Source organism: Perognathus longimembris, chromosome 18 (assembly GCF_023159225.1).
Source record: "Perognathus longimembris pacificus isolate PPM17 chromosome 18, ASM2315922v1, whole genome shotgun sequence".
NCBI lineage: Eukaryota > Metazoa > Chordata > Mammalia > Rodentia > Heteromyidae > Perognathus > Perognathus longimembris.
Genome location: NC_063178.1, coordinates 154,192 through 204,883, shown reverse-complemented (window position 1 = coordinate 204,883; position 50,692 = coordinate 154,192). Strand labels below are relative to the sequence as shown.

The window sequence follows — 50,692 nt, the reverse complement described above, 5'->3', positions numbered from 1 at the left end:
GTATCTGATGTTAAGTAAGCTTTCCAGCTGGTGGAGGGAGAATCTGATGGCAGAGGGTGAGCACTATGGGAACAATCTGAAAGCCTACGTAGGAATTGTAAAGTGATCCTCTCTTTTTAAGATCCCTTTACTTTTTCAGTAGTCAAGGCTGTGCTGCAGAGCTGCCATCCTTGGGGCAGTGGCAGAACCTACCAGAACAGTAGCCAGCTCAGGCACCAAAGGCAGATACCGGGGGGCTCACAGGTTGCAGGCACAAGAACCTAGATGACACAGTGTGACAGGTCTTCTTAACACCCACTGAGACAAGGTGGATGACCAGAAGAAACAACTGTGCTGCTACATCCAATGGCTCAGGGCTGCCCTTTTGCAAATGGTGTTACCATGTGCTGAGCATTCTATATCTTTGAACCTCAGCCTCCACACAAAAAAGGGATACTGAGGCTAGCTTTGGGTGTTGGAGAATTATAGAAATATATACTGGGAAGTGGAGGCTAAGTTAGGGACCTGACCAAGATGTCCTTCCCTGAGGAATGAGCCACAGACCCTTGAGTGGAGTGGTGCTTCCCATCTGTGACTTGTGCTGATCATGGAAGACCTGCCAATGTTGCTGAAAGGACTGAGGGTATGAATACCCTACCCTGTCTTTAGGCCAGAACATGGAGCCCCTCTTGTTGCTTCACTCTTCTTGTCTCAAAGATGGGAGACCTCCAAGACAGCATCTCTTCCTCTTCTAAGGTTAAAAGTTTAGGGTGCTACATGGGACCTTTTTTCTTTTTTTGATTTTTGATTTTTTGACACTGAGTCTCACTATGCAACATAAGTTGTCCTTGAACTCTCTCATCTTCCTGCTTCCATTCCTAACATTTTGGGATTGTAGGCATTCCTGGCTGGTCCTGCTTCTCCACGTTATGGATCTATAATCACAGGGGGGACATTCAGTGTTTTGTTCCTGGTGTCTCCCAGTAGCCACTCAGAGAATAGTTAGGGCCTCTCCTCTCCTGGGAGGGATTTGGATGAGCCAGGAACAACACAGTACTTTTTTTTCTGTCATGCCTGGGAGTGTGGCCAGCCAGAGATGATGTGAGCTTCAAATCCCCAGACAGGCCGTGGCTGCTGCTCACTGCCAGCTCATGGTCCTGATGGAGAAGAGGCGGGGCATTGTCTTTCCTGGGGTAGAGCCCTGCACTTGGGAATAGATGCTGAGATGACCAGAACCTGCTTGCCCATCGAGGCACAATCAGGACCCCAAATGCCACTCCAAGGCCTGGAAAGCTAGGCCCACATCAGCCAGTACCACCACCCATACGGGCCTCATGGACTGAGGACTCCTGGAAGTACTTGACCTCTCCTTCAACATGCTGCCTGGCCCAAGAAGGAAGCAGGGGGCATTGACAAACAGCCTGTTTTGTTCTTAAATAACTTTATTTAGTTATTAAGGTGGTGTACAGAGGAGTTAGCATGTGATAACCAGGTCTGTTCTGGTTTTGCTCCTCTCCTTTTCCAGCGATCATATCTCAAAACACACACTTGGGACTGAGAGTAGCTGCAGTGGCACCTCCCAGGGCTTGGGAGACACAAGAGACTCCAGACTCACCCAGGATCCCTGTGCTTGGCTGCCACTCTGCTTGCCCTCCCTTCCCTGGCATTCTTCTCTAGGATCTATGGAGAAGCTGTGGCCTGGATGCACCTCTCCATGCCTCTGAACGTGGTCCAGCACAGTGCTGGGGCCTGATCCCCAACTGTTCCGACCCTCTTCCTTTGATGGGCACATGGGAGCATGCCCTGGACAGCATGCTGGTTTGCCCGGTCCTGCCTGGAGGGCTGGGCCAATCTCCTTTCTGCCGGTCTCTGTCCTACATCTTCTTACTCTCAGGGGCTTCTTCAGAGTAGAGACAAGGTGTCCCTTGTCATGTGGTTCTGGGAGCTCACATTGCTCTTAATGCCAGAGCCAGGGACATGGTGGGTGGGGTGTCTTTGCTCATCATGACCTAGGCCAGAGGGCTGCCCTGGGGAGCTGCAGAAATTCCCAGTTCTCAGGTTTGAAGAACAAGGCTGGAGGCAGATCATGGATATCATCAAGTTTCTGTTACTATTGTATCAAGGAAACTGTTAGTGCCCACTTCTCACCCCTGTGTCCCACAGGCCTGGGGTGGGGCTGCAAAGAAAGCAATGGGCGATGACAGTGAGTGAGGCTGACTGACTTGGTCAGACTTCCACCATGGTCAGCTAAAGACAGGTTTTAACTTCCCCCCAAAGTGCCCACTTAAGTTCTAGGTATAGGCACCCCTTCCCTCCCTGCTTGCTGCTGTCTGGTCCTAACTGGATGAGAGCACAGGGCTGGACTGGCAGTGGGCTCCCAGGTCTGTGTGGAAGGACAGGTGGGGCCCAGGACAGCTGGGCCCATGCCGGCCATTCCCCTCCAGCATGCTCATGCTCTCAATATAGGCGCTGCTGGCCCACGCAGCCCTGCTACTTCAGGGCAAGACAAGGGGACAGCCAGGACAGGCATCAGCTTTCTCCCTGTCCTTGCATGGCCAGGCTCATGGCCTGCCTTCTGATTTGCGTGTATTATTAGGTCCCAGGGATTCCACAGCCTGGGGAGCAGAGATGGGGGCCCAGTGTGGGCAGAGCACTGACCCTGAGCCCAAACATGCTCAGGGTCCTCTAGCCCAGCCTGAAGGCCAGGCCTCATACTTTCTCCAGATCAGACTCAAGTGGGTACTTCTGGTGGCTTTCCTTGTTGCTCCTGTATCCCAACCTGGACCCATGTCCTTCAGCTGCCCTCCCCAACACCTGGTGGCATTCCTTCCTGTAAATTAACCTGGCAACCCTGGCAAGGGCCTGCTTGCTTTTTCCCTTGGCAACATTCCAGTGTGTTTACCAGGAGTCTTAACTTTGGGAACTGGGAGACACTGCTCCTGTAGATCTATGCCCACACAGAGCACAGCCCACCCTACCCCACACCAGGCCTGGGGCTGACTTGGGCCAAGGGCTTCGTGCTTTCCCTGTACCTAGCTAAAGGTGACTGGGGTGGGGTGGCACATCATGGGCATCTTGGCAAGCAGACCCAACCCCCAAGGGAGGCCCAGCTCTGGTGCAAGGCTGCAGAGACAGCTGACTTACCAGGCTCTCCAGGGAGCTGATGCTGAGGGTCTTGATCCTCCACTGGCTCTTAGTGGTAGGCAGCGCTCAGGGCCCCAGGGCCAGGCACAAATCTGGTTTGGGTGAATATTGCTTAGTGAGGACATGCAGACCTCAGTGGGACTGTGGTTCCCTTCTTTCAAAGTGAGCTGTCCCAGAGCCCAGCTGTTAGCTAGCCTGGCTGGTTTCTCCTTTGCCTGGATGCTGCCTTGCCTGCTCATGCCCTGAGCCATCTTGTCTGTACAGCACATTCCCATGATTGCCTGAAGTGACACCAACAATCCAGCACTTTGCACAGTCCTTTCCCTAAGTGTCAGTCCTGCCCAGGGTAGCTTCCAGGAGCACATGGAAGCAGACCTCAGCCTCAGGACACTTTCATGTACTACAAAAGGAAACTTATGTAGAAATGTTGCTCATAGACCAGAACACGAAAGTGACACCTATAAGCAAGCACAGTAATTTGGAGTACTCTCAGCCCTTTTGTAACCACAGGTTGGTTATCATTTCCCCAGGGTGGGGGCTGGTTAACAAGATGGTATAGATGCTTGCGCCTGCTGTCCTAGCACTGTCATGGCAGAGATGGCTGTGGTGTAGTCATAGGCTCTGTGTGTGTGTGTGTGTGTGTGTGTGTGTGTGTGTGTGTGTGTGTTTGTGTGTGTGTGTGTGTGTGTGTGTGTGTATACAGGGGCTTGAACTCAGGTCCTGGGCACTGTCCCTGAGCTTTTTTGCTCAAGGATGGTGTTTTACCACTTGAGCCACAGATCCACTTCCAGCTTTTTGGTGGTTAATTGGAGATAAGTCTCATGGACTTTCCAGCCTAGGCTGGCTTCAAATCAGGATCCTCAGATACTAGCCTCCTGAGTAGCTAGGATTACAGGTGAGACTCCCTGGCACCCAGCTGGCCTGGTATTTCTAATTGCTGGGTGCTTCCCTACTTTCTGTCAATCTACACTCTGGGTCTGTGCTGTGGGGCCATGCGGATGTTCTGTGATTGGAATCTGCCCTTTCTCCAGGAAGCTCAATTACAGTGTTAAAGGATGAGAGGTGGAGACCCTGGCTGCTTCAGGGTGTCAGCTCTAGATCCCTCTGCAGACAGCGCTGGAGTCCAGAGTGCAAACTTGCTGTCTGTGGCCCTCTTCCCATCTGCCTTTGTTAGGCTCATGCTCTGGCCCCTGATTGATCTGATAATGAATACATTCTGTAATTCAAAGGATTGGCTAGGGTCAGTGAGCACAGAATCTCTCAAAGGCAGTACTATCCTGGAAATACCTCCATTCCCCAGGTAAGGGACAAGGTACTGGGCTTCTGCCTGTGCAGAATGTGGATCTGAGCCTGTCTCATTTCTGTAGTAGGAGGCTGTGGGACCACACTCACCTAAATTGCCCAGTGAAGACACCTATTATGACATCCTCCCAGCTGTCCAGAAAAAAATGACACTCCTTGCACCATAGAAAGCAGCCCCCTCCTCCCACAGCTATCCCATGGCAGAGAGGAGGAGCCATCAGCCAGAGTACCTCCTCCACACCCTCTGGTCGCAGATCATGGCAGCATCCCTACCTGGGGTGTCTTTGCTCTGGAACTGCTGGGTGCCAGGTGGGCTGCCACAATGGGCTCCTGTCCTGGTGAGGAGTGTCCACCATGGGCTGCTCTCCTGGTGGAGAGTGTCCACTATGGGCTCCTGTCCTGGTGAGGAGTGTCCACCATGGGCTGCTGTCTCGGTGAGGAGTGTCCACCATGGGCTGCTGTCCTGATGAAGAATGTCCATCATGGGCTACTCTCCTGGTGAGGAGTGTCCACCATGGGCTCCTGTCCTGATGAGGAGTGTCCACCCTGGGCTCTTGTCCTGGTGAGGAGTGTCCACCCTGGGTTCCTGTCCTGGTGAGGAGTGTCCACCCTGGGTTCCTGTCCTGGTGAGGAGTGTCCATCATGGGTTCCTGTCCTGGTGAGGAGTGTCCACCATGGGTTCCTGTCCTGATGAGGAGTGTCCACCCTGGGCTCCTCTCCTGGTGAGGAGTGTCCACCCTGGGTTCCTGTCCTGGTGAGGAGTGTCCACCCTGGGCTCCTGTCCTGGTGAGGTGTGTCCATCATGGGTTCCTGTCCTGGTGAGGAGTGTCCACCATGGGTTCCTGTCCTGGTGAGGAGTGTCCATCATGGGTTCCTGTCCTGGTGAGGAGTGTCCACCATGGGCTCCTGTCCTGGTGAGGAGTGTCCACCATGGGCTCCTGTCCTGGTGAGGAGTGTCCACCATGGGCTCCTGTCCTGGTGAGGAGTGTCCATCATGGGTTCCTGTCCTGGTGAGGAGTGTCCACCATGGGCTCCTGTCCTGGTGAGGAGTGTCCACCATGGGTTCCTGTCCTGGTGAGGAGTGTCCATCATGGGTTCCTGTCCTGGTGAGGAGTGTCCATCATGGGCTGCTGTCTCGGTGAGGAGTGTCCACCATGGGCTCCTGTCCTGGTGAGGAGTGTCCATCATGGGCTACTCTCCTGGTGAAGAGTGTCCACCCTGGGCTCCTGTCCTGGTGAGGAGTGTCCACCATGGGCTCCTGTCCTGGTGAGGAGTGTCCACCATGGGTTCCTGTCCTGGTGAGGAGTGTCCATCATGGGTTCCTGTCCTGGTGAGGAGTGTCCATCATGGGCTCCTCTCCTGGTGAGGAGTGTCCACCATGGGCTGCTGTCTCGGTGAGGAGTGTCCATCATGGGCTACTCTCCTGGTGAAGAGTGTCCACCATGGGCTCCTGTCCTGATGAGGAGTGTCCACCCCGGGCTCCTCTCCTGGTGAGGAGTGTCCACCATGGGTTCCTGTCCTGGTGAGGAGTGTCCACCATGGGCTCCTGTCCTGGTGAGGAGTGTCCACCATGGGTTCCTGTCCTGGTGAGGAGTGTCCATCATGGGTTCCTGTCCTAGTGAGGAGTGTCCACCCTGGGTTCCTGTCCTGGTGAGGAGTGTCCACCATGGGTTCCTGTCCTGGTGAGGAGTGTCCATCATGGGCTGCTGTCTCGGTGAGGAGTGTCCACCATGGGCTGCTGTCCTGATGAAGAATGTCCATCATGGGCTACTCTCCTGGTGAAGAGTGTCCACCATGGGTTCCTGTCCTGGTGAGGAGTGTCCACCCTGGGCTCCTGTCCTGGTGAGGTGTGTCCATCATGGGTTCCTGTCCTGGTGAGGAGTGTCCACCCTGGGCTCCTGTCCTGGTGAGGAGTGTCCACCATGGGCTCCTGTCCTGGTGAAGAGTGTCCACCATGGGCTCCTGTCCTGGTGAGGAGTGTCCACCATGGGTTCCTGTCCTGGTGAGGAGTGTCCACCATGGGTTCCTGTCCTGGTGAGGAGTGTCCACCATGGGTTCCTGTCCTGGTGAGGAGTGTCCATCATGGGCTCCTGTCCTGGTGAGGAGTGTCCACCATGGGCTCCTGTCCTGGTGAGGAGTGTCCATCATGGGTTCCTGTCCTGGTGAGGAGTGTCCACCATGGGCTCCTGTCCTGGTGAGGAGTGTCCACCTTCCCACCTTTACTACTTCAGCACAGGACATGGACATTCTGGTACCTGCCACACAGCCTCCAGGGATATGGGCTTCCAGATCTCCTGGTCTGGATGGGCTTTCGCTCTTCTTCTACTTCTGGGGCAGATGGCAATGACCTACTCCTACCCACTGCGGCCTGCTTGTCTAGTGTCCAGCTCCCTGTAGCCTCCATTCCCTACAGGATCAGAGACCTTGGATTTCATTCATGTCAGGACACATATGAGGCACACACCAGACTCATAGATCTCAGTGCTTCTGGGTTAGAGGCAAAGGAACCTTGGAAAGCAGCTGGGTTTGTGTGTGAGAAACATCAAGGACCTTAAGAGCTGAGACTTGCAAAGCAGAGAAAGGTGAGATTTCTTACTATACCAGCCTTCTACACTGGCAATCCTAGCTACTCAGGAGGCTAAGATCTGAGGATCAAGGTTTAAAGCAATCCTGGCAGGCAGTAAAGTCCATAAGACTCTTATCTCCAATTAACCACCAGAAAACTAGGGGTGGTGCTGTGGCTTAAAGTCATCAAGTTCAAGCCCCATGACCAATAAAAAATAAACCTCTTTTAAAGGTGAGGCAATGCTGAGGGCCCACCAAACAATGTTTAATATGTATTCCATCTTGGTATTTAAATCAGAGACACATGAGCCAGAGGAACAAGCACTTACTGGGCACACACTGTGTTCCTGGCATGTACTGGTGACTGGGGACACAACAAAGGAGCATTGTACCTGCCCTGTAGTACTCCGTGCCTTCTGCAGAAGGCTGGAAGCTCCAGCGACTCTGTATATGGGGGCCTCACCCTGCCCTCGGGGTTCCCTGGCCTCTGACTTGCTGACTGACCAAGCAGAGGTGTTGCAGATCTAGGGTTAGGATGAGGAGACAGCATCTGGGGGTCAGTAGCCAACTGTAAGCTTGGCCTGTAGCTACTCCCCTCCCCACCCATGACTTAGAGTATCCACTTAGTTCTCCAAGCCTTCATTACTTTGTCTAGAAAAGGAGAATGTTCTCAGGAATGCTCTGAATCGATCACTCTCACCAGTCTCTGTAGTCTTATAATTGTTATTTAAGCAGCAGGCCAAGGCCACTATCAGTGGCATCTACCAGGCAGGTAATCTCTGCTGGAGGACTGTCTGCCTTTGGGGGCAGCGTTCAGCTCCTGTGAACATACAATGCTATCTGTGCCCTTTTGCTCTTGTCCAGGGTTAGTTCTTCAGCTATTCCTTAGAAGTGGACAGGGGAACTGTAATATGATGGGCAGATAATAATGGCTCCCAAAGGAGACCACACCCTAGTCTCTGAACCTATGAATATGTTACCTTACATGTCCAAAAAGGACTGGGATGTGACTAAGGCAGGAACCTCTGTGAATCAAAGATGGTCTCAGGGGCTGGGAATATGGCCTAGTGACAAGAGTGCTTGCCTCCTACACATGAAGCTCTCGGTTCGATTCCCCAGCACCACATATATGGAAAACGGCCATGGGCTGGGGATATGGCCTAGTGGCAAGAGTGCTTGTCTCATATACATGAGGCCCTGGGTTCAATTCCCCGGCACCACATATATAGAAAATGGCCAGAAGTGGTGCTGTGGCTCAAGTGGCAGAGTGCTAGCCTTGAGCAAAAAAATAGAAGCCAGGGACAGTGCTCAGACCCTGAGTCCAAGGCCCAGGACTGGCCAAAAAAAAAAAAAGATGGTCTCAGAGGCAAATGGGCATGTCAGCCTCTCAGGAGGGCAATGGTGGAGGTAGGGGTTGGAGGGACGAGTGGGCATTAGGGGCCATAGGCCAGGCAGTTTAGGCCTCTGAGGAAGCAGCTTTTTCTCTAGAGCCTTCAGAGTAGTGGAGCTTGCCTAACAACTTGGTGGGACACGATTTCAGATGATTGAACTCTGGGAGCATGAGATGGTGTTTGACCATTGAGCTCATCATGGCTGGAAACAGGGTAGAGGCCCTCTGTGGTAAACTGCATTTCTGGGTATAGACCAAATCTTCTACAGGACAGCGTGGACCTGTAGGGGTGCGGTCTTCCCTGGGGTCTGCATTACATGCAACCCTCCTCCCCATGGTCGGTCCCTCCTCACCTCCTCACCTCCAGATAAAAAATAACTAACTAACTAACTAACTAACTAACTAAATAAATAAATAAGATTACTGGGCTCAGGCTCCCTGAGGGAGTCAGGTCGCCGTTCTTCCACAGCAGTGCTGGCCCACTCTGTGGAAGGCAGCATGCATCTGCCTTGGCATCTGGAGAGGTTCCATTTCTTGCATTGGAGAGGCTGGCTGCATCTGCTGGCAGATCAGCCATGGTGTGAAGAGGGTTTTCGCAAGCTGTTTTTCCTTCCTGGATAACAGTGTCTCTTGAGCTGGCTGCAGTCTGGTGGTCCTTGCGTGTGCACATGCCTGTAGTGAGTGGTCCTTGTGTGTGCACACATTTGTATTCGTGTGTACATGTCTGCAGTATGCGTTCCTCACATGTGCACACATCTATAGCATGTAGACTCAATGTATCTTAAACCTTTCCATAAATACATGGGCTGAGCTCTCCGTGGGATTGAGGAAGCCTTAAGAAACAAAACCCTGCTGTTGTTTGTGCACTGTGTCTGGCTTAAGACTTTGGGGGGAAGTAGTCCCTGGATATTTGTTTTTCTGCCTGCAGAGCCTCCAGAGAGGGAGTCCCTGCTGTCTGTGATGTCTGCACGCAGATGGCCATTCTAGGACCACAGGTCAAGGTTCCGGGCTGCTGGAATGGCGCCTCTGAGTTGACCAGAGAGCCCCTACACCAACCACTGTAAACCTGCTGTGCAGAAGTCACTGTTTCTAGTTCACACATATGGCATTTTGTTCTCTGGATTGCTTGAGACATGGCAAGACATGGCTAGGCTCCTGCTATGCCATAGTATTTGGGAGTCAAGCTGTCTGGATTTTTGTTTTTGTTTTTGTGCTGATTCTAGGGCCTGAACTCAAGGCCTGGGCTCCGGCCCCCTGAGCTTTTTTGCTCAAGGCTGGTGCTCTGCCACTTGAGCCACTGTTCTACTTCTGTCCTTTTGCTGGTTAATTGGAGATGAGGCTCATTGGTTAGCTTTGAACTGTAATCCTCAGATCTCAGCCTCCTAGGGAGCTAGGACTACATGAGCAGTTCTAAGCTGTCTGGGTTTGATCCTGGCTCCCTCTGCCTCTTACCATTCACAGCATTCCCAGCTCTGACACAGCACCTCTCAGTGCCTCATGCAGCTCCTGCCTCTCTTACCACTTTTTTTTTTTTTTGCCAGTTCTGGGGCTTGGACTCAGGGCCTGAGCACTGTCCCTGCTCAAGGCTAGCACTCTGCCACTTGAGCCACAGCGCCACTTCTGGCCACTTTCTATATATGTGGTGCTAGGGAATCGAACCCAGGGCTTCAAGTATGGGAGGCAAGCACTGTTGCCACTAGGCCATATTCCCAGCCCCTCTTACCTCTTGTGAGCAGGAATCTTGACTGTTTCCACAAGGAGATGAGGCAGGCCCAGCAGGCTTCAGATGGGACAAAGTGAGTGATCTTGGGGCTCTCAGCCCCTGGGTGGCCTCCCTTGTCTGAGTGATTAGAGAGGGATAGTGGTCTGATACATATGCCTTGCGGGAATGGCATGCGGGTGAGTTGGTTTGCAAAGGAAGATAGTGTTAACTGTTTCTAGAAACTGGCCAACCGGGTTCCCAAGATTCTAGATGTCAGAGCTCCAGTACGCAGAAAGTACAAGTCACCACAGGGTCTCAAGCACAAGTCATCACCTCAGAACACATGACATTTTCTTCCTTTTCTGGTTTTGTTTATTTCCTTTACTTGCATACAAATGGCAAGGACCAGGTCTATCTTTGGTGTACCCTGTGTTTAGCTAGTATATGGAATTCACAGATACCAATGAATGGTGAGTTAATGCATAAAGAAATGAAATTATTTGTTTTGGCATGAAATTGTTCTTCTGTTTCAAGATCTGTTCTATCAAAGCCTCATCTTGAATATATATGCACACAAACGTATATGTGGTCGTGTATGTGTGTGATTTAAAAAAATGTCAGATGTACTATGCACCAGTGCTAGGGACCCACAATTCCAATCAGAGTATATCCTGTTCATTCTCTGCCTGGCTGGGAGCCACCAGACCTCCCAAATATCCTGACAAGTCTCCACCGACAGTGAAGTACTTCTGGGTCTGTGTCCCACAGCTGATTTTGCCACCATATCTGGCCCTTATAATATTAAAAAAAAAAAAAACAACCCTTTAAAACCATGCTGTTTGTACTTGAGTGCCCCATTGAGACCCTAAAGGTATAACCAGTTGGTGTTGAGTGTGATTGTAGTTAGGGGCAGATAAAGTAGCAGGTGGACCTTTGGTGTGATGCAGAAAGCTCTGTTTTGGCTACCTCACTTTCCTGAGTTAGCCATTCCGTGGTCACTGAGGGCTAGAACCTTCCCTGCAGAAAAGCAGTTCTCAGAACAATGGGCAGCACTTGGTGTATGAGTGAATGGAGGCTCTGGGCCCCTTTGCATTGTTTTCTACACCTTCCCCTTCCTTAATTCCTGCAACCTGTCCTGCTCCACACACTGGTACTTGGGGCATTCATAATGTAATCTGGCTGATGAGGAACTCCTAGAGGCCTCACCTGCCCTAGAGGGCTGACCTAATGTTCTCACCACAGACAAAGGAGGCTACAGGTAGCAGCTCCTGCTGAGACCTCAGTGGTTAGTGATTGACTCCACAGGGCAAGGAATATCAGTGGTTCTGAGAGAAGTGGAGGGTCAGCATCTTGAATGTCCTGTACTTGATATAAATGATGTAACATGTTTTAAACCTTAAAAACAGTATCTGAATACCTTCTGCCTGGGCTCAGGTGGGATGCAGGCAGGTAAGGCTGCCATCTTCAGAATCCATTCTGCTGGCCCCATGTGAGATAAGCCCTCTTCTGTGTCTCAGGAGAAGCTGGGCCACGGCCAGGTCCACAGTCTGGGGAGGTTCAATGTCCAACCTCTCAGGGGTCAGAGCACCTAGGGAAGATCAGGCTGGTGAGGGCCCACTTGGGAAGCTGCACAATACTTTTCCTCTTCTCAATAAGTTGTGTCTTTAGAAATGAAGTTTTTTATGTTGTGTTAGCAGCCTCTTCTCAGTCCTCCTACCCTCTGCCTCCCCCCATTTTTCCCTAGTCTCTAAGAGTTTTCTGACCAGAGGCTTGTCTGAATTTAGTGGTCATAAACTCCAGATCTAAGTGCCAAAAGAAGTTAATCTTAGGGCTGGGAATATGGCTTAGAGTGTTTGCCTATTAGAGTGCTTGCCTAGCATGCATGAAGCCCTGGATTTGATTCCTGAGCACCACACAAACAGAAAAAGCTGGAAGTGCTGCTGTGGTTCAAGTGGTAGAGTGTTAGCTTTCAGCAAAAAGAAGGCTCAGGCCCTGAGTTCAAGCCCCAGGACTGTCAAAAAAGAAGAAAGGGAGAAAGAGAGAAAGAAAGGAAAAAAGAGAGAACGAAGGAAAGAGGGAAAGGAGAAAGAAAGAGAAAAGGAAAGAAGGAAGGAAGAAGTTAGTCTTAGAACTAGGTTCTATAACAGTCTTGACTTGAAGCAAACCAACTACTAGAAATAAATTCGGAAATGCTCCTGTTCCTCATCTTGGAGGTGCCCTTTATTCTCAGGAACATCCTGAACCACAGCAAGAATGTAGTTTATTTATAAACCTGACCCTGGTGCCAGCCTTGGAGAGGGCACTACCCAGAGCTAGAGGTCTGGAAAGAGGAAACTGGCTATAATGTTCCTTTCCCTTTCCTTTAATCCACCAGGGCTACTGCCCGGGGATACCTCACCGAAGGCTCAGTCCCTGAGGCCCCCAACTGGTAGGTTTGGAGATGTCCGGGCCTCTAACACATCCTAGGCTTGGAGAGGGAGGAGCCCGTGTGTGGGCCTCTGTCTAGTGCTTAGAGAAGTTTTACTTGTTTTAATGGACACCAGTTTCTTGGAGCTCCACTGTCCTGTTCTCCTTCCAGTGACAGCAAAACTTAGGACAGAGCAAGACATTATAGCTGAGCTGCAGTGCTGACTCGGTGATGTCAAGCACAGCCCTCTTAAGATACTTCATGCTGACAGGTAGCATTTACAACTCTTTAAAGTGATTTTTTAAGGCATCACACAGAGCTGTAGAAGGACCACAAAGAGATTTCAGGTAGAAAAGTCTTTATTTCCTGAAAAGGAAAATTAGTAGATTCTAAGAAGCTATCAGTGTTTGATGTTGCTTCCCCTAAACTCCTGGGCTTGATGTGGGAGTACCAGGACAGGAAGCAGAGATTGCTCCTCCAAAAGATGAGGCTAGGCCACACTTGAGCCACTCACCAACCACAGTAGACAGTGGCACTCAGCTAAGCCTCATAGGAATCCAATAGAGGATTTTAGAATTTCATAAGACATTTGCCATAAGATCCTATGTATAAAATAGAGCAATATGCAGTGGGTGGTATCAAGACAGGGTAGGCAGGGCTTGGGATATGGCCTAGTGGCAAGAGTGCCTGCCTCGTATACATGAAGCCCTGGGTTCAATTCCTAAGCACCACATATACAGAAAATGGCCAGAAGTGGCGCTGTGGCTCAAGTGGCAGAGTACTAACCTTGAGCAAAAGGAAGCCAGGGACAGTGCTCAGGCCCTGAGTTCACGGCCTAGGACTGGCCAGAAAAAAAAAAAAAGAAAAAAAAAGACAGGGTAGGCAAAGATCAACTGGTTCAACAACTGCATTTTAAAGGCTGGATTGCCATAGTAGTGGAAAATGGAACACTCTGGTCTGGCTCAATCTTTGGAAACAGAAAATTTGCTCTTCAAATCTGTAGATAGTGTAAGTCTGGGAGGGGAGTTTGCATGTAACGACCAGACGCAGCTCATAAGCTTGATTGACAATCCTGGAATAGTTGAGGCAGATCAAGTGAAATATCAGGCATGACACACCTCATTCAATTTTTAACAATGGAGGAACATCTTGGCCATTTATGTGAAAGAGAAGTGGAGAGTTGAGCAGACCCATTGTGACATGGTGATTTAAAGTTGCCCACAGTCCACTTTGCTCCTGAGCACTGCAGTGACCAAGTCTGGTTCCCTGAAGGAGAAGATTGGTCAATGCTGTCCCCAGATTAGAAGGTAGAAGGTACAGCTGGCCTCAGATGGTGGGTAACAGGTAAACCAAGCAACCACTATGTTCCATTTCCACTTGTTAAGTGCTGAGCACCCTGCTTATGGGGCAAACAAAGGGCTACCCTGCCCATTCTGTTTACCTGACTTTCTAGAGGAATGCCCCAACCTTTTCTGTGGCAGAACACCCATCACAGCTCTGGTCCTTCTTAATTTGTTAAAAAGTTCTTTATCCCAAGGCAAAACTCACCATGTAGTCAGTAGTGAATATTTTACAGATGGAACTATCTCTGTCTTCCTCCTGTGGGCTCACTCTATTATGTATGCCTCCTTCCATTTTAAGAAGACAAATGACCTATACAGGATGAGGAAAAGGCTAATGGGCTGTCTTCAGTGAGGACACACACTCAGCAATGGTCATTGTAGAATAATATGTGAGGGGAGGTGTTGGCCCTTGGTCCCAGGGCCTCTGCCTCCCCTCATGATGTGCTCCTGTCATAACAAAGGCTAATCTGAAGATTTAGTGATTACCTCCATTCCCAGGGTGAGGGCAAGCCAGACTTTCCTCTGGGCATGTTAAGATCTTTACTGCCTTTTGATAATAGGTTTCTTTTAGAGAAGCTTGCAAAGGCCAGTGTTTCTACTATTTACTACAGTGTTTCTATTATATACTTGAGGAGGTAAGGAGGAAAGTAGTTAATTTCAATCTTAGTAGTATGTGCTTTTTTTGTGCTGGTCCTGGGGCTTAAATTCAGGGTCTGGGAGCTCTCCCTGAGGTTTTTCTCTCAAAGCTAGTGTTCTGTCACTTTGAGCCACAGTTCCACTCTGGCTTTTTCTTGGTTATTTGGAGATTTTCCTGCCCAGACTGACTAATTGTTGAGGGTTGGAGGGATATCACCCTCCTCACGTGGAGCTGGAGTTTGGCTGTTTTCTGAGCTCTGTTGTAGTTGTTGATTCCAGTGTGAGGCATGGAACCACATTAGCACTCTAGAAAGCTGCAGGTGAATTATTTCTTTTACTCTGTTCCTTCATAGACTCATCTTTCTTCCTGGGCTCAGAGCATTTGTGTCTGACTTCCAAGGTCATGCCTGGTGCCTGTGCACAGGGTCCTGGTATCCATGCTTTTCTCTCTCCTCACGTTTATCTCTTTCCACAAATACAGGCAGGGTACTTCAATTATTTGCGGGGGGGGGGGGGTAAGATACTAGGGCCTAGGGCCTTGAACATTCTAAGTAAGTGCTCTAGCACTGAGGCACACTTCTGACCAGTCAAACTTGAACCAGCTTGAACTCAGGGCCTGGGTGCTGTCCCTGAGACTTTTTGTGCTCAGGGCTAGCCCTCTACCACTTGAGCCATAGTGCCACTTCCAGTCTTTTCTGAGATAAGAATCTCAAAGACTGTCCTGTTCAGGATGGCTTTGAACCCCAGTCCTCAGATCTCAGCCTCCTGAGTAACCACGACTACAGGTATGAGCCACTGGTGCCTGGCTTGACAAACATTTTGTTTGAACCAACGAAGTTCCAATTTTCTGTGAGACTCTTCATGTATCTGAATAAGCCCGTGTCAACTGTGAGTTTAACTCATAATGAGGGATCAGTAAATGGAAAGGACTGCTCATGGAATGATAGGAGGTATATGAGAACATATGTCTCTCGACTCCTGTCAGGGGTTCCTCCCTACAGTGTCTTATGGTTCTGGGATCTGAATTGGGGCCTCTTGCTTACTGGGCACCTGGGTCCTTCACACTTCTTCCCTCAGCAGGATGGGGTACGTAGCAGGCTCACTGGGCTGTGCATGGACTTGAACCCCACTGGAATGGAGTCATGCCAGAGTCACAGACAGTGGAGTCCCTGACACTACCCTCCACAAAGAATGCCTAGGATGCTGGCCGGTAGCAACACAGGTGGAGGAGCAACTGTGCACACATCAAGTCTTTCACTGCTTCTTTGCCTTCATTTGAGTATTTGAAATAATAGCAGCTGATGAATATAGAAACACAATAATTTATTTTTGTTTTCCCCAATTTCTTGTAGTTTGGATATACTTCTCAATCCCAAAAGACTTAAGTATATGTACCAATTTTCAATGAAGATATTTAATACATCTTGATCAATGTAAAATATCTTTAATATATTCATGAAATCTGTCCAGCTTTATATTACATACTCCTGCTGAATTTCAAGCAATTATTACCTTTTACATTAATTCTGGAGAGGCTGAGGCAGAAGGAATCTCATACTCAAGGCCCTGGACAAACCCTGAGACAACCCATAGTACTTTCCCAGCTCTGTGGCAAGAGCTTGCTTGGCTGTTTCTTGGAGAGCTTTGCTGAAGTCAAGCTCAACTTAGCAGAAGCTCCTGAGGCATGCTGCAGTCTAATGGCCAGGCGACAGTGCAAGGGAAATCCACAGTGTGGAAAGCCCCCACAGTGAAGCAAATTCTATCCATCAGGCCATCCTCCACGAAAATGATTTTCTTGCTCCCAGTAGAGTTGGAGGCTTGATCCTCTGGGGAATGGCTAGGGTCATTTAGATAGTCTATGCTGCTTAACCAAATGGAGAGTAAAATGGCCACCCTTTCATGGAAAGTATAAAGCCCCATAGAAAGGTTGACATCCTGATCTGCATGGTGGCAGGTCGATGGAGCATTTTCCTCAGAAATGCACACAAACAGGACCTGGAACCAGGCTCGTCTTTGGCTCACGCTCACAGCATCAATCCACGTTGCAGAGGAGTCTGCAAACGTGGATCTGGGCTTGTTGTCAAAGCAGGTGTTTCCAACATATCCAAAGGAGGGGACTCAGAGAATTCTGTGTTCTGACAAATTGCCATGGTAATCACGCTGTTCTTCAGGGGATAATAGCTTATTATCTATCAGTCAAGGTAATTGGAAAGAATTTTGTTTGTTAGATAGTTCCAAGAGTGGGAACATCAGGGAAGGGGGATTGTTTTGGAAGGAGGCAGAGGCACCCTGCCAAAAAAAGGCTTAGGAAGGAGGGAGAGAAGGAGGAAAGAAGGGGGTTGAGAAAGTGGGCCTGGAGGGGGAAGCAGGCAGAGGGAAGGAGGAGAAAAAAGGAAATGGAACAGAAGGGAAGCAGGAGGGAGGGAAGGGAGAAAGCATTGTGGAAATGGCAGTGTCTCAGGCAGATGCTGGTAGGAAAAGGCTACAGGGGTGGGGAGAGGACCAAGTCCCAAGGCCCTCCTGGGAGGGAGGGAGTCCTTCCCTGGCAGAGCCTCTGTGGGAGGAGCTCTGCTGGAGTTCAGTCGGGGGTCTTTCCCACAGAACATCCTGGCATTCCTTTAACAAGGAAAGGTCACAGGCAGTTCTCCCCATGGCGGGAGCTTTAGCGACTGGAGTCCACATGGAGATAGACTGGATGGTGAAAGCCTAGGTATCGGCCATCCCAGAGGACCATGCGGAGATAATCACAGGCGGGAGAAGAAGGTTCATAAGGAGGTTTATTAGTGGGGCCATAGTTCCCACGGGAGAGGGAGCTACATGACGTCTGCACCTTATCCAGGTGGCAGCTTCTCTCTGGGGGTAAAGGGGAAGTAGTTAGGTAGCGAGTAGGAGGGGCTCATGAGGTATGGGTGGATCTGGGGTCTAGTGGGAGGAGCGGAGGACCTGAGGCTAGGGAAATGCTAACAGATGGTATGTTCTGCTCTGTGGCCTTCCCGTCAAAGGGAGTACAGGCTATCACTGGGCAGCCCCCTCACCCCCTAGGAAGTCTAGCTAAACACTTCCATGCACAGTGTTCATTTGTCTTGTGGCTGTTATGTAAAGTTGGGCAAGCGGAAATCTGGCCTCCCTGGGAGCAGCAGAACACACATTAGCAGGGCTAATGACGCCAGGACCGGCGAGTGTAGGTTCTCAGGACAGCCGACTGCCCACTTGGGGCCAGTACCCACCTCAGGATCTGTTCGCTAGGGCAAGGTCCCCACAGGACACCACACAACTCCTTTCCAATCTGTGTAGAGCTGCGGCACCAGCCCTCCTTCGGATAAAAAGAGATTTTGCAACTGTAACACTAACAGGGTAACACTGTCCATTTCTGCACAATGCAACATGGCTGTGGATATTTTATACCGACTGCTTCCCTGAGCGGCTGCACGGTTTTAGTCAGTGTTTTAACCGAGGTGGGGGTTGAAGGTTAGAGTAACAAACAGGCCGTGAACAGAAAGGAAGTCTGGGGACTGGAGTGTGATCGGTGTCCTGTGTACTGTGTACCGGAGGGCTGATGGCTCCCAGGGTAGGGGGTCTCTCCGGTCTCTCGCGGACGGATGCCAGCCACGCCAGCTGGGCTTTGGTTGCCCTGGCGGCTCAGACCCGTGGGCCCGGGCCTAGACGACGCCAGCATCCGGGTGAGGGGCCCGGCGGGCGCGCGGGGCGGCGTCTGCTCGGGGCGGGAGCGGTGCCTTCGTGGGCTGGGCCGGGGCCGGCGGGGCAGCCCGGGAGGGCGCGACTGCGCGTCAGCTGGTGACGGCGCGAAGGCCGGGCCTTCGGGTCCGCGCGCCGTGCCCGGGGTCCGCCTCGGAAGCCGCGGGCCCAACTCCAGAGCCCCGTGCCGGCTCAGCCCCAGTCCCCGGAAGCCTCGGCCTTCCGCCGGAGAAGCCGCATCCGGCCGGCGTTTCCGCAGCTCGGGTCGCCGCCCGCCCTACCTGGAGCCGGAGGCCGCGACGCACTTCCGCCCGCCGGCTCAGCCCGGGCCCCGCCCCGCCGCCCCCCGCGGCCCGCCCCGCCGTCCCCCGCGGCCCGCCCCCGCCCCGCCCCCCCGGTCCGGGCGGGGCTCCGGGTTTGAACGGCGCGGCGGGCCGGGCCTCTGTGTCGTGTGGGAGCCGCGGGCGGCGGTGCGGAGGGCCCCTCGGCGTCGCCATGTCCCCGGGCAGCGGGGTGAAGAGCGAGTACATGAAGCGCTACCGCGAGCCGCGCTGGGACGAGTTCGCGGCCTGCTACCGCGAGCTGCGGCGCTACCGCCTGGGGCGCCGGCTGCTGGAGCAGGCGCACGCGCCCTGGCTCTGGGACGCCTGGGGCCCGGACGGCGCCTCGGACAGCTCGGCCTCGTCCAGCCCCGCGCCCCGGTGCGCGTCCGCCGAGCCCGCCGAGCCCGCCGAGCCCGCCGAGCCCGCGGAGCCCGCGGAGCCCTCGGCACGGGAGGAGCCCGAGCGGCTGGACGCGGAGGCCGGAGACTCCAAAGCCACGGACGAGCCGGACGCGGCGCTGGCAGGTGCTGGCAGGAGGGCGCGGAGGGCGCGGAGGACTGTGCGGGGGCTACGCGGAGAGAGGCGGGGGTCTGCGCGGGGACTGCGGGGGCGCGGGGTCTGCACGGGGGCTCGGGGGCGCGGGGTCTGCTGGGGTGGGGGACTGTGCGGGGACTGTGCGGGGGCGCGGGGTCTGCTGGGGTGGGGGACTGTGCGGGGACTGTGCGGGGGCTCGGGGTCTGCTGGGGTGGGGGGTCTGCGCGGGGACTGTGCGGGGGCGCGGGGACTGTGCGGGGGCGCGGGGTCTGCGCGGGGACTGTGCGGGGGCGCGGGGTCTGCTGGGGTGGGGGACTGTGCGGGGACTGTGCGGGGGCGCGGGGTCTGCTGGGGTGGGGGACTGTGCGGGGACTGTGCGGGGGCGCGGGGTCTGCGCGGGGACTGTACGGGGGCGCGGGGTCTGCGCCGGGCTGTAGGGGGGCGCGGGGTCTGCGCGGGGACTGTACGGGGGCGCGGGGTCTGCGCGGGGGCTCGGGGGCGCGGGGTCTGCGCGGGGACTGTGCGGGGGCGCGGGGTCTGCTGGGGTGGGGGACTGTGCGGGGACTGTGCGGGGGCGCGGGGTCTGCTGGGGTGGGGGACTGTGCGGGGACTGTGCGGGGGCGCGGGGTCTGCGCGGGGACTGTACGGGGGCGCGGGGTCTGCGCCGGGCTGTAGGGGGGCGCGGGGTCTGCGCGGGGACTGTACGGGGGCGCGGGGTCTGCGCGGGGACTGTGCGGGGGCGCGGGGTCGGCTGGGGTGGGGGACTGTGCGGGGACTGTGCGGGGGCGCGGGGTCTGCTGGGGTGGGGGACTGTACGGGGGCGCGGGGTCTGCGCCGGGCTGTAGGGGGGCGCGGGGTCTGCGCGGGGACTGTACGGGGGCGCGGGGTCTGCGCGGGGGCTCGGGGGCGCGGGGTCTGCGCGGGGACTGTACGGGGGCGCGGGGTCTGCGCGGGCACTGTACGGGGGCGCGGGGTCTGCGCGGGGACTGTACGGGGGCGCGGGGTCTGCGCGGGGACTGTACGGGGGCGCGGGGTCTGCTGGGGTGGGGGTTCTGCGCGGGGACTGTACGGGGGCGCGGGGTCTGCGCGGGAACTGCTGGGTGGGGGGATGGCGCGGGTCGCTGGTGGCGTGGGTGCGGTGGGTGGCGCTCCTGATATTTTGTTTTGTTCGTCGGTGGGCGAACCACCACCCGGGCGGCGAGGCCCCGCCCTCCCCGCGTTTCTTAGCTTGCGGCCCGGGAGAGGCCGCCAGCCCCGGCCTCGCAGTGCCCTGGGCCCGGGTCTCGCCTCTCTCCTCGAGGCCGCCCGGCCTGGCGCCCCCCGCCCCCTAACTCTGTGCACTTTTTGGTGAGAGCTTTCCAGCCTAAAAGTGACCTTCCTGGGCTAAGAACCACCGAGCTGGCTCTGCCGTGATGACGCCATGGCTTCCCGCGTGGGCCCATTCTCAGAATGGTTTGCACGAGCTGGAGTCGAGCCTGCCCACCCTGGTGCGTGCGCTCCTGGTCCTGACCACTCACCTGCGAGACGCCCCGTGCCCCACTCCACTTGCAGGCCACCACAGGGAGGTCTGTGGGTGGTGCACAGAATCTAGTGACAAGGAGCAATTTGTTGAGAGCCTGCGAGAAATACTCAGCCACTGATCTAAGAATGTGTATTTTTTTCTCCTAACGTTGGCGACAGTCATAAGGTGTGGGGCCATAAATTGATCTCCAGTTTACAAGTGAAGAGATGGCAGCTCAGGATAAATCATCAGATTCTAGGAGATATTTCAGGCGTGAGCCGGTCACCTACGATTCCCCACTGCTTTCTGATGCTTAATGACGATGCTAGAAATTCGAGTAACAGAAGGCGGAGAGGGCAGGAAACAGGCCTCTCCGAGCTGATTATGAGATAGTATATAATAATACATCAGACAAAATAGGCTTTTCTCCTCTCCTCCATTGTTTGTCAATGATATAAAAAGAATATGTTATCACACTGTAGCGTGGATGGTGCATCTCTGCCTATTCAGTATGCCCTAGCTCATGATTCTTTTGGTTTCCATGGAGATGCTGGATCCTTTGAGCAGATTCAGAATTTCTCTGCTAGAATTTCTGCTTCAAGGATGAGGAAAAACAATCTTTTTTGCATGACTCCTGTGTGCCAGAATCCTTGTTTCCAATCCTGGGGCTTGAACTCAGGGCCTGAGCACTGTCCCTGGCTTCTTTTTGCTCAAGACTGGCACTCTACCTCTTGAGCCACAGCACCACTTCTGGCCTTTTCTGTTTATGTGGTGCTGAGGAATCAAACCCTGGGCTTCGTGCATGCTAGGCAGGCGCTCTACCCCTAAGCCACTTTCCCAGCCCGTTTTGTTTAGTTTTGCCAGCTGTGGAGCTTGGACTCAGGACCTGAGCACTGTCCCTGGCTTTGTTTTGCTCAAGGCTAGCACTCTACTACTTGAGCCACAGTGCCACTTCTGGCTTTTTCCATATGTGGTGCTGAGGAATTGAACCCAGGACTTCATGTATATGAGGCAAGCACTCTACCACTAGGGCATATTCCCAGCCCCCCCCCCATTTATCTTTTAAACACAATTATTATGGCCTTCTCCTGGCATCTTCCTGGGAGATCTAGAGCCAAACACTTAGAAAGGGAGAGGAAGAGGAGGAAAAGAAAGAACCAAGGAGCTGGTCTGTCATCATCTTCCTGGTTTTCAGCATTGTGACTGCACAGATCTTCCCTGGCCTTCTCTTTGCCTTTTAACCTTATCTCTAAGGGTCTGTCTTTTCCTCTTCCTGAGAGAATAGGAGAGGAGGAGAGGAGCGGGTGTAGACACAGCACACAGAGTGAAGCTTGAGGTCTTTTAAATGAAGTGGAACCCGGCACCTCATCTCAGCCCCATGCAGTTCCACACAGGATTTACAGAGCTGGGCACTGGATTAGACTGGATCACTATTCTTAAGATGCTTGGCAACAAGTGAGATGTTTGGAAGAGTTGAAACCAGTACGGCTAAGCCTAAAGGTTTCTTGTGGCCAGGTGCTATGCTATGGGACTGCCCACATGGAGTCCCCTCTGCCACAGAAGAGTATGGAGGAGGCAGGACCCATGGCTGAAGGTTGTAGCGTTAGAGTCTGTCCTTGCCCTGCCTGTGGCAGCACCAGGCACACCAGGTTCTGTGGTAGCTGGGGGAAGATGGTCCTGAGGGCTTCTTGGACAATGGGCAACTCAAATGGAACACTCTCCAGTGTGCGTCTAGGCAGACTCACAAATGGTTAATACAAAATGTCATGTTTTATAAACACAGTATTTTAATAACTAGTTTTAATAACAAGTGATGGATGGAAAGAATCCCAAAAGGTAACAGGAAAGTGAGAAATGTTGGAGGGTACCCTTTATTCCTGATGCCCACCTCAGGCCAGGAACCTTCCTTAACCCCATTTTCCATCTTTTCTCCAGCTTTGCAGACCAAATTTAGGCTGGATAGACCCGTATGGGCCACTGTATTCCAACATCTCTCTTGCCTTTCACGTGCCTGCACCTGGAGGAAAAACCATGGAGATGGTTCTCCTTTGTGACAGGGCTTTAGGTCAGAGTGGCCACTGGCTCCCAGATTCATGGACTATCGACTACCCTGAGATTCTGGATGTCTAACCCCAAACTAAACATTAGCAGCTGCCTCCTGTGGACAAGCTCACGTCTGCCCCAGCAGCCTGGGCTGGCAATGGCTGGACTTACCTTAGGGACAGTGTACAAAGACCCCAAGCCTGTGGGCCTTTGCAGGGTCATTGAGATGAGTCTCAGAGGATGGTAGCCATAGTTGCATTGGAATTGGCTTGGTCTAGTTTGTGTTTTGTCGTTGACTTTAAAGTGACGCCAAGTGGTTTAAAAGCAATACAAATGGATTTCTTTATGTCTGTTTCAAGTGAGGTCAGCTATAGATAAAAATGTTGCTGACTTGAGGAAGCATTTTTTTTAACCCAAATAGTTATGTGGAAACCCAATTTTAAAGTGTTTTCATCTTGTTTTATCCTTTTTTTTTTTTTAAGCATTGCCAGTGAAAGATGGAGAAGAAAAACCAGAGCCAGAACCCAGAAGGAAAGACACATCTGACATGTTACCTGCCAGTGTCAAACCTGGACAGCAACCAAGTGCCTTATTAGCTCTAGAGAATAAGAAATCAGTCAGAAGTCTCCAGAGGTCAACAAGTCAAATAAGGGGAAACAAGCACCCATTTGCTCTGTATGGCTGGGGAGAAAAACAGATGGATACGGGGAATCAGAAGACCCACAATGTCTGTGCATCTGCCTCTGTAAATGAGGTGCGTCTGCCTTGGAAGTGAGGGGCCATGGTTGCGGTAGGGGTGGGCTGGGGGTCGTGGGGTTGTGGTGGGCTGGGGGCTAAGAGAACCTCAAACTAGGCCTGGGTTCTTAGCAGGAGAGTCTAAAATCACGGTCACCTTGAGCAAGGGCTGAGGCTGGTAGTTAGCTGGTACTCAGCAGAGATGAGCCAGGGAAAGGGGTGGGTACTGCTATGGATCTCTGGTTTCTGGGGTGCAGGGCACCAAGGTGCACAGCCAGCTGCAGCTCCTGGTCTCTGGAGACATCTCAGGTCTCCTTCACTTTTGTAACTCGGTGTCCTTGATGCTTATGTTGTTGACGTGTCTGTGTGATTCCCTGATATCTATCAGAGATGTCTTTCTGCCTTTTGGATAAAAATTCAGCTGTTTCCCTGTTTGTCTACAGCAGAGACATTTTGCTTCCAGGAGCTCTGGTCCTCTGAGGCAATGCTAGTATGTTACTTTGTGGAGACTTGAGACATCTCAGATTTGATGTGTGTAACCATGTAATAGTTATATGTGTTAGCATTTGTGCCATGACTGTGGCTCTAGCCATGCATGCACAAGAAGCAGAGGTAGTGCACACTGTGAATTCCCATTAAACACCAAATGGAGAAATCCACTGAGCAAAAAAAAAACCAGAAATCTCATGGAACAGATTCTGAATCCAGCAGATGGTGTTATTTGGAGTGAAATTTGAGACAAGGAGGCTGTTGTTAACAAAGGATGCTGACAAGTCACCAGGATTGGCATAACAAGATTTATCCTGTCAAAGGATAAAGGACAGTAAACTCTCTTGACATTGCTTAGTGTGCTGTTTTATGTTTCACTGTTTGTAATGTAGAACATTGCAAGTTTTCTAGAGCCAACTCCAGAGGCAGATGCAAATGAGTTGTATATCATTTCTGTCTAAATTTTAATTTATGCTGCTCAGTTTTGCCAGAACTAGTAATAGGTGAGCTGTAACGTAAAGTGTGACCCCCTCCTAACTCCCCCATGAGACATTTTATACAGAACTGCAGATGGGGGCTGGGAATATGGCCTAGTGGCAAGAGTGCTTGCCTTGTATACATGAAGCCCTGGGTTCGATTCCTCAGCACCACATATATAGGAAACAGCCAGAAGTGGCGCTGTGGCTCAAGTGGCAGAGTGCTAGCCTTGAGCAAAAAGAAGCCAGGGACAGTGCTCAGGCCCCGAGTCCAAGGCCCAGAATGGCAAAACAAACAAACAAAAAAACATGCAGATGGAGAAGTAGGGTAGGGCTCAGGTACAAAGATACTTAAGCTGTTAAACTTGATTTTCAAACTTTCTTCAGATTCATGAATCAGCATTAAGAGCCAAGAACCGAAGACAGGTGGAGAAAAGGAAACTGGCTGCCCAGAGGCAGCGTGCTTACTCTGTGGATGTGGATAAGAGCAGGACGGTGAAGGTCTCCACTGAGAACCCGTGGATGACGGAGTACATGCGCTGTTACTCAGCAAGGGCCTAGGACCAGCTTGTTCTATAATGTGCTCATGAAAGAAGAGAAAGGAAAACAAGAAGTACTAAATGGAACTAGTTGTTTGAAGAAACCCACTGAATATGCAAGACTTTTCTTAGGGAATTTTCAGGAGGTCATTTTATTTTGGTGAATATTGGTTGCCTACCTCAGAAGTAGGGAGAGAGTTCAAAGCCATAGACATTTGGATGCTTACAAAAGCAAGTCTCTAAACCTCTGATATTCTTGTAAGAATTTTAAAGCATCTTTATCTTTTAAGATACACCAAATGCCTTTAAATGGCTACAGATGCTTCTTGACAGACATCCTCCTTTAGTGTAGCAGAGCCCATCTCATCTGGTTCTGAGCAATTCCACATTCCATTGCTGGTGGGATTAGTCCATCCTGCAGCACAGGGCTTTATTATTTTTTTTTAATACTTAACTATGTATGGTTTTCTTTGCAAAGGAATATCAAGTGAAAAGTGATTTTCATGACTATAGTTGATTCCATTTGTAATGACACTAGAATTTAGGTAGCTGCTGAAAAAAATTTTTTTTTCAGATTACATCACTTTCTGTGTAGATTGTAATATCTGGGGAGGGCCAGGGCTACTTTCTCTTTAAATTATCATCTAGGCATTTATGTAGTAGTTTAATAGTTTAAATACATCCTGGTAGTTAAGTACAGTGGGTTAGAATAGTGATGAGGTTTCTTTTCAATCAGAGTTTCAGCTTTTTAAAAATTGCAATGTTTGTTTTTAGAACAGCCAGCTACTTGTTAGTCTGGTCTTTTGCTTGCCATGCACTCCCTGTGGACACCTGCCTGTTCTTCAATAACTGGCAATGACATTAATAATTTAGAATCTGAAATTGCATTTAATGAGCTGAGGTTGTTTGGTGCATCAGGTAGAGGGCCTGAGTGACAGGCATGACCACCTGTTTTCTCTGCAGAGTGTACTGCAATCTTGATGAGGGTGGATGTTTGTACGTTAGGTTTTCTCTGTAGAGCATAATGCAATCTCAGTGATGGTGGATGTTTGCACATTAGGGTATCTACTTGACCATTTGATTCCTGGCTAGCAGGTAGGACAGATATACTTAAACACTGGCTCCTTCTACAGTACATTTGCCTTTAGGGTAGAAAAAATGGTTTTAAAGAATGGGCTTCCTAGCTGGGAATGTGGCTTAGTGGTAGAGTGCTTGCCTAGCATGCATGAAGCCCTGGGGTTCGATTCCTCAGCACCACATAAACAGAAAAAGCCAGAAGTGGCGCTGTGGCTCAAGTGGTAGAGGCTGAACATTTCCTTGATATTTTTATTCTGTGTCTTAGTGGTCAATAATCACTTTTTAGAACACAAACATGAAATTGTCACACAGTGTCATCTTGTAAATATATTAAGCTTTGAAAATGCATTTTGAGGAATCATTTTTTAAAAAAAAACTTTAAAGATATTTACATATTTTGTATAGTCTCTTTTATGTGGAGAGCTTTCCTAATCACTGAAATGCATATTTAATAAGAGGAAATTCTATATGCTGTCCAACACAACCTTGTTAATGCTTCTGTTGAATCTCAGTGTTAGCCACTTTTAATTATTGCAGGTTCTGAAGGTCCCATGAGTGTGTCCCATGAATGGGTGGGTTGGCATAGGATTGTGAGAATTATTCATGTAAAGCCAGGACTGGTAAGTCTGTTCTTCCCATTCAACTTGATGTCACATTGCATCTGACAATCTCAGAAGGCTGTGTGGGGAGGTGTGGGCTCCATGCTGGCAGCATCGGGATGCTGACTTCTCCAGACTGAACAGCCAGAAAAGGCCTCCTCTGGCTTAGAGTTAATGTGCTCACCACCGAAAACTCCAGATGGAGGTACACCAAGAAGGGAACATTGGCTATTTTTTCCCCCTTTTCAGTTAAATTGAGGACAAATGAAAAATATTTTAAAAGAAATCTCAGTGTGTATGAATAGTGAATAAATCAGTAAGAACAAGTTGTCCCTCACTTTTCCTGTCAGCCCTTAATTTCTTTCTTAGGACTTCTTTTCCTTTTTTTTTTTTTTTTTAAGGTGGAGATTATACCCTGTGAAAAACTTGAAGTTGTAACAATTTGGTTTTACTAAAAACTTTTTTCTTATTCAAGGAACTAATGTGGTTGTTACCATGTTCCTAAATGTAAAATTAGGATAAATTGTAAAACAATGAGATCGTTTAAAATTGTCTGTCATCATGGAAAAGCCTAAAACTAAGAATCCAGTGATATTTAAAATATATACTACATAAAGGTCTCTTTAATTTGGTTTTGAGTTCTTAATTAAAAACAAGTTGCCATAAAATGCTTTTTTGTTTTTGGGTAAAAATTAATAGTAGGTTATTGACCCAAGAATGCCACACACATCTGTTGGATTGAAATGAATGAGAAGAAATAAGAATTAAAAAAAAACCTGCTTGTGTTTAGGAGGTATCTGAATGATTTGGTAACCTGCAAAATTTCTGAACACATCTATGTTTTTTGTTGTTGTTGCTTGTTTGTCGGTCATGGGGCTTGAACTCAGGGCCTGGGTGCTGTCCCTGTCTCTTTTGCTCAAAGCTAGCACTCCACCACTTGAGCCACAATACCACTTCTGGTTTTCTGGTGGTTAATTGGAGATAAGAATCTCACAAACTTTCCTGCCTGGGCTGGCTTTGAACCGCAGTCCTCAGATCTCAGCCTCCTGATTAGCAGGCATTATGGGCATGGGCTGCCAGCACCTGACACATCTGTTTTCTTAAAGTCAGTGAAAGCCAGGTACTGATGCCACAGGCTTGCAATCCTAGTTACTCAAGGGGCTGAGATATAAGGATCACAGTTCAAAGCTAGTCCAGGGAGAAAAGTCCATGAGACTGCTATCTACAATTAGCCTGCAAAAAGCTGGAAGTGAAAGTGTAACTCAAGTTGTAGAGCAGTGGTCTTGAGTGAAGAAGCTAAGGGACAGCACTCAGGTTCTGAATCTAAGCCACTGGTATTGGTGATTTGTCCCTTAAGGAACAAAAGGCAAAATAAAGAGCTTTAAGTGAAGGAAAACTATGCACAGTTAAGAAGACCAACTCCACAAAAGTTGTTACAGGAATTTATTCAGATGTGAGGAAAAGGGCAGACAAAGGACTTGAGGAAATTAGGAAGAAAAGCGGAAACTGGAGCTGTCTGGGTAAATAAATGGATTATTCCCTTGAGGGTTTTGTTTGTGCATGTGTGTACACACCCACATGCCATACTAGGACCTGAACCTTAGCCCTCCAGTTCTTGCTTGGTTTTTTTTTTTACTCAAGGCTGGTGCTCTACCACTTGAGGCACAGCTCCACTTCAGGCTTTTTGCTGGTTACTTGGAGATGAGAGTCTGGGATTTGGCTGGCTGGCTGGCTTTGAATCTTTAGTCCTTAGATCGGCCTCCTGAGTAGCTAGGATTACAGATGTGATCCAGCAGTACCTGGCTTTTGAGTTCTTTGAAATATGCTGTGGTTAAAAGCAAAACAAATAACAGTGATAGTAATTTCAATGTGTCAATGTAATAATAGCTTTCACAGAAAGGGAGTGGGCAGAGCAATCTACTTGATGGCAGGGTTTCTACTTTCTAATTAAAATGATAATATATGATGGTTTAAGTATAAATGTTTCTTTCAAACATTACACAAAAATATATAGTCAATCATTATATAAAAATGTTCAACCCAGCGGCTGGAAATGTGGTTTAGTGGTAGAGTGCTTGCCTAGCATGCATGAAGCCCTGGGTTCAATTCCTCAGTACCATATACACAGGAAAAGCCAGAAGTGGTGCTGTGGCTCAAGTGGTATAGTGCTAGCCTTGAGCAAAAGAACCTCAGGGACAGTGCCCAGGCCCTGAGTTCAAGCCCCAGGACTGTCAAAAAAACAACAGGGGCTGGGAATATGGTCTAGTGGCAAGAGTGCTTGCCTTGTATACATGAAGCCCTCGGTTTGATTCCTTAGCATCACATATATAGAAAAGGCCAGAAGTGGTGCTGTGGCTCAAGTTGGCAGAGTGCTAACCTTGAGCAAAAAGAAGCTAGGGACAGTGCTCAGGCCCTGAGTTCAAGCCCCAGGACTGGCAAAAAAAAAAAAAAACCACAAAAAAACCCAACCAAACAAACTTTTACCCAGCTTGATGCCAGTGGCTCATATCCGTAATCTGAACAGTTCAGGAGGCTGAGATCTGAGGATCATTCTTCAAAGCCACCCCAGCCAGGAAAGCCCATGAGACATTTACCTCCAACAAACTATCAAAAAGCTGGAAGTGGAGCTGCGGCTCAAATGGTAGAGCCAGTACTGACCTTAAGCAAAAGAAGTTCAGGGACAGCACCCAGGCCCTGAATTCAAGCCCTAAGACCAACACAAAAAGGAAGTAAAAAAAAAATGCACACCCCAAAAGATTGCAGGTAAGGAGAGAGAGAAGCAAAATACCGAACCAAGATAAGCCAAAAGCAAATATCAACCTTATATTTAATGCTTTCTTGGTGAACTGGGATTATTGTATGTTCAAAAGTGTTAGTTCATGTCTAAGCTTGGTGGCATATGTCTATAATCCCAGCTGTTTAATAGGCAGAGACAAGAGGATTGCAAGTTTAGGGCCATCCTGGGTAAAGTTTGCAAAACCCTAACTCAAGAGAAAAAAAGTAGGGGATCAGTTCACCAAGAAGACTTCCTCAGTGAATGTGCAACTAAGATTAGTCAGTTCTGACAGCAGGACACAGATGTGGGGTCCTTCTCAGGACCTCTGGTCTCTGTAGTGTGTTTGTGTCCTGTCCACAGAGGGACACAGCGAAGCACATGTTCCTGCCAGCTACAAGTGGTCTATCAACAGGAACAGCAGCCCTAGGGGCAGGCTGATGTGGCTTCTGAAAAGAAGATGAAGACGAAAGCACAGGTAGGGAATCAAGACAAATTGTCAGGCCTGCCTACCTGGAAATGAGCTTCATGTGATCCCTGGAGTTGGCGGGTAGAGCATCGGCAGAGACACAGGACAGAGTGCCGATGGTCAGAGTCGCCAGCTGTACTGCAGTGCAAGACCCAGGCAACACCACCAAGCTGGACCATATCCTGCGGTAGAGACCTCAACAAGCACAAGCCATGGAAGTCCTGAAGACCAGGTATGGTTCTGACCATGACAGAAGTAAAACTAGAAACCCAGTAACTGATAATGTCAGCTGGGAATAAAACAACATATACATAGTTGCCAGTGAGAAAGTCTCAAAAGAAATCAGAAAATGTTCCAGAGTAAAATGAAGTTATATCATAGTACTTAATATATGTGGGCATAAACCAGTGTGGAAAAAATTTATCACACAGGATTTACTAGGAAAAGTTTCAGATCAGTAATTCTGGAAGAGGGCTGCTGTAGTAAACTCACCTCTAGCAGAATAAATGGAGAAGCCAGGAATTGGTGGCTTACACTTATAATGCCAACGACTCAGGAGGCTGAGATCAAGAGGATTGTGGTTAGAGGCCAGCCTAGGTAGAAAAGGTTGCTTGACTCTATCTCCAAAATAACCAGTAATAAACAGATAGAGGCACAGTTTAAGTGTTAAGAGTGCCAGCCTAGCAGACACATAACCCTGAGTTGAAACTATATTACTACAAAAAAAAACAACAAGAAATCACTAAGGCTGAACACAAACCCAGAAAATAAGTGCAACTCTAGCTAGTTCTTCGAAAATTTCTGTTGATGAATGTCTAGCAAGAAAAAAAACAAAACTGTTGTCAAAACCAGTAATAGAATATGTTGCATTTCATTGATGGTTGATGAAGCTAGCTTCCCTTTCATGTCTACTGATCTTTAGTCCAATCATGAATAGTCTATTTGTGCGCCTTTGCCAGTAAAATCATTTTGAAAAGAAACATAGCCAAGCATACTGCCTTCTTTTGTGAGTTCCTTTGCCTCACTGAAGTCCTGGGATCCAAGCTGATGGGGACAGCCTTCGGTGGCATCAAAGGCCACATGATGTTTTTACCCCACCCCTGAGACCCGGTAGGCATCCATGCCACTCTGCTGTGTTGGCTTATGCCTGAGCCGCCCTCTTCCCTTATTAGTTTTGAGGTGTATTTTAATATTTGGCAGGACCAATCTTTCCATGCCCACTTGTTTTTCCCTTTTCTTGGCTATTTTCTTTTTATATGCACTGTTTAAACATTCCATTTTTTGAGTTAAACTGCTTTGGATTTACTGAGTAATTGTGGAGGATTGACATCTTTATAATATTGGCTGTTTTTTTTTTTTTTTTTTTTTGGCCAGTCCTGGGCCTTGGACTCAGGGCCTGAGCACTGTCCCTGGCTTCTTCCCGCTCAAGGCTAGCACTCTGCCACCTGAGCCACAGCGCCCCTGCTGGCTGTTTTCCATATATGTGGTGCTGGGGAATCGAACCGAGAGCTTCATGCATACAAGCACTCTTGCCATTAGGCCATATTCCCAGCCCCAATATTGGCTGTTTTTAATCCCCAGCTGTAGTGTATCTCCATTGATGCTGTTTTCCCTGTATTTCTTTTTCCTTTTGGGTGGTGCCAGAGTTTTAATTTAGGGCTTGCTCAGCTGGTTTATACTCACTTGAACCATACCTCTGGCCCTGCTTTTTGCTGGTTCAGAGACAGGGTCTTGAGGACTTTTCTGCCTAGGCTGGCTTCGAACTATGATTCTTACATCTCAGCCTCTTAAGAAATTAGAATTACAGGTGTGAGCCATTGGTGCCTGGCTTCCTACATTTATTTCTGTGAGGTCTTGAAGGTTTCATCAAGAAGGTCTTGCAAGCTGAGGGCTGGTAACTCATGCTTGTAATCCTAGTTGCAGAGGAAGCTGAGGGCCAAAGATCTTGGTTCAAAGCCAGTTTGGGCAGGAAAGTATATGAGACTCTTGCTTTCAATTAATCACCCAAAGCAGGTAATGGAGCTGTGGCTCAAGTGGTACTTAGCCTTGAGCAAAAAAATCTCAGGGACAGCCCCCAAGCACTCAACTCTCTCAAACCCTACAATGTAAAATAAATGGGCAGATGATCTGAACAGACATCTTTCCAAAGAAGAAATACAAATGGCCAACAACTATATGAAATAGTATTCCACATCTTTGGCCTGCAGGGAAATGCAAATTAAAACTATGCTAATGGGGTCTGGGGATATGATCTAGTGGCAAGAGTGTTTGCCTCGTACACATGAGGCCCTGGGTTCAATTCCCCAGCATCACATATACAGAAAACGGCCAGAAGTGGCGCTGTGGCTCAAGTGGCAGAGTGCTAGCCTTGAGCAAAAAGAAGCCAGGGACAGTGCTCAGGCCCTGCGTCTAAGGCCCAGGACTGGCCAAAAAAAAAAAACAACAAAAAACAAAACAAAACAAACAAAACTATGCTAAGGTTCTACATCACCCTAGTCAGAACAGCAACCATCGAGAAAAAACAATGCTGCCAGGGACTCACATAAACTGCTGGTGGGAATGTAAATTCTTCCAGCCAGGATGGAAATCTATTGAGTTTCTTCAAAAACTAAAAATAGACCTACCATATGATAGCACTGCACCGCTCCTGGGTATATACCGAAAGGAATGAAAATCAGCTTCCTAGAGAGACCTGAACACCCGTGTTTGTGGCAGCACCATGAATAATATTCAACTAGGGAGTGGGCCCAGTAAAAGTACTCATCAATGGATGGATAAATACAATGTAGCATTTATACACCAGGGAAAATTATTCAGCCATAAAGGAGACTGAAGTCATGTCACATGCACCTAAATGAATGAAATTGGAAATCAGCGAAATGAGTCATGCTTAGCAAAATACCATGTTCTCTCTCCTGTGGAAACCAACCAGCTGCCTGCACACTCAGTACAACCGGCCACATGTGGGAAAACCCCAATATGTTATGAAAGAGGAGAACCTTGCCTTTCCAGTGGACCAGTTTGGCCTTGTGGGTTCCTGATGGTATGGGATTTCCTAAAGTTAAAATATGTCTTCTGAACTATTTTGGGGGGGAGGGGAATGACAGACACCTTGGAGGATTTCAAATTATGATGGTATGAAGAAGTGGAGTGAAGGCAGTGAGGTGGGCATGTGAGCACCAGAGGTGGCCAGGAGACACAGTGGCCACAAAGCTACTTCTATAGTCTGGGTCCTGAAAAATCTCCACAGCAAAAATTGGAGGAGTACATATCGGCTTTGTGTGTGTGTTTGTGCGGGTAGTAGAGCTTGGACTCAGTGCCTGGTTACTATCTCTGAGCTTTTTTTTTTTTCTATCAAGGCCAGTATTCTACCACTTGAGCCACAGCTCCACTTCTGGCTTTTTGGTGGTTAACTGGAGATAAAAGTCTCATGGACTTTCCTGCCTGTTCTGGCTTTGAGCCTTGATCCTTAGATCTCAGCCTGCTGAGTAGCTAGGATTACAGGCATGAGCCACCAGTGCAGGGTTGCAAAGCTATTTTAAAAGAAAACAACATGCCCTCGGTCACATTATTTCAGAAGAGAAAATAATCTTACTTCATAGAATGTGAGTCTGACAACTTGGCCACTGTTTCACTGAAAGTCTAATATTCTCAAGGAGATATTAAAACAACTCTTAAAGAAGGTAGTACAGTGAGGAGGTAACTAAGTAACAACTATGACAAGCTGGGCTTTGTATTTACCTAGAATTGGAAATAGACTCATGTCACAAAGTTATTCATAGCTCACAGGTAGCAGGGTGTGGTGGCACATGTTGGTAATCTCAGTTTCTCAGGAGGTGAAAGCAGGAGGATCATGACTTTGAAGCCAGCCTGGACAAAGTTAGTGATGCTCTCTCTCAAAAATGAAAATGCAAATAAAAAGGCTGATGATGCAGCTTAGTGCTTGGTACTAGAACAGAAATTCATAGATGGTTACGAGTTCTAATTATCTCCTCCAGAAAAAAAGGGAAAGAAGACAAAGACAACAGAAAGTGAACCATAGTCTGCCATGCCACAATACAAATCATTTAGGTTTTGAATTTTAACATCTGAATCTTTAAGCAGTTATCCATGGTCTTAATGATCCCAACAACTTTTCTACAAGCTGCAAGTTATAGAAAACCAGTATAGATCCCAGACCATGATGCTCTCCTTTTTTGTATGTGTGGGTCTAGGAAAACTATAATCTCAAGTTTGAATGATCTTTATAACCCTTTTCTAGAAAATTAGCCTTCCTAAAGAAGACATTAAGAGATTTTGAAAATGTCATGGTTTGTAGGACATGTTTATACATTTTTCACGGATTGACCAAACCAAATTAGCTCCCTCTTCTGTTTCTCTGAGGCAGAGGCATCATCAATTGCAGGCACTGAGGTCTGGTGTCCAACAACATTGGTTTATTGGTTACAGGATAAGGAGGGCACAGTGCAACACAGAGTCTGCGGTCTACTTACAGGCTGGCTTGTGAGGCAGCTCACAGAAAATTCACTTTTTGTTTTGTTTCGTATGTTTGTGAATGACTACTGATCTGGCATTTTGAGTGTGGAACACATAAATAGTGTAGAATGTGGTAAGCAGAAGGAAATAGCGCACTGATTATTGGTGCCAGAGCTCTTAATATCAGGTCATAAATATAACCTACATGATGAGAAAAACATACTTCGTACTCACCAATTTCAGTCCCTGTGATTAAAAAAAATTGAACATTTAGTGCAATTTTCTATCCTATCATATACCAGATACATGCCTTGGAATTGAGCCAACCTGTGTTTGGAACAGAGCTACAACTGAAATGTCAGGTGGAAGGGAAGATGCAGCCAGCATTCTACATATAGGTTACATACACGAACATGTCTGGAAGAATTGTGCACTGAGTTTCCACACACATGTCTGACGACACTGTCCACTGAGTCAGTTATTGCATGGCAGCGGGCCACATCCTCCAGCCGGCACCACTATTTCCTCACAAAGATCTACTGCACAGAGTAGAAAAAGATGGCAGTAAAAAACATCAGATTCTTCACGTTCCAGCAGCTATATCCCAGATATCATGGTAGAAACTGGAAAACATTAGGGACAATTAGAAACCTGCATAGTTTTAAATGCAAAATTAAGTATATATAGATCAGAATGCTTACTTAACAACTGCAAGATAATGCTAACTACAAATAAAAAGTCCATAGCAGTAAACAGAAAAGAGGAACCTTTAAAAGTTAAGTGGAAAGCTTACTGATTTTAGCAAAAAGTCTGTTCATGGAGGCCTCCCCCTGTGAAAGGAGGAAGGTTTCTGACTCAGACCCTCAGCCAGGATGCCCACCCTGCCTTCCCTTCCTGTGCCGCGTAAGTCTGTGCTCATGGCTCTCCTGACCCCTCACTGTGGCTTCTTGGGCCTCCTCTTCCTTGGTCAGGCACCCACCTTGCGTCACTGTGCCTAGCAGCCACATTCCTGTGCACTCGGGGCCTGGGTGCGCCTTGGTGACCGCAGCTGTCTCAGGGCAGCATCGCCATACTGGATGCCAGAGCCCATTCTCTCAGGGTCCAGCTCACCTAAGGACCACACAAGCATTCTTTAGCAAGAATGGTCACAGTTTTGTGGTCCACAAACAAATTAAGTGAAGAAAAGCAAATTCAGAGCATCATGCATGGAGGACAGAGGAAGAATACAAACCTGTGCTGTGTGGGAGCTAAGGGCAGTGGGTATCAGGCCCAATGAACCACCTGACTTCAAGGAGTCTGGGATGACTGGAGTGAGGAGGAGATAGCAATGGAGGGGGACTTTCAGTGCATACTTTTTTTCTGTTGGTCATGGGGCTTGGACTCAGGGCCTATGTGCTATCCCTGAGCTTTTTGTTCTTTGAGCCACAGAGCCACTTCTGGTTTTCTCATGGTTAAATGGAGATAAGAATGTCATGGACTTTTCTGACCAGGTTGGCTTCAAACTACAATTGCCAGATTTCAGCCTCTTGCGTATCTAGAATTACAAGTGTGAGCCAACAGCACCTGGCTTGCATACTCCTCATATTGTTTACACATTCACATTGTGAATTTAAACATTTAAATATTCACAATGTGAATATATTATATATACAAAAAAGTCAATGTAAAATTAAACCAAAGAGATACCACTGTTCACTTGCCAGACATACTCAACTCATTAGCACATATTGCATATGGCTCTTCGGTGGAGCCATGGATGGTGGAATGTGACAAACACTACCAGCCCCTCCCTGAGGATCACATCCCTGGTTTCAGCTTGATCCTGGGGCTTGGACTCAGGGCCTGGGCTCTTTACCTGGGCTATTCTGCTTAAGGTTAGTGCTCTACTACTTGAAACACAGCTCCACTTTTGGCTTTCTGGTGGTTAACAGGAGATAAGAGTCTCATGGGCTTTCCTGCTTGGGCTGCCTTTGAACTGTGATTCTCAGATCTCAGCCTCTGGTGCCCAGCTTGGTTTCAGCTCTTCATGCTCCTAGATAGACAGGGCTAGCCCAAGCTTTCCCTCAGTCGTACCAGGCTCCATGCACCTGCCCCCAGCGGCTGGCCCTCACAGAGCCACCAGCATGGTTACTCAGTCCCAGCTGACCACATCCCTGCCTGTTCTCAGAGGCTCCCACCCTGGGTGCATAGCAGTTGTGGCTGTGTCCAGAAACATGGACTCAGCAGCATTGACTTAGGGGCTGCCTGGGACCAGGACTGTCAAAACACCCAGTGGCTGCTGCACAGCCAGGCTAAAGAGGTGACCTAGGAGATGCCCTCCATCCCTGAGGCCTGCTGGCCACTGTTTCCCAGTGTCTCTGTGCCTGCTCACCCCTCACTTGCTGGGCTGCTCTCTTCCTCACACTCATCCACATCCTCTGAGAAGCCCAGAAAGCTGCCCTCCTCACTGCACTCTGATAGCCCGCATGCTGTCTCTTCCATGAAAGTTTCTTAAGGGCAAAGGCTGGGCAAAGGCTGTGACTTGCTCATTCTGATATCAGATGACAATGAATAGTTGTGTGTTTATTGAGAGGGTCTCCCTGTCTGGCTTAGCTGGCCTCAAACTTCTAGGCTCGAGTGATCTTGCCTCAGCCCCCTAAATTGCTGGGGCCACAGGTGTGTTCTACATCCAGAGGTGCTCAAATATGTGAGTACATTAATTTAAATGCCCACATTTAAATGTGGCAACACTTAAGTAAAAATCAAATTTAAATAAGTGACAATTATGTCGTACTTTTTCAGCTGTTCACAGACTGTTTAAAAATTCTCACTGAAGGGGCTGGGGATATAGCCTAGTGGAAAGAGCGCCTGCCTCGGTATACCCGAGGCCCTAGGTTCGATTCCCCAGCACCACATATACAGAAAACGGCCAGAAGCGGCGCTGTGGCTCAAGTGGCAGAGTGCTAGCCTTGAGCGGGAAGAAGCCAGGGACAGTGCTCAGGCTCTGAGTCCAAGGTCCAGGACTGGCCAAAAAAAAAAAAAAAGAAAAAAAATTCTCACTGAAGGGGCTGGGAATGTGGCTTAGTGGTAGAGTGCTTGCCTAGCATGTATGAAGCCCTGGGTTCCATTCCTCAGCACCACATAAACAGAAGTGGCTCTGTGGCTCAAGTGGTAGAGTGCTAGCCTTGAGCAAAAGGAAACCTGGGACAGTGCTCAGGCCCTGAGTTCTGGCAAAAAAAAATGTTTTTTAAAAAATCACTGAAGCACTGGGGGCTTGCGCCTGTAATCCTAGCTATTCAGGAAGCTGAGATCTGAATATTATGGTTCAAAGCCAGCTGAACCAGGAAATTCCTTGAGCTTCTCATCTCCAATTAACCACTAGAAAACCAAAAGTGGGGCTGTGGCTCAAAGTGGTAGAGGGTTAGCCTTGAGCAAAAGAGCTCAGGGACAGCCCCCAGGCTCTGATTTCAGGCTCCATAACTACCACCAACAAAAAATCTCACTGAAGTAACAATAAAGAAATGTCACTTGAGGCATCCTTAGCTAGCTTAACAACACAGTTACCGTCAACCACATAGCCATGGTATCCAGCCTGCAGCAACCAACACGACAGGGTGTTCTTGTCCCCCCGTTAGCCTTGCCCAGCTGACCTTGCCCTCCACAGGCAACCATTTCAACAGGATCAACACCTTGGCAGCATCTCCTGCACAGTTCCTTGGCTTCCTTCTTGACTGACCATCAAAAGACTTGGTGGTCAGGGTTATCCTGCCTCGCGTGTTACCTGCCCAGATGCTCTCTCCTTGTCAGTGATGCCTGCTTCCCTTGGTCACTGTAAAAGCTGTCCTGGAAAGTGGGCACAGGACTCTCAAACCTGTCAGTTCAGCTTCAGGCTGGCAGGTGCAGGGGCAGTATGCTTTGCCCAGCAAAGCATAAGTGCTAAAGGCCAGAAAGCCACAGAAAACCTACAGGAAAGTGTCCAGAGAAAGACTTTTACCTGATTCGATTTTGTTAAGTATTTTTCTTGCACACTGCATAAAAGCTTCTTCTACGTTCTCTCCTGTCAGTGCACTTGTTTCTAGGAACATCAGCTCTAAAGGTGACATCAAAACAAGACATGGAGCCACGTTTACAAGATTTTTAACTACAAAGATGCCTTTTATCATTCTCTTAGAATAGAATTCACGACCCCAAACCAAACCCTCTCCCCACTTTCTCGTCTGGTATGGGGGTTTGAACTCAAGGCCTCAGACTTGCTTGGCTGGCTGGTGCTCTACCTCCTAAGCCAGTTTGGCCTTTTGGTGTTTTTGTTGTTGTTGTTGTTTTGTTTTTTTGTTTTTTTTTGTGATCCTGAGATCTCAGCATCCGGAATATAGCAACTTTGTAAGCCCAAGGAAGTATAATGAAAATATACTCAATGAGGCTAAATTTATGATGGCAATTCTATATATCCTAATATAGGGTAATCTCAAAACACCAGTAGGATTCTTAAACCCAATGAAATGCATGGCACCCAAATCTGCCCTTTCAGAAGCTGTAAGAGGGAGATCACTGGGCTGGGGATATGGCCTAGTGACAAGAGTGCCTGCCTCATATACATGAGGCCCTGGGTTCGATTCCCCAGCTACACATATACAGAAAACGGCCAGAAGTGGCGCTGTGGCTCAGGTGGTAGAGTGCTAGCCTTGAGCAAAAAGAAGCCAGGGACAGTGCTCAGACCCTGAGTCCAAGGCCCAGGACTGGCCAAAAAAAAAAAAAAAATGAGGGAGATCACTTGCCATTCTCCTGTGCGAACCTGGAGGCTTCAAGGAAGGTGACTTCCCGGTCCCCATCCAGGTCCTTCTTGTTCCCACACAGGATAATCACGATGCTCTGGCTCGCCAGCATTCTGGCATCTGTTAACCAATTAGTAAGCGCATTGTAGGTTTCTCGGCTGTGTAACATAAGATTGTGGAAATAATACATGTATTTTATAAAACTAGCAACTCTTTCCAGTCATTCTCACTATGCACATTGCTTTTCAATGTTTCCTAGAAGGGCAACAATGCTTTAAGGGTAAATCAGCAACCTGAACATATATATGCCATACTGCTGGGCATGTTTGCTTTTGTTTTCAGCAAAATGTGACTGTAGGTTAGACACTCTGCTTTTGTTTGCCCAGTCAGAGTTCAAAAGAAGAAGGGGCTCATTATTCAATTTGCAGATCTCTCAGAATGTTTGAGGCCTGTGCTGGACACAACGCTAATGCTAGCCACTGTCACATAGCAAGCCCTTGGATGCACAGGCACCTTGTTCCACACAACTCCCATGGGGCTCAGTGACAGACTGTCACCCACTGCTCCCAGGAGCTGGAGTCCAGCAGACCTGACATAGCTTGCAAGACTGACTCTTGACAGGACCTGCTAAGTGGCCTCCTACATCTAAGATGGGCACAAGTGATGGCAAAGGCCTTTATACTGGAGCAAGTCTGGTCTCTTCAAGCAAGGTAGGAGGGCAGTGCCAAGAGGGGCCACTGCTTTGGAGAAGGTGGCCATATAATACTTCCTCCCTGGACAGGTCTCACCAGGAAGGACTGGACATTTCCAGGACAGTGCCACAAAGCCAAGTCAGCATTGTGGGTGAGATTTCCTCATGAGCAGGAACACCACGTTTTGTGAGAGCCAGTTCCATGCTTGCCAGCCACGTGGGGCATGGAACATTGCAACGTGGCCAGTTCAACCAAGGCTTGAAATTTAATCTAAGCTGCCACATGTTGTCAACAGCTATCAATATGAACAGTTCATATTAACCGTTAAAGAGCTGTAGTGCCTCAAGGGTTATCAGTTATAATAGTTACAATATAGTGCATTACTAGTTGTAATAAGAACATGGTTATTACAGATGATCTTACAGATGAGGAAACTAAGTCCAGCCAGCTGAGGCCCAGCCTATGGGGGTCCCAGAACCAGTGGCCAGAGCTGAGCTCTGAAGCCAAACAATGCAAATCCTGTGTCCTCAGCCTCTGGACTCATTCCTGATAACAGAGCTCTGCAGACCTCAAGGTAAGTGCCCAGCATGGAATTAATCAGTACAGCAAAGAGGGATGGCTCTGTCCACCTATAGCCTCAAAACATGTTTTTCTACCTTGCAGAACAGTGGTTAGAACTAACTAAAACCTCTGAGACACCACCAAAAAGGGTGCTAGCCACAACACACACATACACAGGACTCTTGCTAGGATGGCTGGGGCATAGACCCCAGTGGCCTCAGCAGCTGGGCTGGCCTTACCTGGTGATGTCGTAGACAAGGAGCGCCCCAGCTGCACCTCTGTAGTAGCTTCTTGTTACAGACCTGGAGGAAGAATGACATGGGCTTTGTTTTCTATCAGTCAAGACCCTCCAGTGTTCCATACCCATAAAAACTAATTTTCTTTGTGAATGACAATACAGGGACAGGCACTGAGAAATGACTCAAGATAGCAGTATTGACATGTTTTCCATAGAAGTTGTGTCCCAGTGACAATGAGGAGACATCAGTGCTAGGCTGTAGCAAGCAGGACGCTTCCTCTCAAGTGAGGGCAGCTCTGAGTGGGTACAGGGAGGCCGAGGTATGAACGGTGGCTAGGGGCTGTCCCCCATGCGGGCTGGGCACTGGGTGCTCCAGTAAGTTTCTGGCATCTCTGTGTAGGTCTCCACCTTCCTCCTGTGCCCTGTGCTGTTCCTCCACCTCACTCAGGGAAAAGGGGAGACCCAGAGGAGAGCTTCAAGGCCTCTAGCCAGGTGCCCTGCACACGTCTTCCTTTCTTCCTTGCTCTGCCTCCGCTGTCACAAAAGCACAAGGAGAGAATATCCTGTGGGATCCATATTGACCACAGAACGTGAACCAGTTGTAAATTAACAGAGCACATCCCCAGAAGAGCACCTTAAAAATTCATCTTCAGAAGGAAAATATAGGAAGTAGAGGTATGGCTCAACCTGGAGCAGAAAAAGCCAAGCCAGAGTGAAAAGGGCCTGAGTTCAAGCCTCAGTAACGGTGCGCGCGCACACAGATTAAATTAAAAAAAAAAGATACAGAAGCCTAGGCAATCACACATAGTGAGACCAGAGGAGGATACTCTTAGTGGAGGCACACAAAGGTGCAATGCCTATGTGCCTTTGATCATATAAAATAATATTTATCGGGGGAATGAGGGACGGGTAACAAACAGTACAAGAAACGTATCCAATGCCTAATGTATGAAACTGTAACCTCTCTGTAATTCAGTTTGATAATAATAAAAAATAATATTTATCTTAATGAACTCCAGGAAATGGAAACAAAAAAAAAAGAAAAACTGTAGGGAAAAAAACACATTTGCATCAGTGCTTTGCTCTGGCTTTAATCTAAAAGCAGTGTGGATCCAGCACCCCTCTGGGCGTGCCCTCGGACAGGCCCTTAGATCACTGGGGCTGAATGTAGTGCAGGGGGAAGGCAGGAGGGGCGGTGTCTCTGACATTTTACCTAGTGAGAACACATTCATTTCCCAACATTTTTATTAGCTTAAAAGAAGAGTCTACCTGAATCGTTCTTGTCCTGCTGTGTCCCATATTTGTAACTTTACATATTTACCACCAACATTTATTATCTTTGAACCAAATTCCACTCCTATCGTATGATTTGAGTCATCTTTGACTAAAAAAGAAAACAAAGAACACACTATATAATTTTGCACCTTTAGGGTACCAGGCTCATGTTCAACAAGTTTGTTTCTCATTTTTGTCATATCCTGAAATGCGACTAAATAAATGCTAATTTAATTTAAAACTAATCATGCTACTAACATTAAGAACTAATCTTTTAAAGACTACTTTTAAGCTAAAAAATAAACGCAGAAGTTTTCTTGTAAGCAAACCTGAGCCACAGCACACTCATGCTCAGGAAATGGATGAGTAGTGGTTTGGTGTCACTTACACTTTTTTTCAATAAATTGGTGAAGTAAGCAAGATTTGCCAGTTCCTGCATTTCCAATAACCAAGAATTTAAACAAGAAATCTGAAAGACAAAGAGAGACCGTGAGATGTAACTTTAAAATGGGTGCTATGAATGCATTTTTTTCTTTTTTTAAATCGGGGTTTAACCTCAGGGCAGGGCACTTGAGCCAGACTCTCAGCCTAGCTTTTTGCATGTTATTTAGACTTTTCTGCAAGGGCTGGCTTCAAATCAAGACCCTCTGGATCTCAGCTTAGTGAGTAGCCAGGACTATGAGTGACCCACTGGGGCCAATCTTGAATTTAATGAAATCGTAGTTGTTAACAGAAGAAGTAACTGGATGTGTTGTAAAAACAATACATTTGACTTACCTCTCACATCTCACTTACATGCTTGATTCAGAGGTTTTTCCAAACCACTGCTGAACAACTTCTTTTGAAGTTAGAAAGCTGAAAACTACTCGTGTAATGGATAAAACTGTGCCTAGTAGCCACTATTTAAACAAAGCAGCAAGAAAAATCCACCTAGAAAATTCTGTTATTTTCTACAGGAAAGAAACCCGCCTCTTCTCTGAAACAGATGCAGGTTCCTGTGCTGCAGACCCACAGGTTCAGGGTCTTTTCACTCATTGGTCACTGTGGGACCAGCAGTTCAGGCCAAGTTCAGCTCTGTGCAACATGTCTGACTCAATTATTAACCCACAGTCATACATTTAATTCAGGATGTGATTTCCACTACATAGGGATGAGGATGGGACTTATGAACATGCACTGGGACCCCCACATTGTCCTCAGCAATTCACTTTGCTTCCTCTTTACCTAAGCTTCTTTGTGTATTCTGGGAGCAGCACACCCTGGCTCTCTCTCCCCTGAAGTAACTGTGGGGGTGTTCGTCTCTGGATCTGCCACCAATGGCTCCAGGCTGCCTTGCCTCCTGAGGCTGTGGAAGCTCTGCTCTGCTCACACCAGGAAGCATCATCTCCAGATAGTTTCCCAAATCAGACTGAGGCTCTCCAGCCCTGGCCTTCCTCTCTGCAGGTGAGAGGAGAAGGCAACTGGTCGCTGGCGTAGTCCTGTCATCAGTCCTAAGAATGACAGCCGCTGTACAGAGACAGTGCACTAGACCTCTTCAGAATCCATAAAGCGCAGCCTGGCAAGGTGCTTTTATGATGATCACCACCACAGAAATGGAAAGGAAAGCTTCAGTGATTATGAGAATGGAAAGATGGGTAGATTTCTAGACTGTAGATAGTCTAGAAATAAAACTTACAGCCATTACAAGTAAGTACTCAATTGACAAAAAGTAAAATGGACAGAATGGATGAGAGAATCAGTGACCCAAAAAACTGGAGAGAAGCGCAGAGTTAGTCACACAAACTGAGGACAGAGAACTAGGCAGATGGGCAGACAAAAGGGCCAGGTCTATACAATTGGTCTCTAAGGCACTTTGCAAGAAGTAGTGATGCGAGACTTTATAAAACTGAAGATTAAAGACATCATCAGAATAAAAACACAGTTGTAGCTGGGTGCTGGTGGTTCATACTACTCAGCTACACAGTAGGCTGAGATTTGAGGATTGCGGTTCAAAGCTAATCCAGGCAGGAAAGTTTATGAGACTCTTATCTCCAATTAACTACCAGAAAACTGGAAGTAGTGCTGTGGCTCAAAGTGGTAGAGCACTAGCCTTAAGTACAAAAGTTCAGGTACCGCATCCCTGAGTTCAAGCCCTGAGTTCCCCATGGTACTCAGGTAGCCCATGACCACCACCACCAACAACAACAAAAAATACAGTTGAACCTTGAAAAGAGTAAGTGCTTACATACAAACAATTGCAAAAATGGGCAATCAAGACTGAAGCTGTAAAACAGGAAGAGGAACCCTCCCCACAGACACAGGGCATCTCACTGCAGCCCCTGCCCTGCTACAGGGCTAGCCCCTCAGTTTAGGGTGGGGCACAAATGAGGAGAGAGCCCTCTCTACTGGAACAAGATGTCCCACTGCAGGACCAGGTCTTCCATGTAGGCTGGGGCCATGGGTTCTATCTGCTATTGTAGAATTCCTGGTTCTAGAATGGTCCCTAGAATGTCAGAAAGGAAGGAGAACCTGGAACACAAAAACAGAAGCAACAGGCCTTTCTTTTCTTGAATTCTCTAAGAAAAATGGTAACCTTGTCTGATATGATTCTAGAAATATGTAAAGGAAACATTAATCATGCTATAACTGGGGAGAAGTAAGAGGTGTAAGAAAAAGTGAGGTTTCTACAATTTGCTGTATCTGGTAAGATGATAATAACAGCAGACTGTGATTTTTTTTTTTTTACACATACAGTGCTATTTCTGGAACAGCCACTAAACTAGGAAAGGGTGACACACTCAAAACTACTTTGGACTAATCAAATGGGACATTAAAAATAGTCAAGGAAAGCTCTCCCTCCCAGGTAGGGTGAAAAAAGCAGAAATAAAATGTGGAATTGAAAGAAAAAAAGAAATTGAGGTTCCAGTATATCAAAATTACAGTAAACATGAAAAGCAACTAAGTGGCAAAATTTGACAAGCTAGATTTAAATACATGGCCCAAGGACTTGCTGCCAAGAAATGCACCTCATGGACAGTGATGCAGACCAGAATAAAGGTTAGCACGCAAGCACAGCCAGATTAATATCAGATAAAATAAACTTTGGAACAAAAGCAAGAAAAGGACAGATGGTATCTATATACTGAAAAGAGTGAATCCACCAATAGGACAGGAAGCCTGAATGTGTAATGTTAAACATGGTCTGATATAGACAGACAGTGGACAAGCCACAGCTTGTTCATGGCAGCCCTAGCCAAACACACCAGGCATCTGCAACGGAGTGGGGCAGGACAGTACAGCCCCTCACACCAAGGGGCCAGTTCAGCAATGAGAAAGACTGAGCCCCTGATGCACACTGTGGCCTGGATGCCTCCCTAGAGAATTATACTGAGCAAGAAGGTAAACCCTCCCCAGATGATAACTTCAGGTTTCCCTTAATGTAACATTCTTGAAGTGACAAAACTGTAGAAAATGCAAGCAGTCTATGGTTGCCAGGGGCTTATGATGGCGGGGTAGATGCAGGGGTGTGCCTACAAACACAACAGCAATTCCCCTTAGGTGGAATGTCTTTCATCTCCAGCAGCATCCACATCCTAGCTGAAATGTTGTGCACAGTTGTGCAGAACGCTATCATTGAGGAAGATGAGATCTTTGTTTCCTTTGTTCACAGCAAATCTGTGACTCTACAGTGCCCGTATGGACTCTCACTTACATGGCTGATTGAACTTTCCTGAAGCCAAATCTACAGCTCCAGCACCAGGTGCTCTGAGGCCTGGGCAAGTTGATTCCAGATTTGCCCTTACTTTCAAGCTCAGAGATTGCCTGTGTGATCTCTTCAGTATAGACGGGGCAATCAATAGAAGAATTTTAGAGTTGTACTTATACTAATACAATATGTTTGATTTCTACTATGAAGAAAATAAAACATTCTTGAAGTCAAGTTTTCTATTTATTCTAGCTTTTTGTTTCATATTGTGTAATAAGAGGATCTATCACTTCTTGAACAGAATCAAATCAAAGCTTGGTTCATCATTCCTGAGGCTGGCCGTGCACATCACTGCTTAGAGTACTGAGAGAGGTCTCCTAGGTAAGCTGTTCCCAGCTCCCCCAAGAGCCTTCTCATCTTGCCTTGAAAGATTTATTTTGATCTGACATCTATAAAAGGCACCACAAGCTGTGCACAGACATGCATTTATATGATGATCACTCCCACCATCCCTGGTGTGGGCAGGTAAACAAGCAAACAACAGCATCACTAAACGTGCACTCTACATACAGTATTCCCAGTTATGAGAAAGGAAGATGCTTTGCTCTTAAGTCTGGAATTGCTCTTTTGCCTGATTAAAAATTTATATAAGAAATGGTGATAAGCCTCTCTCTAAAATAGTTCTCACATTCATAATTTATCAGTACTTTATGAATAATAGCCATTCTTATCCCATCTAAATATTATTCACATCTGAAATGCTAATCCAGAGCATCTAAGTAGGAAGAGTCGAAAGACTGAGCCCATAAGTGTGGGCATGAGCATGACTAAGCTCGTCAGTGCCGTCATGGGAACAACTGAGCCTGTGAGTGCTGACACAGGAACCACTGAGCCCCTGAGTACTATCACAGGAATGTGCTATTGTGAGGTGGGGTTTGCTCAGCTGAGGCAGCTACAGCCCTCTGGCACCATACCCACCCCCACATATGGATTTATGTTGGCCAAGTCTCTCTCAGCATAAACCTACCTTTTTGGACTGCTTGAGAGGAGTATTAAGGGAAGAAATGATGCTTGTGTGACTTATGTTCTGTGCTGAGGTGCAGTTCCTTGGAGATGTACATATTTCATCTACCTATTCAATAACAGTATCCTGGACTTCATTTTGAATTTTAATCCATATTCATAGTCCCTGAGCAGCAAATGTCAGACGCTCTTCAGAACTGAGATTTGCAGAGAGAACAGCGGCATTCAGAGTGTGATGGTTTGTCCTCTTCAAAGCTCATGTTGAACTTTGGTGCCCAATATTATGCATGCTAAATGAGAGGACCGTGACTTCTGGGAAGTGTTGAGGTCACAGAGGCTTAACTCAGGACTGGACTAATGTTGCTCTCTCACAACTGCACTAATGTTGCTCTCTCTCTTCTGGTGGTGGGACTGAGAAGCCTCTGCTTTGCAGGACCAGTCCCTCACATTGTCTCTTCCCACATCCCTTCCGCTGTCCACCTCGAGCAGGAACAGCACTATGCTCTGGGACTTCCCAGCTTCTAGAATTCTGAGCTAAAATAAATCTTAAAAATGCCCTCAAGGGGGGCTGGGGATATAGCCTAGTGGCAAGAGTGCCTGCCTCGGATACACGAGGCCCTAGGTTCGATTCCCCAGCACCACATATACAGAAAACAGCCAGAAGCGGCGCTGTGGCTCAAGTGGCAGAGTGCTAGCCTTGAGCGGGAAGAAGCCAGGGACAGTGCTCAGGCCCTGAGTTCAAGGCCCAGGACTGGCCAAAAAAAAAAAGCCCTCAAGGAGCTAGAAGCTTCCAGAAAACTACTCTAACCAGTCAATTCTAGCAGAATGACTAAGAGTAGGGAAAAACCTACTGTATCAATTCAACAAATTTCTTTTTCTTTTCGTCTGGTCCTGGGGCTTGACTCATGGCCTAGGTGCTATCCCTGAGCTTCTTTTGCTCAAGACTAGCACTCTACCACTTGAGCCACTTCCAGACTTTTCTGTGATTAATTAGAGATGAGAGTCTCAATGACTTTGCTGCTCAGGCTGGCTTCAAACCATGATCCTCAGATCTCAGTCTCCTGAGTAACTAGCTTGGCCCAACAAATTTCTTAAAGAGAAGAAGTTAAATAGCATCAACTTTCTTTTCATTTCAAATAAATGTTCAGAACAAAGATCAGCAATACAATTGCTTGATTATACATAGTGAGAGTTATTCCAGAATACTACCTTTTTTTCCTCCCCAGTGCTAAGATTAAACCCAGAATCTCACGAATGCTAGGTAAGTGCTCTACCACTGGGTGATACCACAGCCATATAATGCTGAATTCCAAAAAACAATTATGTTGTGGGTAATTATATAAGAATTATCCTAAAGCGTGAAATTCTTTCAATGACATTACATGATCTTTAATATAAGTATCACATTATAGGTAGAAGAAAAACTCAAAATTATACTTACACAAAATTCTCTCTCACTAACACACACACACACACTCTCTCTCTCTCCCCCCAACCCCCCACCCCTGTAGCCTAGGATGGCCTTGAACTCTCAATCCTCCTGCTTGAGCCTCCCCAGTTCTGGGATTACAGGCATAAATCATCATGCAAGGGATGAAATTATTTATCAAAGTACTTGAAAAGCTTTGAGAATATTAATATCATCTATAATGTTGTAGTAAGTTTCCCCAGCCCCTTTCCAGGCTAACTTGACTCGAACCCCCTTGTCCCAGCCCAAGTAACTTTCCTCCTGTGGATCTGGCCTGTATGCGCTGCCTGAGGGCCAGTGAGAGGACAGCAAGCTGCAGAATGGCTGTGTACCCTCCCAAACCACTGCTGTGGGGAATCTGGAGGAAACCCAGCTTTCTTGACTTAATGATCCATCAAAGCAACCCCGACTCAGCTTTCTCTTGCCCCTTTTAGAGAAAAGGGTAACTTAACTGTGTTAACAGGTTATCTTAGAAGACTAGCAACTAAGTGGATTCAGAGGATGAGGATGAGGAGCGATTATGGTGACTATGGTTCTTTGTGAAGAATCAGACCACTTGAAGGTCACCTGCAGGCTGACATCATGGGCTCTAACAATCATGGGCTCTCCTACCTGTGTAGACACTTATGTCATGCGCCATGTCACTGGAGGGAGTGGTGAAGGTGGTGGTGGACCTGGAGTGCTGGCTTGACACCTTCCCTTCCTGGGGACCCTACCTCTGATAGTCCAAGCTTCCAAGGCCCCCCACTGTCCCTACCCTTCATGGCTCTGGTGCTCAACCACACCCCACAGGAAGGGATGGCAGCTCTGCCTGCCTGACCCTCCAGATTGGTCTGGGGAAGACCACATTCCTTCAGAACTCCAGCCTGGTTTTCATTACTCATCCATTAGCTAGTGTCACAACTGGATTAACAATTCCATCCTCTCTAGATTGTGGACTTGCCAGGGCTCTCTGTGGTGCCGCCAGAGCTACAGGGCTTGGGGCACTCCTGGCATGATGTCAAGCACACATAGGACAGGAAGAGAGGAGGCCAATCTGGTCTTATGTCCAACGTGTGTGTGTGTGTGTGTGTGTGTGTGTGTGTGTGGCTATGGGCTTTGTGTTGGCCACACAGGTATTCTACCAGTTGAGCCATGCCCTATACCTTTTTTCCTTTTAATCACTTTCCAAGTAGCATTCCCTGGTTTTGTCAGGGGTTGGTATCAGACCTCCATTTTCCTACCTAAGGCCTCTAGTAACTGGGTCCATAGTTGTGAGCCACCACACCTGTCTTAATGAGATGGGAGTCTCACTAATTTTTTTTTTGCCATAATCCACTGGACCTTTGACTCCCAAGTTGTTTGGATTCCAGGAGTGATACACCACACCCAATTCTGAGGTCCAAACACTTACAAAGCAGCCTTTCCTGTCACAATGCAGACCAAAGTCTCAACCCAAGGTGCATACACCCAAAGAGTGACAAACAGATGGAGTCTCAACTCTGATGTGAGTTATTCTTACCACACAAGGGATAAGAAAAAACAATCACACAAGTGCACATGCACTGGAAAACTTCATGTATAAACTTCATGCATACAACACACATACGAGTCTGGGGAGAACAAAGATAAAACAGGGTTTGGTTTCCAAGTGTTTGGGAAACAGCCATAATGCAACCTAGATCAGGCTAAAAAGCTGGAGGGGAGGAGGAGGGGGGGGAGAGAGAGAGAGAGAGAGAGAGAGAGAGAGAGAGAGAGAGAGAGAGACAGAGAGAGACAGAGAGAGACAGAGAGACAGACAGACAGAGAGACAAAGACAGAGACAGAGACGACAAACACGAAGTCATGGGGCTCCGGAGAAGGGAGATGGCCTCATCCATCTACAACTCATTGCAATCCCAATGTAAAGAGAGGGATTCCAGGCCTGGAGAGGCAAAGAAAAGGAGGTGTCTGCTGAGCAGGCGTGGCCCAATCCTTCCTCTCAGGCCACGGACGTGTGCCGGGGTAGGTGGACCCCACACTTGCTCCCCAAACCCTGAGATATTTAAATAAAACGTCGAGAAAGCATAGGGATGGAGCACCTGGCACACGCAGGAGGAAACTTGAAGAAGCCGATCACGTCAGCGCCGCCGTGCACAGCAGGGCGCCGCGCCGCGCCGGGCCGGGCCGGGCCCGAGCAGGTACGACACCCCGAGACCCGCTCCCCCGCGATGCAGAACCCGCCCCAGACACCCCGAGGTCCCGGCCCAACTACTGACACCGAGGGACCGCGACCTGCCCACGAGACCTCCAGCGCCCCCCGGCTCGTGCCCGGGGGCCCCAGAAATCCAGGCCTGGCCAGCACCCGCGACCGCAGCCCCCACGCCGGCGCCGACCTCCCGGACCCCTGCGGCCCCGCTCCGGATCCCGCGCGGAGCCGCCTACCGTAGGTCTCCGACATGGCCGTCTGCGCCATCCCGCGACGTCGCGGCCGAGCCGGGCTCCGTCCGCCGATCCGGGGCAGGGTGGGGCGGGGACCGAGCAGCGAGCGCCCAGCCGATGCCCACGGCGAGCGCGGCCCACGGGGATGCGGCCCAGCGGCACTCAGCTCCGCGCACGCGCACGGCCGGCCCGCGCCGCGGCCCCGGGGGCGGGGGATGGGGCGGGTGGGGGAGGGGCCGCATGCGATGGGGCGGGGCCAGGGGAGTGGGGCGGGGCAAAGAGACGCCCCTGCTACTGAATTTCAGCAGGCCCATCCCCAAGTGCTGCCAGACTCGCCGTGTCCGGGAATCGTTTGGGAGCTGCGTCTCTTCCAAGGCTCCCACACTTGGTTGCTTTCTTGT

At 48.6% G+C, this 50,692-nt stretch overlaps 2 protein-coding genes across 4 annotated transcripts; one reads left to right on the top strand and one right to left on the bottom strand.

Annotated features, from left to right (window-relative positions):
• The first annotated feature begins 18,581 nt into the window (after positions 1-18,581).
• On the top strand, positions 18,582-40,401 carry LOC125366852 (centriole, cilia and spindle associated protein). 2 transcript variants are annotated; one of them, XM_048367576.1, is made up of 4 exons: positions 18,582-19,011; positions 23,048-23,319; positions 24,653-25,809; positions 25,865-27,076. In XM_048367576.1, exons 1-3 carry the CDS (start codon positions 18,660-18,662, stop codon positions 24,824-24,826), a joined length of 798 nt encoding a protein of 265 aa, XP_048223533.1. In that variant the 5' UTR covers positions 18,582-18,659; the 3' UTR covers positions 24,827-25,809; positions 25,865-27,076. The 2 variants fall into 2 exon arrangements, with proteins under 2 accessions (XP_048223533.1, XP_048223534.1); XM_048367577.1 differs by lacking the exons at positions 24,653-25,809; positions 25,865-27,076 and adding an exon at positions 40,392-40,401 and having other exon boundaries at positions 23,048-23,375.
• Rab4a (RAB4A, member RAS oncogene family) lies at positions 34,139-50,473 on the bottom strand. 2 transcript variants are annotated; one of them, XM_048367574.1, is made up of 9 exons: positions 50,295-50,473; positions 42,940-43,152; positions 42,104-42,184; positions 41,710-41,824; positions 40,442-40,504; positions 38,953-39,107; positions 38,172-38,267; positions 35,178-35,308; positions 34,139-34,821 (listed from the first exon to the last, which is right to left on the bottom strand). In XM_048367574.1, exons 1-8 carry the CDS (start codon positions 50,323-50,325, stop codon positions 35,193-35,195), a joined length of 870 nt encoding a protein of 289 aa, XP_048223531.1. In that variant the 5' UTR covers positions 50,326-50,473; the 3' UTR covers positions 34,139-34,821; positions 35,178-35,192. The 2 variants fall into 2 exon arrangements, with proteins under 2 accessions (XP_048223531.1, XP_048223532.1); XM_048367575.1 differs by lacking the exon at positions 42,940-43,152 and having other exon boundaries at positions 50,295-50,468.
• Between the last annotated feature and the right edge of the window lie 219 nt (positions 50,474-50,692).

What these genes read in the sequence shown, in the direction of transcription:
- LOC125366852 (XM_048367576.1), top strand. Translation starts at nt 18,660, where the DNA reads ATGTCCCCGGGCAGCGGGGTGAAGAGCGAGTACATGAAGCGCTACCGC. An exon ending in GCCGGACGCGGCGCTGGCAG is followed by an intron (nt 19,012 to 23,047) that starts GTGCTGGCAGGA and finishes TTTTTTTTTAAG; the next exon opens with CATTGCCAGTGAAAGATGGA. An exon ending in CATCTGCCTCTGTAAATGAG is followed by an intron (nt 23,320 to 24,652) that starts GTGCGTCTGCCT and finishes AACTTTCTTCAG; the next exon opens with ATTCATGAATCAGCATTAAG.
- Rab4a (XM_048367574.1), bottom strand. Translation starts at nt 50,325, where the DNA reads ATGGCGCAGACGGCCATGTCGGAGACCTACG. An exon ending in GAATACACAAAGAAGCTTAG is followed by an intron (nt 42,185 to 42,939) that starts GTAAAGAGGAAG and finishes TTTGTCTTTCAG; the next exon opens with ATTTCTTGTTTAAATTCTTG. An exon ending in CTTGTCTACGACATCACCAG is followed by an intron (nt 39,108 to 40,441) that starts GTAAGGCCAGCC and finishes TATGTTACACAG; the next exon opens with CCGAGAAACCTACAATGCGC.